Source organism: Pseudophryne corroboree, chromosome 7 (genome assembly GCF_028390025.1).
Source record: "Pseudophryne corroboree isolate aPseCor3 chromosome 7, aPseCor3.hap2, whole genome shotgun sequence".
NCBI classification, from domain to species: Eukaryota; Metazoa; Chordata; class Amphibia; order Anura; family Myobatrachidae; genus Pseudophryne; species Pseudophryne corroboree.
In genome coordinates this window covers 100011888-100078337 of record NC_086450.1, presented here as the reverse complement: position 1 = coordinate 100078337, position 66450 = coordinate 100011888, and the positions used below count along the sequence as shown (strand labels likewise).

Sequence of the window (66450 nt, the reverse complement as noted above, 5' to 3'; positions counted from 1 at the left end):
ATTTCTGTTTTTTGTCTTCAAGCCTTTGCTTTCTATTAATCAGCTGCATTATCCAGATGTGTCTGCGAGGAACGTCTGGAAATTATTTCAAGCTTGTTTTATAACCTGCAGTGATGTTGCAAGACATACAGTACAATGTATACAAGTCCTCTGTGAAACCAACCCTGGGTGAGAGAGACAAGCCAAGCCATCTGTAATGTGTTGCAGATTGATATAGCAGCACTGATGTAACATTTACATAACTTCCTGCATGGAGTGTTCACAATCTTTTACTAAAAAATGTTCCCTCAATAAATCACTCGTCCTCTGCCAGAGACAGAGCTCGCTGCAGTGTTTATTCATATACACTGCAACCAGGGAGGCCAATCCCGGGCCATATTTTTCAATCCTGTGTATCGGGATTGAAAATGGTCAATCCCGGTATCCTCGGGAATGGTGTGTCCTTGTGTGGCCGCCCCACTCCGCACACATAACTCACCATACACCGGGGGCAGGCGGGTGGGAAACATCAGCTGCTCTCTCCCGGCGGCGTGTGACGGCACAGCGTGACCTCTCACTGCAAATCATGCTGCGCTGGGGAGCCGGGAGGAGGAATCAGGGCAGCGTCTGAGCATCCTGAGGACGCTCAACGCTGATCCCTCAATCCCCGGGATTGGAGCATCCAATCCCGGACGTTTTTGAGCCAAAATCCCGCCAATCCCAATCCCGGGATTGGCCTCCCTAACTGCAACCTGTATGACTTACTGGAGCCTGTTGTATAAATACTATGCCATAAACCGCATCAGTTTACCTGTTTCCATGCTGATGTTAGGAACTGTTGTCCAGTTGAAGCGGATGTCCCCTGCGCAGTAATAGATATGGAGAGTTCATAAGACAAATCTTTCGGTTGACCTCTTATTAAAATATGAATAGATGCTAATTTTTACGGTGTTTGACTAGGCGCAGGCCTGACCAACCTGTGGCTCTCCAGATGTTGTGAAACTACACATCCCAGCATGCCCTGCCACAGTTTTAGCATTACCTAATAGCAAAACTTTCTCTATCGTCCTAGTGGATGCTGGGGTTCCTGAAAGGACCATGGGGAATAGCGGCTCCGCAGGAGACAGGGCACAAAAAGTAAAGCTTTTCCGATCAGGTGGTGTGCACTGGCTCCTCCCCCTATGACCCTCCTCCAGACTCCAGTTAGATTTTTGTGCCCGGCCGAGAAGGGTGCAATCTAGGTGGCTCTCCTAAAGAGCTGCTTAGAGAAAGTTTAGCTAGGTTTTTTATGTTACAGTGATTCCTGCTGGCAACAGGATCACTGCAGCGAGGGACTGAGGGGAGAAGGAGTCAACTCACCTGCGTGCAGGATGGATTGGCTTCTTGGCTACTGGACATCAAGCTCCAGAGGGACGATCACAGGTACAGCCTGGATGGTCACCGGAGCCGCGCCGCCGGCCCCCTTGCAGATGCTGAAGACAGAAGAGGTCCAGAATCGGCGGCTGAAGACTCCTGCAGTCTTCTAAAGGTAGCGCACAGCACTGCAGCTGTGCGCCATTTTCCTCTCAGCACACTTCACACGGCAGTCACTGAGGGTGCAGGGCGCTGGGAGGGGGGCGCCCTGGGAGGCAAAATAGTACCTATAAAGGCTAAAAATACCTCACATATAGCCCTAGAGGCTATATGGAGATATTTAACCCCTGCCTGATTTCTCAAAATAGCGGGAGACGAGCCCGCCGGAAAAGGGGCGGGGCCTATCTCCTCAGCACACGGCGCCATTTCCTCTCACAGCTCCGCTGGTCAGGACGGCTCCCAGGTCTCTCCCCTGCACTGCACTACAGAAACAGGGTAAAACAGAGAGGGGGGGCAAATTTATGGCGATATTTTTATATAACAAAGCAGCTATAGGGGAGCACTTATTATAAGGCTATCCCTGATATATATATAGCGCTTTTGGTGTGTGCTGGCAAACTCTCCCTCTGTCTCCCCAAAGGGCTAGTGGGTCCTGTCTTCATTAGGAGCATTCCCTGTGTGTCTGCTGTGTGTCGGTACGTGTGTGTCGACATGTATGAGGACGATATTGGTGTGGAGGCGGAGCAATTGCCAAATATGGGGATGTCACCTCCTAGGGGGTCGACACCAGAATGGATGCCTTTATTTATGGAACTACGGGATAGTGTCAACACGCTAAAGCAGTCGTTTGACGACATGAGACGGCCGGACAATCAATTAGTGCCTGTCCAGGCGACTCAAACACCGTCAGGGGCTGTGAAACGCCCTTTGCCTCAGTCGGTCGACACAGACCCAGACACAGGCGATGACTCCAGTGGTGACGGTGACGAATCAACCGTATTTTCCAGTAGGGCCACACGTTATATGATTTTGGCAATGAAGGAGGCGTTACATTTAGCTGATACTACAGGTACCACTAAACAGGGTATTATGTGGGGTATGAAAAAACTACCTATAGTTTTTCCTGAATCAGAAGAACTAAATGACGTGTGTAATGAAGCGTGGGTTGCCCCTGATAAAAAGCTGATAATTTCAAAGAAATTATTGGCATTATACCCTTTCCCGCCAGAGGTTAGGGAGCGCTGGGAAACACCTCCTAGGGTGGACAAGGCGCTAACACGCTTATCTAAACAAGTGGCGTTACCCTCTCCTGAGACGGCCGCACTTAAAGATCCATCAGATAGGAGGATGGAAAATATCCAAAAAAGTATATACACACATGCAGGTGTTATACTACGACCAGCTGTAGCAACTGCCTGGATGGGCAGTGCGGGGGTAGTTTGGTCAGAATCCCTGATTGAAAATATTGATACCCTGGACAGGGACAATATTTTACTGTCGTTAGAACAAATAAAGGATGCATTTCTTTATATGCGTGATGCACAGAGGGATATATGCACACTGGCATCACGGGTAAGTGCTATGTCCATTTCGGCCAGAAGAGCTTTATGGACGCGACAGTGGACAGGCGATGCGGATTCAAAACGGCATATGGAAGTTTTGCCGTATAAGGGGGAGGAGTTATTTGGAGTCGGTCTATCAGATTTGGTGGCCACGGCTACAGCCGGGAAATCCACCTTTCTACCTCAAGTCACTCCCCAACAGAAAAAGGCACCGACTTTTCAACCGCAGCCCTTTCGTTCCTTTAAAAATAAGAGAGCAAAGGGCTATTCATATTTGCCACGAGGCAAAGGTCGAGGGAAGAGACAGCAACACGCAGCTCCTTCCCAGGATCAGAAGCCCTCCCCGGCTTCTACAAAAGCCTCAGCATGACGCTGGGGCTTCTCAAGCGGACTCGGGGACGGTGGGCGGTCGTCTCAAAAATTACAGCGCGCAGTGGGCTCACTCGCAAGTAGATCCCTGGATCCTGCAGATAATATCTCAGGGATACAGGTTGGAATTAGAGACAGATCCACCTCGCCGTTTCCTGAGGTCTGCTTTACCAACGTCCCCCTCCGAAAGGGAGACGGTGTTGGAAGCCATTCACAAGCTGTACTCTCAGCAGGTGATAGTCAAGGTACCTCTTCTGCAACAAGGGAAGGGGTATTATTCCACTCTTTTTGTGGTACCGAAGCCGGATGGCTCGGTAAGGCCTATTCTAAATCTGAAGTCCTTGAACCTGTACATAAAGAAGTTCAAGTTCAAAATGGAGTCACTCAGAGCAGTGATAGCGAACCTGGAAGAGGGGGACTTTATGGTATCCTTGGACATCAAGGATGCGTATCTCCACGTTCCAATTTACCCCTCACACCAGGGGTACCTCAGGTTCGTTGTACAAAACTGTCACTATCAGTTTCAGACGCTGCCGTTCGGATTGTCCACGGCACCTCGGATCTTTACAAAGGTAATGGCCGAGATGATGATTCTTCTTCGAAGAAAAGGCGTATTAATTATCCCATACTTGGACGATCTCCTAATAAGGGCGAGGTCCAGAGAACAGCTAGAGATGGGATTAGCACTGTCTCAAGAAGTGCTAAAACAGCACGGGTGGATTCTGAATATTCCAAAATCCCAGTTAATGCCGACAACTCGTCTGCTGTTCCTAGGGATGATTCTGGACACGGTTCAGAAAAAGGTTTTTCTCCCGGAGGAAAAAGCCAAGGAGTTATCCGAGCTTGTCAGGAACCTCCTAAAACCAGGAAAGGTGTCTGTACATCAATGCACAAGAGTCCTGGGAAAAATGGTGGCTTCTTACGAAGCGATTCCATTCGGCAGATTCCACGCAAGAATTTTCCAAAGGGATCTGTTGGACAAATGGTCAGGGTCGCATCTTCAGATGCACCTACGGATAACCCTGTCTCCAAGGACAAGGGTGTCTCTTCTGTGGTGGTTGCAGAGTGCTCATCTATTGGAGGGCCGCAGATTCGGAATACAGGATTGGATCCTGGTGACCACGGACGCCAGCCTGAGAGGCTGGGGAGCAGTCACACAAGGAAGAAACTTCCAGGGAGTATGGACGAGCCTGGAAACGTCTCTTCACATAAACATTCTGGAACTAAGAGCAATATACAATGCTCTAAACCAGGCAGAACCTCTGCTTCAGGGAAAACCGGTATTGATCCAGTCGGACAACATCACGGCAGTCGCCCATGTGAACAGACAGGGCGGCACAAGAAGCAGGAGGGCAATGGCAGAAGCTGCAAGGATTCTTCGCTGGGCAGAGAATCATGTGATAGCACTGTCAGCAGTGTTCATCCCGGGAGTGGACAACTGGGAAGCAGACTTCCTCAGCAGACACGATCTTCACCCGGGAGAGTGGGGACTTCATCCAGAAGTCTTCCACATGCTGGTAACCCGTTGGGAAAGACCAATGGTGGACATGATGGCGTCTCGCCTCAACAAAAAACTGGACAGGTATTGCGCCAGGTCAAGAGATCCGCAGGCAATAGCTGTGGACGCGCTGGTAACGCCTTGGGTGTACCAGTCGGTGTATGTGTTTCCTCCTCTGCCTCTCATACCAAAAGTATTGAGAATTATACGGCAAAGAGGCGTAAGAACGATACTAGTGGTTCCGGATTGGCCAAGGAGGACTTGGTACCCGGAACTTCAAGAGATGATCACGGAAGATCCGTGGCCTCTACCTCTAAGGAGGGACTTGCTTCAGCAGGGTCCCTGTCTGTTTCAAGACTTACCGCGGCTGCGTTTGACGGCATGGCGGTTGAACGCCGGATCCTAAAGGAAAGAGGCATGCCGGAAGAAGTCATTCCTACTTTGATTAAAGCAAGGAAGGAAGTAACCGTGCAACATTATCACCGAATTTGGCGAAAATATGTTGCGTGGTGCGAAGATCGGAGTGCTCCGACGGAGGAATTTCAACTGGGTCGATTCCTACATTTCCTGCAATCAGGATTGTCAATGGGTCTCAAATTGGGATCTATTAAGGTTCAAATTTCGGCCCTGTCGATTTTCTTTCAAAAAGAATTGGCTTCAGTCCCTGAAGTCCAGACCTTTGTTAAGGGAGTGCTGCATATTCAGCCTCCTGTGGTGCCTCCAGTGGCACCGTGGGATCTAAATGTGGTTTTGGACTTCCTAAAATCTCATTGGTTTGAACCACTAAAAAAGGTGGATTTGAAATATCTCACATGGAAAGTGACCATGCTTCTAGCCCTGGCTTCTGCCAGGAGAGTGTCAGAATTGGCAGCTTTATCTTACAAAAGCCCATATCTGATTTTCCATTCGGACAGGGCAGAACTGCGGACTCGTCCGCATTTTCTCCCTAAGGTGGTGTCAGCATTTCATCTGAACCAGCCTATTGTAGTGCCTGCGGCTACAAGTGACTTGGAGGACTCCAAGTTACTGGACGTTGTCAGAGCATTAAAAATATATATTGCAAGGACAGCTGGAGTCAGAAAATCTGACTCGTTGTTTATATTGTATGCACCCAACAAGATGGGTGCTCCTGCGTCTAAGCAGACGATTGCTCGTTGGATCTGTAGCACAATCCAACTTGCACATTCTGTGGCAGGCTTGCCACAGCCTAAATCTGTAAAGGCCCACTCCACAAGGAAGGTGGGCTCCTCTTGGGCGGCTGCCCGAGGGGTCTCGGCATTACAACTTTGCCGAGCAGCTACGTGGTCAGGGGAGAACACGTTTGTAAAATTTTACAAATTTGATACTCTGGCTAAGGAGGACCTGGAGTTCTCTCATTCGGTGCTGCAGAGTCATCCGCACTCTCCCGCCCGTTTGGGAGCTTTGGTATAATCCCCATGGTCCTTTCAGGAACCCCAGCATCCACTAGGACGATAGAGAAAATAAGATTTTACTTACCGATAAATCTATTTCTCGGAGTCCGTAGTGGATGCTGGGCGCCCATCCCAAGTGCGGATTATCTGCATAAGTTGTACATAGTTATTGTTAACTAATTCGGGTTATTGTTAAAGGAAGCCATCTTTCAGAGGCTCCGCTGTTATCATACTGTTAACTGGGTTTAGATCACAAGTTGTACGGTGTGATTGGTGTGGCTGGTATGAGTCTTACCCGGGATTCAAAATCCTCCCTTATTGTGTACGCTCGTCCGGGCACAGTACCTAACTGGAGTCTGGAGGAGGGTCATAGGGGGAGGAGCCAGTGCACACCACCTGATCGGAAAAGCTTTACTTTTTGTGCCCTGTCTCCTGCGGAGCCGCTATTCCCCATGGTCCTTTCAGGAACCCCAGCATCCACTACGGACTCCGAGAAATAGATTTATCGGTAAGTAAAATCTTATTTTTGCAAGGCATGATAGGACTTGTAGTTTTACAACAGCTGGAGAGCCACAGGTTGGTCAGGCTAGGACTAAGGGCTGAGCTATTTATTTTATTTAACGATCTCTTTGTAAGAATTAGCACATACACCAAAAGGTCACAAATGACAACTATTATCTGACCTTTAAATGCAGAATTGGGGAAGTTTTCTGATTAAAGACACAAATAATCAAAGTGGAATTTTCAATAAGTGTAGGGAAGGGAACATTGTTCTAATAGTTATTTATATAGCACCCCCAATTTACACAGCGCTTTCAGAGAATATATGTCATTCATCAGTCCCTGCCCCATTAGAGCTACCAGTCTAAGGGGTACATTTACTAAGCAGTGATAAGAGCAGAGAATTGAGCCAGTGGAGAAGTTGCCCATGGCAACCAATCAGCACTGAAGTAACATCTATAATTAGCATACTATAAAATGATACAGAGCTGCTGATTGGTTGATGGGGCCACTTCTCTACTGACTCACTTTTCCGCTCTTATCACTGCTTAGTAAATGTCCCCCTAAATTCACAAACGTATAAATGCACAAACACTAGGGTAAAGTTTTGTCAGAAGCCAGTTAACCTATCCATGGGCGAGATGCAACAAATAAATAAACGCGGCCAAACCTCCAAAAATGCAGTTTCCAGAGTTTTGGCCACGTACCACATATGAACCATGGGCAAAGTATATGTAGAAAATTGAGCCTTTTCCATGCCTTGGAATGTTTCACTGTAAAACGACTTCATCAATTGTCCAGGGCTTTCCCAACCAATTATATGTGTACAATATGTGAATGTTTTTATACACATTAACAAAAAAAAATTGTGTTTTTTGGGGGGGAAAGTATTATTGCCAAATGTTGTAGTGTTCGTACTGTGTAGAACTATACCCCCTCCCATGTGCTTGCCTCGCTGGATGAAAAGAACAGGAGGCAGTCAGATGACGGCCGGACGGGATCCCCGTGGTCAATATACTGACACCCGACACAAGCTACAATACCGGCAGTAGGAGTCCCGACCGCCGACTGGTTCCCCCACTTGGGGGGTGGTCCACGCCACCGCCCGAGGGAGAATAGAACCCTGTGGCGAACGAAGGTCCCCACCGAACTCGAAACGCGTCGAGCCCGCGAGGGGACACGCTGGGATCCCGACTGCTGGGATCTCATACTTATCCCAAAAGATCAGCTACTGCTGCATATCATAACTGCAGGATTGCTACATGTAACAGTGTTATTACTACCAAGGTAAATGCATCATGGACGTTCAATAACCTTAATAATGAACCACTCACAAAGGCAGTTTTCAGTTTACCCAGAAATACTTCATTCATACAATAGTACATCATTTCCTTTCATCCATTCTATACATATTTACTGTACAGTACTTATATCTACGAACTCCTGACAAATCTCCGTGCTGACTGACTGTCCTGTCACTCTACTCATATCTTCTGATTGAAAAGAACACCGGGGGTAATTCCAAGTTGATCGCAGCAGGAATTTAGTTAGCAACTGGGCAAAACCATGTGCACTGCAGGGGAGGCAGATATAACATGTGCAGAGAGAGTTAGATTTGGGTGGGTTATATTGTTTCTGTGCAGGGTAAATACTGGCTGCTTTATTTTTACACTGCAAATTAGATTGCAGATTGAACACACCACACCCAAATCTAACTCTCTCTGCACATGTTATATCTGCCTCCCCTGCAGTGCAAATGGGGGGGTCATTCCGAGTTGATCGCTCGTTATTTTTTTCTCGCAACGGAGCGATTAGACGCTAATGCGCATGCGCAATGTCCGCAGTGCGACTGCGCCAAGTAAATTTGCTATGCAGTTAGGTATTTTACTCACGGTTTTTTCATTGTTCTGGCGATCGTAACGTGATTGACAGGAAGTGGGTGTTTCTGGGCGGAAACTGGCCATTTTATGGGAGTGTGCGAAAAAACGCTACCGTTTCTGGGAAAAACGTGGGAGTGGCTGGAGAAACGGAGGAGTGTCTGGGCGAACGCTGGGTGTGTTTGTGACGTCAAACCAGGAACTAAACGGACTGAACTGATCGCAGATGCCGAGTAAGTCTGGAGCTACTCAGAAACTGCTAAGAAGTGTCTATACGCAATTTTGATAATCTTTCGTTCGCAATTTTGATAAGCTAAGATTCACTCCCAGTAGGCGGCGGCTTAACGTGTGCAATGCTGCTAAAAGCAGCTTGCGAGCGATCAACTCGGAATGAGGGCCATGGTTTTGCCCAGTTGCTAACTAAATTCCTGCTGCTATCAACTTGGAATTACCCCCACCTTGTACTTTTACTTAATCTGTTTACTGCATGTATGCCCCCCTCCCTAGTCTACGTGTCCCCCCCCCCCCCCCCCCCTGGCTGCTGCACTGTAAACCGAAAACAAATTCCTAGTATACGCAAGTGTACCTGGCCAATAAAGCTGATTCTGATTCTGACCACATAAACATATACCCTTTTAGTATACAACCTATCACTGTGGCAATAATACTTGTACCAGAAAAGATTGCACGCAGATGTGGAGCTTAATTTAAGATATTATTGGTCTGATACAGTTCTGTATGCAAGTACACGTTTCTGGACAGGTCTTGTGATTTGTAGCACTGGGTATAATCTGTAGCTGGGCATACAAATGGGTGGTCTTCAGTATGCCGTCTGTCGGGATCCCGACATCCGGCATACCGACACTTATTCTCCCTCGTGGGGGTCCACGACCCCCCTGGAGGGAGAATAAAATAGCATGGCGCGCGTAGCGCACCACCGTGCCCGCAAGGGGCTCATTTGCGCTCACCACACTGTCGGCAAGCCGGCGGTCGGGCTCCCGGCGTCGGTATGCTGGTCGCCGGGAGCCCAACCGCCGGCATACCATACTACACCCATACAAATTACTGGGGATTCAGAGTTGTATACAACGCAGCAACATCTCCATATGCAACTTGGGTTGGAACGCAGCATTCACATGTAGGATAAGCGGGGGCACTGAGAAGAGGGTGAGATGGGTACTGTTTACCCAGGTCTTGGCTTGATCGAGGGGCCCGGCGGGAGCCCTGAGTCAGCTGCTGATGGGGACAAATATCCTCCTTTACAGAATACGGCGCCACACATAGTATTTTTTATTTTTCAGAGGGGGTTTGGCCACACCTCTCTGATTTGGCCACATCCCCTCCAGTATTTGGGCCCTGTGCAGCTCTCGGCAGGACTGAGGATAGGTGTTGTGAGGGTGTGAAGGCAGAATTCTGCCCAGTACAGAGGTGACTGAATGCAGAAATCAGTCTGATTTCACTGGGATCTCTTGCACCAAGTATAGGACTGGTATATATGCACACTGATCATGGTGATGGATACTTTCACAAGTGGATAGATGGGAGCGGTACTGCCACATAGATCCATTTATTTCCAAGCACGCAATGTGGACACATAGCATAAAACAGTTTACTATGAATGGGACGGGACCATACTGTACATCATCTGAATTATTTGCATGTAAGTACTGGAGGGTTGGGTCAGCACATAATTAGTCACATATGGAAAGCAGTGTCCTAAGGATCTCTAGACCCCATGCATCACAGTAGGACCCTCAAAACAAAATAAAAACATCTATCCTTGTAAAAGAAAAATTATGTGGACTATACATTTATTGTCAATTTCTTTTTTTATAACATGTAATATGTCAGAAATGTCCATGTAAGTAGTTTCCATTTTTGTGCGTAACCCACTGTTACAATTCCTATGTTATCAGCAGTAGCTTCACTAATGCGCTTCACAATTATCAAAATATATATTTTAATGGGTTGTGCCAAACGAAATAGAATTGCACTTAATACAATTACAATTAACTTAATTGGCATTTAATGCATAATTTGTATCCTGCATTTTACTGTAGCTAGAGTGATCCAAAAACACACACACATTGTTTGAGAGGGGGTGTGCATGGGAAGAAGGGGTGGGGGGGGGGAGGGGGGTTTGGGAAGCTGTGATTTGCTCATAAAGCCCCGCCCTCTACTTCACAATATGGGAGAGGCTTAATAATATATTTCACCAAATACATAAGGCCATCAAGCTACCCGATCACTCATTTCACAGGAGAAGTGGCCAGGATTTGAGTATTTAATGTACTTTACATGGAGAAGTCGCAGAAATTCGTGAATATTCCACATATTCCGGGAGTGTATGCAACTATTGTCCAAATATAATACCCATAAGTGTAACTCCAAATACTGCCTGTGCAAGAATTCAATGTCACTCAATTCTGACAACTATGGAACAATATAATATTTGTAACCAGTGGCGGATTTTACAGTAGCTAGGGGCTGCAGCTCCCCTAGAAAAATCCACCACCACCTCTGAGCCAATGGCTCCCCATGGGAAGATCTATTGGATAATCACACACAGGCAGTTTAGGGGGGGAGGGGGGTGGGGTTGTTTATTCCTAACGGGAGCCAGTGTTCTCTACGCAGACTGTGGGGTCTATTTACTAAGCCTGTGGGCAGAGAGAGGTCTGCATCAGCTGAGGCAGAAAGCGGTGCTGCAGCAGTGAGGGCAGAGAGTGGTGTAGCAGGACAAAAGTTACCCGGCTGCATAGCTACTAGCAGACAGTGAGACATATAAAGAGGGTGGGCAGAGCTCTGGCATGTGCTGGATGTCAGTGTCTCTTGCTGTCACCACTTGCCTGCCCTGTTCACCACCTAGTCCCTGAGTCTGAGTCAGTGTGTGCCCCATCTGCGCCCTCTAACCTTTTTGGCGCCCGGAGCTCGCGCTCCACTAGAGCCACCCTCGCTACACCCCTGCATATATAGAATAGGTAGTGGTGCTTTTGCTACACACATACATATATTGGTGCTTGAAAGTTTGTGAACCCTTCAGAATTTTCTAGATTTCTGCTGAAATTTGACCTAAATCTACCTCAGATTGTCACACAAGTCCTAACAGTAGATAAAGAGAACCAAATCAAACAAATGAGACCGAAAAATTAGACATGCTCATTTTTTATATTAACCACTTGTCTGGCTGATGCGACCATGGCCTGCAATTATCTGACCTGGTTGCACAGGATGCGACCAGTCAGATAAACTGTGTTAGCAGCGACAGGGAAGAGAAACTTCCCTCGCTGCTGCTGGCCGCTCCCCGCACCCTCCCCCTGTGTCTGCCCATCATTGCTGATCAGTCAGCATGTCAGGATCCCCCACCTCCAGCGGCTGCAGACAATAACAGCCGCTGGTGTGGGTAAAACAACTCCCCCCCCCCCCCCCCCCCCCACAGATCCCCCTGTGTACCTGGCAGCTCTCCGGGACCTAAAAACTAAAGTCGTGAATGGTTGCGATGTTCCGATGGTCGCAATGTTCCCGATCGATGTTTAGATGGTTGGAGAAAATATTTTTAAATATATATATATATATATATATATATATATAATTTATTTATTTTTACTAAAAAGGCAAACACCCAGCAAGTAACGTGTGCTTAGTCACTCAAGAGACATGACTGCGTACACTCTGCGGCTCATTTTTAAAATGCATACTTGGGCAGCACAGACGGCGTAATGGTTAGCATTACTCCTCACAAATCTGAGGTCATGGGTTCAGATTCCCACCATGGCCCTAACTGTGTGGAGTTTGTATAGTCTCCCTGTGCTTGCGTGGGTTTACTCCGGGTACTTTGAAATCCTCCCACAATCCAAAAATATACTGGTAGGTTAATTGGCTCCTGACAAAAATGACCCCTAGTGTGATTGTGTAGTGTACATGTGGTAGGGAACAGAGACAGTAAGCTCCACTGGGGCACGGACCGATGTGAATGGCCAAATATTCTCTGTACAGCGCTGCGGAATATGTGTGCGCTATATAAATAACTGGTAACAAATAAATAATGATCTGCAGTACTGTTGTGTAATAAAAACCCCTGATCTGGCTTTAAACAGGATGTGATTTACTAACTGCCTAGATGTTCATGCTCTGTCTGAATTTCTGTAGTGTTTTGTACCAACTTTGCCACTGATACTTTAATTGTGATGAAGCATAGAGGTCTGTGGGACCACAGCCAGCATGAAGTTGCAAAACACATTCTTCCTCTGTTATTTTAGCAGAGTAAATCCTCCCAGGGAGTGACCCTCCTCCATCCACTCTCCTCCTTTCTTCCATCACATCAGGGGAGGGAAGGGGGTGTGGGGCCACTGAGCTGACTGCCAGCAGTTGTATGCAGCTACTGTAGCTCAGGGTCAGTTTACTAGCAGAGCATGGGCTGCTGAAGATGGAAGGATACAAAACTTTTCTGATTTTACTGGTGTCTTCCCTGCTACTGGGATTAATTCTCATCACCTTTGCTTTCGTCTGGATTTTTGTCTACGCTGAAGGGCTTGGGTGGGATGGAAGCAATCCTGAATTTAACTGGCATCCACTATTAATGATCACAGGATTCATCTTCATTGAAGGCATTGGTAAGTGTTTTGTGGCGTGTACTTGAGAGTTGAGTGAATATTATATACATGGTCTTATTGAGTCTGATTTTGAGTTGGAAGTAAAGCAAAACAGAGCAAGTATAACTGTGCACCTGGTCAAACCATGTTGCAATGCAAGGGATACACATGTATGTATTGCAGGGAAAATACATGTAATGCAGGGAAAATACTGGCTGCTTTTGCATGTAGCCCACAAACAGGCTTACCATACAGTTCCTCCAAACCAGGATGCTCATGGATTACACAGGTTCTGTGGCTGATCAAAACCTGGTGAAATGACGGTATGAAGTCTGCCAGCCACAGAATCTGTATATTAATGAGTGACCCAGTTTAAAGCAATATAGTATGGTAAGCCTAACCATAAATGCTGGACAGCTTTATTGTTCCACTGCAGTTTAGATCTGTGTTTGCGCTCTGCACACACCCCTTCCAAATCTAAATCTTCCTGCACATGTTATATCTGCCCCACCTGCAGTACAACACGGTTTTATCAAGGTGTAGTTACTTGTTCTATTTGCTTTACTCCCACCTCAGAATCAGCCCATGTATTATTAGCTACCAGACTGTAAGACCAGACAATTTAGTTTGCCACACGGCGTCTGCATCTTTTTACCGTGCCAGATGTTGGCATAGCATTGTGGGACTTGCAGTTCAACAGCAGCTGCAGAACCGCAGGACTTTGGGTTCTGTTACACAGTGGAATATACAGAATCAGCTATGTCTAGTTTGAAAACAAAACATCAGTTTTGTATTCACATTCCATCAACACCCGACAGTCATTTATACTGGCACAGGCTGCACAGAGGAGCTGCTGTTACGCTCGATACCACAATCAACATCTGGCAGGAAATTAGAACTCTGGGGGTTTAGCATAGTTAGGCTTTGTTACAGGTTTACTGCGACCTTCAAATGTTGAAGCTTTCGGCTGTACACTGACAATACTTTAGCCTGTAGAATTCTGTAGAAGTAAACAATTATTTAGCCCATCATGTTTACATTAAATCTCTATACTTGTAATACAGTATATGTATACATTGTTTTAATGTTTTGATGCCAACTTATGTATCTATTACCCCTTCTTAAATGCACTATATACTTGAATTTAGTATACCTGCCCATCTGACTCGTTATTATAGGATTTTACCCACAGATCTTCAGTAACGTCAGCCGTGACTGTTCATTGATGTTAAAATTACTTTGTTAAAATTTTACATTTTGCCAAGGTTGTCGCAGTTCAACAATAAGAAGTGAAAAGCAGAAGTAGACTCTACATGTCACAATCCAGGATCCTCTCTTTTATTGTGGTTCGTGAACTGTAGTTGACTAGCGCTGTAGACCTCCTTCAGCGTTGGATGCATGTATTTTTTAGTTTTTTTTAATGTGCACCCGCACAGTACGGGTGTAGTATGGTATGCCGGCACCCTGGCTCCCGGCGACCAGCATACCGGCGCCGGAAGCCCGATCGCTGGCATACCGACAGCATGGTGAGCGCAAGTGAGCCCCTTGCGGGCTCGCTGCGCTCGCCACGCAGAGGGCACGTTTATTCTCCCTCCAGGGGGGTCGTGGGCCCCCACGAGGGAGAAAAAGTGTCAGTATGCCAGCTGTCGGGATTCCGGCGCCGGTATACTGAGCGCCGGGATCCTGACAGCCGGCAACCTGAAGACCACTCCACAGGGGTGTAGTATGGTATGCCGGAGGCCGGGCTCCCGGCGACCAGCATACCGGCGCACCGCCGGCAACCTGAAGACCACCTTACAGTACAACTGTTTTCCATGCAGCTTACTCTTATGGCCCTGAGTGCTAAGGGAGCTGGGACATGTGTAGGGAGGAGGCGTGTAGACCCAGCCATGTTGACGTGAATTGCACCTAAGGTGGATAGCGAAAAAGTGCAAATGTACCTGTTTGGAAATGACTTGCGGGTACTCAAACCCTGGTGCAGGTTACCAGCCGATGATAGTGATGGCTACAGGAAAATCCATGTTCTATAATCCAACCTCCCCCATGTAAAAAGCCCCTTTTTTGCACCACCCCAACTCCTACCCTGGGACCAATGTAGTTTCTTTTTATTTTTTATTTTATTGAAGCAAAAACACTGTTTACAATTTTGCAAGACTTAGGCATGAGTCAAGCATATGAAACATTACACGCAGTGATTAGCAACATACAACAAAACATATCCAATTACACTTCTATGAGCATGTGTTTTTTTATTACTATTATTCCCGCCCCTTCCCTTCCACCCTCCGTCATATATCTTTATTTTACCCCTTCCCCATCACCCCCACTGGTGATATATCCCCCCCCAGTGGTTTGCCCCCCACGTGGGCATATACCCCCCCTTCCTCCACAGGCAGAGTGCAGCAGGGGACTGATCTGCTGCAGCTGATCTCTGCACTTGCACTTGAACTAAGTTCCCCACCTCGTACTTTGATCCCAAAAGCATGAACTCTAGAATGCTGGTCGCATGGTGTTCTAGAGCGTGATTCTGGCAGTGATGCCAGCGGTCACAGACCGCCACATCACTGCAGTGGGTCCAGGGAGCCAGACGAGATCCGTTCTGCACAAATCTCCTCATCTGAAGCAGGGGCACACAGCACGTGTTGCGACCTTGCCACCTGAAGTACTTCTTGCTCAGGTCGCATCACATTCACATGCGATGGCGCCAAGTAAGTGGTTAATACAGAATTAAACTACTGCAAATGTGATTTAAAGTTTGATTACAGTGTGCTGAATGCTAGTTTTTCAAAAATAAAATGTTTCCTACCCTTAGAAGAGGAATGCTGTCAATTGGCAGTGCATCCCGCCTCTTATCGGGTACATACTGGCATTAATAACATGGTGTGTAGTGAGAAATGTGCAAAGGACAGCCCTCCCAATAGAGCTGTTTTTTTGTGAGAGAAGGACTTCTTGGTTTAGAACCCAGGAGTCCTTCTGCGCTTTGGTGTTACCTGCAGAGTCCAAGCTCCGGAATGTATTGCATTCCGGACCATGGTACCTGTGGGAAATTCCGAAAATGTAAGTTTCTGGATTTCTGCCTGCATCCCGCCCACCATGTTTGTTAGTGTTGACAGAAAAAAAAAATGCCATTTGCATCTTGTTTGATTAGCATTTCTAAGTGATTTGGGTACTTAGGAGTATGTTTACTAAAGTGGGGGTTTTTAGACTTGGAGATGTTGCCCATAGCAACCAATCAAATTCTAGCTATTCTCTTCTAGAAGGTGCTAGAGAAATGATAAGTAGAATCTGATTGGTTGCTATGGGGAACATCTCCACCTCTAAAAACCTGCACTTTAGTATTATCTGCACTCCCTGCCATTTACTGTAATGTGTCCGGACTTGTTGGGGGGACTCAGCAGAAACTCAGCCCAAGTCAGCAGCTAAGGGTGACATTGCTCCCCTTTGTAGCGCTGATGAGGGAGACAGGCGCCTCCCCATAAGTGACCAATCCTCCTCAGTACCCAGGCCCATGGCCACTCTTTGTTGCCTTGGTGAAGCCACCCCCCCCCCGTCATATTCCTGGTGCATCTGCTCCTGTTATTTGCATGGGGAGGGTGGCGCATTTGCTACCTACTCACAGTTGGTTGTATTTCGCTTTTTTGGCAAGGTCAGAATAGGTTGCAGAATGTAAGCTTTTTTTAAGACGCATTTTACGTTTATATCCAACGCTGAATGAGATCCTATACGCTAGCGCAATTCAGGTAATAAAGGTATATGGCCTCACTTGGAAAAATGTTTGATAGTGTTCCCTAAGCTGAGCTATTTAGAAATGAAAAGGTTAAAAAGCTTCATCTAATGCGGAATCTATCCTAAAGGGCTGTTGAGTCCAACTATCCACAATGGATATTGTAGACCTATACAGTACGCAAGCTCTGCCACTGTAGCTTATACTAATATCCTGCATGGTAAGTAAACACAGAAGAAGAAATGATCGTTCTCAGTCAGCGCACTCACTACGGTCATGCTCACCTGCACTCAGATGTCAGCCTGACCGTTTCTCACCTGCATTTCTTTGTTACCTTGTTTACAGCGACTTGCTAACCAAATTAATTTGGGATTTGCAACAATTAACTCAGCTTTTATATATTTAGTTTAAAAAAAAGAAAATTACATAATATGTGCAATACTATAGAAATGGACAAAGCATGGCAGGAACACCTTTGTACTCATAATAATGTATTCATATTCACTGTATGGGGAGATGCAAGAGTCGGAATCAGCCTTTAACTACATTTTCAATCTTTGAACTATTCCTAAATCATTAATCTACAGGCCTAAGTAGAGAAAAAAAACAAGAAAAAAACCCCATTGATGGGCTCGATTCAATTCAGTGCGGACTGAAGAGTGCGCGGATTGAATAGCGCTGGGAATTAGCTCCTGGTGCTATTCAATTCAGAGCGCTGTAACAACCCGCAAGAGGATTTCTTCTCGCACCCCTCTAGGACTGCGAGCAGAAATCCGACAAAAGTGGTAGCGCACTGCTGATTTCTGCCCTTAGCACGGCGGAAACAGCATCGCGTGGGACACTTTAGATGGAGAATGCCAGTTCTCGCGGCAAAACACCTTGTTTAGTCTGCGAGTACCAGCCTTCTCCGATATGACAGCGCGTTGCATTGAATAGCACCGGGAGCTAATTCCCGTTGCTATTCAATCTGCGCAGAATGGAATCGAGCCCTATGTTACCTGCAGTCGCCCAAGTAGAGATGACAAGATATCAGTTTGCTGCTCCTTCTATTCATTTGGTTGTGCAGTGCTTTCTTATAATTAACAGATTATTACAACATTGTAGTTGATCAAAAAGAGTTCTGAAACTTAAGCCGGGTACACACTAAGCGATATATCATATGATGCATGCTATAACGATACAACACCAGACTGTGCAGTGTGTACGGTGGATCGATGAATTGCTACATCACGTCTCACCGTTGCTAGGACATACATTGTTCTTAAAGGGCTAGATGCACTTTTGCAATCCTATGATCCTATATGGTTTTGACCCCCAACATTTAAAATAATATTAAATCTAAAACCAGGCACGTATTGCATTTAATTTTGATGTAATTTTAAATGTCATGGTCAAAACCGCTGGTTAGTAAATCCAGATCAAACACTGTATACATGCAAGATCCATGGGCATAATAATAGGATTTTAATTACCTACCGGTAAATCCTTTTCTCGTAGTCCGTAGCTGATACTGGGGTCCACATTAGTACCATGGGGTATATACGGGTCCACTAGGAGCCATGAGCACTTTAAGAAATCAATAGTGTGGGCTGGCTCCTCCCTCTATGCCCCTCCTACCATACTCAGTTTAGAAACCGTGCCCGAGGAGACGGACATACTTCGAGAGAAGGATTAAACTGAACAGTGGCGAGATTCGAACCAGCGCACACAAACAAGAGGAAAGCCATGTTAGCCAAACATGAACAGGAACAGCAACAGCTGAACCAACAATAATACTGTACTTAACCAAGTAACAGTGTAGAAAAACAAAGCACCGTGCGGCCGCCCAGTATCCTCTACGGACTACGAGAAAAGGATTTACCGGTAGGTAATTGAAATCCTATTTTCTCTGACGTCCTAGAGGATACTGGGGTCCACATTAGTACCATGGGGATGTACCAAAGCTCCCAGACCGGGTGGGAGAGTGCTGAAGTTCCTGCAGAACTGATTGACCAAACTGAAGGTCCTCAGCAGCCAAAGTATCGAACTTGTAGAACTTAGCAAACGTGTTCGATCCCGACCAAGTAGCGGCTTGGCAGAGCTGTAAAGCCGAGACACTCCGGGCAGCCGCCCAGGAAGAACCCACAGGCCTAGTAGAGTGGGCCTGTACTTTCGGAACTGGCAATCCTGCCGATGAATAAGCCTGCTGGATAGTAAGTCTGATCCATCGAGCGATAGACTTCTTTGAAGCAGGACACCCAATTTTCTTGGGATCATAGAGAACAAACAGCAAGTCAGATTTTCTGTGACGGGCCATCCTCTTCACCTAGATCCTCAAAGCCCTCACCACATCCAGGGATTTAGAGGTAGCAGAGATGTCAGTAAACACCGGAACCACAATAGGTTGGTTGATATGAAACGCAGACACTACCTTAGGAAGAAATTGCTGACGACTTCTGAGTTCAGCTCTATCCTCATGAAAAATAAATAGGGGCTGTTGTGAGACAATGCCCCGTGTTCGGACACCAAGTTCGGAGTTCGGACCAATGCCCCGAGTTCGGACACTTGTGGAAGCCAAGGCCAACAGTGTAACAGTCTTCCACGTAAGAAACTTAAGGTACACCTCCTGTAAAGGTTCAAACCAGTCCGATTGCAGAAAACGCAACACCAAGTTAAGATCCAAAGGTGCCGTGGGAGGCTCAAAGGGCGGTTGAATGTGCAGAACACCCTTCAAGAATGTCTGAACCTCAGGAAGGGAAGCCAATTGTTTCTAGAAGAAAATGGACAAGGCCGAAATCTGGACTTTCCAGGAGCCCAAACGTAGGCCTACAGCCACACCTGACTGTAGAAAAAGTCCCAGTTGAAATTCCATTGTAGGAAATTTCCTGTATTCACACCACGGGACAAACTTTTTCCAAATACGGTGGTAATGTCTAGACGTTACCCCTTTCCTAGCCTGGATCAGGGTTGGAATAACCTTGTTCGGAATGCCTTTCCGGGCTAAATTCTGACGCTCAACTTCCATGCAATCAAACGTAGCCGCGGTAAGTCTTGATAGACGAACGGCTCCTGCTGCAGAAGATCCTTTCGCAGAGGTAGAGGCCATTGGTCATCCAGGAGCACCCCCAGGAGATCTGCGTACCAGGCCCTTCTCAGCCAATCTGGAGCAATGAGAATTGCCTGAACCTTTTCCCTTTTTATTCTTTTGAGAATTCTTGGGATCAGCGGAAGAGGTGGGAACACGTAAACCATCTGGTAAAGCCATGGAGTCACCAGAGCATCTACCGCCACCGCTTATGGGTCCCTAGACCTGGAACAATAGAGCTCTAGCTTTTTGTTGAGACGAGAGGCCATCATGTCTATCTGTGGAATCCCTCACCGACATGTCAATGACTCGAACACCTGTGGGTGAAGGCCCCACTCTCCTGGGTGGAGGTCGTGTCTGCTGAGGAAGTCCGCTTCCCAGTTGTCTACTCCCGGAATGAAGATTGCCGACAGCACCACCGCGTGTCTTTCTGCCCAGAGGAGAATTCTTGTTACCTCTGACATCGCAGCTCTGCTCTTCGTTCCTCACTGTTGGTTTATGTACGTTACAGCTGTCACGTTGTCCGTCTGAACCTGAATGGTTTGATCTTGAAGAAGATGTGATGCCTGAGGAAGGGCATTGTATATGGCCCTTAGTTCCAGAATGTTGATCAGAAGCATGTCTCCCTGACTTGACCATCTTCCCTGGAACTGCTCCCCTTGGGTGACTGCTCCCCAACCTCTGAGGCTTGTGTCTGTGGTCCGCAGAATCCAATTTTGAATCCCGAACTGGCGGCCTTCGGTCAGGTGAGACGTCTGAAGCCACCACAGAACGGAGATCCTGGTGCATGTGTAGATGCGATCCGGACCACTTGTCCAAGAGATCCAGCTGAAAGGGCCTTGCATGGAATCTTCCATACTGTAGCGCCTCGTAGGCGGCAACCATCTTCCCCAGGAGACGGATGCATAGATGCACCGATATCCGGGATGGCTTCAGGACATCCCGCACCATTGACTGGTTTACCAACGCCTTTTCCAATAGAAGGAACACTCTCTGTGCCTCTGTATCCAGTATCATCCCCAGGAACGGAAGCCTCTGTGTTGGTTCCAGGTGAGATTTCGGTAGGTTCAGAATCCACCCATGATGCTGGAGTAATCGAGTTGAGATGGCAATGTTTTCCAACAACCATTTCCCTGGAAGGTGCCTTTAACAGCAGGTCGTCCAGGTACGGAATTATGTTCACTCCCTCTTTGCGGAGGAGAAACATCATCTCTGCCATCATCTTGAACTCTCGCGGAGCTGTGGAAAGGCCAAACGGTAGTGCCTGGAACTGGTAGTGACAGCCCTGTAGTGCAAACTGTAGATAAGCTTGATGATGTGGCCCAATCGGAATGTGAAGGTTCGCATCCTTGATGTCCAGAGACACCAGGAATTCCCCCTCCTTCAGACCTGAGATCACCGCTCTCAGAGACTCCATCTAGAACTTGATCACCCTTAAATATGGGTTTAGGAATTTGAGGTTGTGAATGGGCATCACCGAACTGTCCAGTTTCGGAACCACAAACAGGTTGGAGTAAAAACCCTTGTTTTGTTGCTGAAGGGGAACTGAAACAATGACCTGAGTCTGTACCAGTTTTTGAATTGCTGCCTGTAAGGTCAATCTTGCTTCTGGAGAAGCTGGTAAGCCGGATTTGAAGAATCTGGGAGGTGGGAGTTCCTGAAACTCCAGTCTGTATCCCTGTGCGATAAGATCTTTGACCAAGGGATCCAGGCAAGAAGTTGCCCAAACGCGACTGAAATAACGTAACCGGGCTCCCACCTGCCTGTCTTCCAGGCAGTGCGGTCCACCGTCATGCTGACGGTTTTGAGGAAACAGCCCCTGAGGTCTGCTCCTGAGAACCTGCAGCTGCGGGTTTTCTGGGTTTACCTCTATTACCCCTCAAGGTTGTAGAGGGACCTCTGGATTTGCCTTTAAGCTTTGCTGTCCGAAAGGACTGCAGAGTAGGAGCAGAGTAGGTTTTCCTAACTGGTGTTGTTGCAGAAGGAAGATAAGTATACTTACCTGCCATAGCCTTGGATATCCACTTATCCAGTTCATCTCCAAATAGAGCTTCGCCCGTGAGTGGTAGGCCTTCCACGCCCTTCCTGGACTCCGCATCCGCAGTCCATTGTCGCAGCCACAGGCCCCTACGTGCCGACACCGCCATGGCAGAGGTGCGTGCGTTGAGTAAGCCAACTTCCTTTAAGGCTTCCACCATAAAGTTAGCAGAATCTTGAATATGCTGCAGGAGTAAAATAATATCGTCCCTGGTTAAGGAAGCTAAACCATCAATCAGATTACCTGACCATTTATCAATGGCCCGAGTGATCCATGCACAAGCAATAGTGGGTCTCTGGGCCACCCCAGCCGACGTATATAAAGATTTGAAAGTGGTCTCAATCTTGCTATCAGCTGTGTCCTTTAAGGAGGCTGCCCCGGGAACCGGTAAGACTATCCTACGCGATAACCTGTATATGGATGCGTCCACAATAGGCGGGTTCTCCCATTTCTTCCTATCCTCCGAAGGAAAAGGAAAGGAAGAAATCAACCGTTTAGGGATCTGAAATTTTTGGTCAGGGTTTACCCACGCACCCTCAAAAAGGGTGTTTAATTCTTTTGAAGCGGGGAAAGTAGCTGGGGATTTATTTTTAGTATTAAAATAAGATTCCTCTTCCACCTCCTCTGACTTGTCAGGAATGTGCAGGACCGTTCTGATAGCCTCAATGAGGGCCTGTATTCCCTGTGACAGGACAGCATCCCCCTCACCCACGTCCACTTCACCCTCCTCTGGATCCGACGTATCAGGGTCAGTATCACACTGCATGATTTGGACCAGAGTACGCTTTTGCTAGCAAATGGCAAGGGCTTGGGGTGGAGGTATGGAAGCCGAGTCCCTATTCATCAGGTCATCCATAGACTGCCGTAAGAACTGTCTCTTTCTCATTATGATACAGTTTTGTAGAAATAGAAGAAATCATACCTTTAATGGAAGTCAACCAAGGGGGTTCAGCCCCACTGGACTGGGAGTGAGCACTTTCCTGAATACAGGGTAGTGAGTCCCCAGGGGATGATAGACATTCTGATGTACAAGACACACAGTCCCTGGACATGATTTGGATAGGGACACCCACACACACACAGACACTGAGTGAAAGCACAGTATATGTAGGCAGGGTCCTCAGAGAGACACAGAAGCCAGAGCCAGCCACACAGTGCACCTATAGCGACAGTAAAACTAAGCTGGGTCGCAAGAATAGAGCACCTGAGTAGTGCTTACAGTCCCAACACTGCTCCCCCCTTCCCCCCTGCACTAAGACCCCCTGGTACCGCTGAGGAGACTGGAGTCCTTGTGGAGGAGCTGCGCTTCTCTGTGAGTGCTGCCTGATCGAGCTGCAGAGGGAAATGGCGCTGGAGAGCTGTGAAGTCTGCTCTTAGTGAAGCCCCGCCCCCTGTAATGGCACGGCTTCCCACATTTTTATACTGGCCCTGAGGTAAAAATTATGCCTAACTAGGAGACTGAACCCCTGTTAGGATGTGCGCCAGTGTGGGTATACTAGGAGGCCCAGAGTGCCCCTCACAGCGTGCCCCGCCGCAGCTTGTGTGAGCCTTCCTGGAGCGCAGCCTGTATCACAGCTGCGCTCCTACCCTAATGCCGCCAATTCCGCCGGTGACCCGCTAACCGGGATGCCGGTGCCGTACTCACCACTCTTCTGTCTTCAGGCTCTATTAGTGGGTGACGGCGTGCTGCGGGAGGTTACGCTGCACCATGGTGTGGCTTGCGAATGACTCCCTCAGGAGCTCAGTGTCCTGTCAGCAGAGAAACGGGACCATTAACTCTGAGGAAGTTGGTCCGTTCTCTCCCCTAAGTCCCACGAAGCAGTCAGCCTAAACAGCCCTGACTGAAAACAACAAACTTTGAAAATAAATGTAGAAAATTCTTCAGTAGCTCTCCAAAGCGTGACCGGCTCCTCCGAGCACATTTTCTAAACTGAGTCTAGAAGGAGGGGCATAGAGGGAGGAGCCAGCCCATACGATTGATTTCTTAAAGTGCCCATGGCTCCTAGTGGACCCGTCTATACCCCATGGTACTAATGTGGACCCCAGTGTCCTCTAGGACGTAAAAGAGAAAATATACTGTATGTGAAGTTGTTTTGGTAAGGTATTGCCTGTTAAGTAGGATTACAGCTTCTTACGCAAACATAAGATATGAAGTTATGTGTGTGATTACAACATACTGAATTATATACAGCAGTCATTCAGCATAAATGCATGTCTGGAAAACTCCAGAAAGAACCCCTAGTGGAAAGACTGCACATAATGTCAACAGATGATACAATTTAAAGCAGCTGTTTTTGTTCCTGTTGTACTGTATAATTTGTGACTATCATATACTGTAAATAAGGATGTACCGAGGCTAGCGACAGGGGTTAACAGTGGATCCAACCATTCATCATCAGGGACACCTACCAAATGTCCCCATACTCATTCTATGGAAATATTCACATCATTAAACCCCCCACCGGTAGAGTGAGACTCCGCACCTCTGTTCTGGGTTCAGTCAACAACCTGGTGCTACTTCTAGTGACTCTCTGACTCTTCTCTGGCCTCGAGTTCCTCTCTTATCTAATGAGCAAGAACTATATCAAACCACCAAGCTTTTGGCACAGTACAGCTCCAAGTACTAGTACCTCTGCCACTGGTTCAGAGTCATCCAAATACCTAACTCAGACATCCCTGACACTGTCTCTCTCTCCCTTTCTCTATTCCCCTGATGCTGTCTCTCTCTCCCTCTCTCTACCTGACACAGGGGGTCATTCCGAGTTGATCGTAGCTGTGCTAAAGTAGTCCGCCCTGCATGTCAGTGCCGCCCCCCCTGCAGAAATGCAAAAGCATGGCACAGCGGCGATGCTTATGCATTTGAGGAGTAACTCCCGGCCAGCGCAGCTCCTGCGGCTGGCCGGGAGAACCTCTTCGCTGCCCAGGTCGCAGCAGCTGCGTGTGACGTCACGTGGCTGCCGCGGCCTGCCCCCCCCCAACGGTCCGGCCACACCTGCGTTGGCCGGACCAGCCCCCTCCCGCCCAGCGACCGCCTCTGCCTGTCAATCAGGCAGAGGCGATCGCTAGGGAGCAACGGCCTTCGGCTGTCCAGCATGCGCCGGCGCATGCGCAGATCCGACCTGATCGCTGCGCTGCAATAAACTGCAGCGAGCAATTGGGTCGGAATGACCCCCACAGTCTCTACCTGACACTTCCTCTCTCTCCCTCCCCCTGACACCGTCTCTCTCTCCCTGATACTTACTCACTTTCTCTCCCTGACTCACTCTGTCCCTGACACCCTCCTTCTCTATCCCTCTCTCCCTCTTTCTCTCCCTGACACTCTCTTACTTTATCTTTCTCCCCATCTTTCTCTCTCCCTCCCATACTCTCTCTCACTCCACTCCCTCTTTCTTCTCCCCCTTCTCTCTCTCCGACACTTTCCTTCTCCCTGATGATCTTTATCTCATTCTCTCCCTGACTTTCTCAATCTCTTCCTGACACCCCCCTCTCTCTCTCTTGTTTTCTCTCTCCCTCTGTCTCTCATTTTCTTTGCCTGACACTCTCTTACTCTCTTCTTGCTCCCTTCTTTCTCCCTCCCCCTCTAGCTCCACTCCCTCTTTTGCTCCCACCCTTCTCTTTCCTACTCCCCAACACCCTCTCTGTCCTTGATGCCCTCTCTCTCTCTCTCTTTCCCCTCTCAACCCTTACTCTCTCGTTCTCTCATTCCCTCTTTTTCCATGAAACCCTCTCTCTCTCCCCCTGAAACCCTTTTGTCTCTCACTCTCCTCACTCTCTCTCTTCTGCTCCCCTAAGGGGCATTTTAATGACAATGATGGGGGAGCCCATTCAAGATATTGCTATGGGGTCCACAAAGTTCTAGTTATGCCCCTGTCTTGCACTACTCCCAGCAGAGCATGATGGGTTATCTGTGGAACCGTCCACCTTGCACAGACCTCCTAAAAGTCCCCCTTCAATACAGCCAGCATGGCCAGTGTTAGACAATGAGCCAATGCTGGCTTTTATGCAGCCGAACAGCCAGCCCCAAGACACCGGGTGGAAGGAGGGGGTCACACCTGAGACGGCCCAACGAAAAGTGAGCCAGCTTCCCGCTGGCCTAATCCGCTCCTGGATAAGTGATATACCGTGGAGCAGTGTTAGATTTCTCCAGTGGTGCCCCTGATTAGTGTAAATACCGCTTCCCTATACACCAGTAAGGGGAGAGCAAATCAGAGAACGTAAAAATTTTTGCTTCTCAATTTCATCTTGCTATCAGGTGATGGTGTAGTTCATTGCTCCTTCTCCATTGCTCCACCTCCTTGTGTCCAGCGTCGGCCCTGTGACATAAGCAGACACTGGAGCGCAAGGCACTGCCGGTGCTGTGTAAAGAAGACCCCCGATATATCAGTCTTTGCACTGCTTCCCAAGTCGTGGAAGGTTTCTTGGCCGATGTTGCAGGACAGGTAGATTTTCAGGAATGGCTACAAAATATTACTGTATATCGCATTAATATAATGCGATATATAGCATACCTCCCAACATTCTGTTATCGCGACTGCACACGGCATCCATTCACCTGCACTGCACCACTGCTCTGTGATAGAGCAGCTGTGGTGTCCCTCAACCTCTTGACCACCTGCGGGTGGGAAAATACCCGAAAAGCAGGACTGTCCTTCTGAAATTGGGACGATTAAGAGGCATGTATAATGATTTTTTCTGGTAGCCAATTCTTGTTCTGCATCATGGGTCTTCAACCTGCGGCATTCCGGCTGCTGTGGAACTACACATCCCAGCATGCCCTGCCTTCGTTTTAGCATGTCTTAATAGCAAAGCTGTGGCAGAGCATGCTGGGATGTGTAGTTCCACAGCAGCTCGAGGGCCACAGGTTAAAGACACATGTTCTACATAAACAGAGCCCTTAGTAAGGATTTTTTTTAAGCATGCCCTATTATGCACCAATGCAATTTTGTTATCTATTTTGGATATATCTGTGAACAGAAACAATCAGGAGGCATATTAAACATACTTACTGATATCTTATTTATCCACTCTGAGAGATACCAAAGTGGAGAACCAGGTGGAAGGTGAGGAGGGTATGGTGCCTTGAATTGCATCATCACGGCCCCCTTCCTCATAGCCAGATTAAGAGTGGGGCACAGGGCATACTGCACACTGACATCACTAGCTGTCCCTCTTGTGCAACAGCAGAACTAGATATCCAGAATGCGAACAGAACAATAGGGAGTGCAGGCAGACATTCAGGTTTCTTGAGCTACCAATGGAGCTTCCCAACCAGGGAAGAGATAGGAGGGGGGTAGAAAGCTGTAAGTAACCCAGGGATCCCAGGTTCTCCTCCTCCCCGCCTGGGTGTCTGAGTCCTGTGTAACCTGTTATCTAATGAGAGATTTCAGGTGCAGAGAGAGACAGAGAATCCTCTTGAGTCCTATCCCAGTGTGTAAGGAGTACAGAGGCTGCTGCTATTCTTGCATGTCACAAGATGAATAATAGATTTCATTTTTCGATGGGTATTTTACGGTTGTTTAAATTGTCTTTATTGCACTACAAGAAAACTATAAAATTGTTGTCTTTCAATTAGGTGGAGGTATAAACAGTACCCAGGCATTATTAAACTATTACTTTAAATCTAATATACACTACCTGTCTTAAGGCCTTGGGACCCCCCAAGGCTTTATCGGCCCCGCCCTTCCTCCGTTGCAAAATGCCGAGATGAGTACCTCTGAGTGAAAGCCCTAGTGAAGTGGGTGGGATCCAGGAGAGCTCACCAACATTTGGGTGTCTCCTGTCACAAGTCAGATTGAATTTTCAGATTTGTTTATTCTAGCTTGCAGCACCCAAATGTCTTAAAAAGCCTGCTGCGGTCTTATTACAGATTGGTGTCTTTGAAGCAATATGTATTTTGACTTATTACTGGGATTAAAGGTTATCATGTGGCCTTTTTGAAGGCTGAGCATGCCCTTAAAATGTATTCGGTGGCCCACAACTCCTCAGGAAGATACCATCTTATTTAACGCTCATGCTGGGAAAATGTGTAAATTCATTAACGTGAGCAAACGTTTCCCCAGCTCATGTGGATATGAGCGATAAGTAGTCTGATGAGCACTTGTATTTATATTTTGTGATATATTATTAGAGACTCTGATATGTCTATATTTCATTCCCTTATTACTATCTTTTATTTCTATGGGCCCGTAAAATGTATGCCCTTATCTGTCCTCTGTAATCAATATTTGGAGCTAAATGTAATAGCTTCCGAATTGCCGAAGTTGCAGAACTTTGTGTGAGTATCCTGTTTAAAACTGCAATCATTTACAAGGAAAAACCTGGTTGGTTTTGCCTTGTAAATGATTGCTGCGTTAAAAAAAAATGGGCAGACTCGCACAGAGTATGGTACCCCCGGCAACTCAGAGACTATTACATTTAGCCCTTGGTCATTGTTTTCTGGATAGGCCATTGATAAGGCGATGCATAATTTAGAGCATCATGTTGCTGGTTATTGCGGCCAGCAAACTATAGATAGCAATAGTAGTAGGTGGAGCCAGTGATGTACCTGACATGTTTGGCACCCGGACGGTTCCTTCATTTAGCACCCCCCCCTCTCCCAGCAAGCCCCAGTGGCACTGAGTACTCAGCTCATCCTATTGTATCCTTCTGGCTCTGTGTTCTGCATGTATTGTACATACAGCACAGGGCTGTTACTGTAATAACTGCTCCTTTCTCCATCACTGTCACAAACCTCCCGGAGGGGGAAATGCACTAAGCCTTGAAAAGTGATACATTTCACGGTGATAAAGTACCAGCCAATCAGCTCCTGTCATTTTTCAAACCCAGCGTGTGACATAGCAGTAAGGAGCTGATTGGCTGGTATTTTATCACCGTAAAATGTATCACTTTTCAAGGTTGAGTACATCTCCTCCATAAAACCCACTAGTCGTGCTTGGTACAAGCTAAGTATAATAGCTCAACAGGAGGCCGTGTACTACTTGAAATCAAAACACTTTAGCGTGGATTTAAGTGCATCTACTTTCTAAGTCCTAAAACGTGTAATACAGTTGTGTTTCATTTATTATTGCAGTTATCTATGGTTGACCCAAAAATTCTACTACAACTACATTTGTCCTTGGACTGGCAAAGGACAGACTTAGGGATTGCAGCCTTTATTGACCCATACATCAGCAATCAGAAAGACAATTTGCATCTCGTACAACATCCCACCAAACGCCATTATTGAGTATTTTTTCTCTTTTATAATGCACAGGTGTAGGGTTTGCCTTACATGAACATACACTAAGGCTGACGTAGAGGTGGATGCTGTTCAGATCTGTACGTCCTTGGTTGATGTATTGAGAACTGTGCGTCGGAGACGTGCCTCCATATAGCTGTGACGTGGGTCGCAGTGCTCTGTTAGCCGCAGCCTGATTGACAGGCTGCAGGTGTTTTGGGGTGACGCCTGGGTGCGTTGCAGAAAATGGACATCATGGCCCCGTTTCTGAGTGTGCTGAAGCCATTGTCTGCGTCTCCTGACGCAGATTCACTGGCCTTGGCAGCTTAGATGTGGAGGAAATTGTGAGTAACCTGAAGGTTACTCAGAGGACTAAGACTGTGACCGATGGTGGCGATGTTGATCCGATGCTGAATCTTTGCGTGCAGCCAGCGGATTTAAGAAGCCGACTGTAGGCGTATTGTTCACAAAACGCCTCCTGCCGCATTTAAATATTTTTGCACAGCTGCTGCGTACAAAGATGTAGTGGCATCACCTCTGAATCATCCCCACTGTGGGGAACCCCATTCTGCAATCCGTGGACCAGGCCAGTTCCATTATTTTCATACAGCTGCAATAGTCTGAAGTATATGATAACAACAGTAGGATGACAAGTCATGTGAGTTTAGTTTCCACTCCCTTAATACTATTACAGTATTGTACTAAGGCTAAAACGTAATCCATGACACATGAATTTCACCATGAATTTCACCACAGCGTCTGTTAGCAGCTCTAACAGTAGATCCCTAGATAAATATCACAAGTGAATCATCCTTTATCCAGTCTGACCTGTGCAGGTTCTGTGATTACTCCTAGGCCTATTTTAAAATCAAAATCATATGGCGCTAGCCATTTGGCCTGTAGGCTGCCAATCTGCTGTTATTTGCTGGAGAATGATATTTAGATCCCATGCCAGCAGCCTCTAATTGCCTGGGGCCACTCGTGCACAAAAAGTAAGCCAGGTCCGAACCCAGCTGTGTCAGGACTGGCTTTTACCAGAGTCACTGTCCTGGCAAGACAATTGGAGAAATAGGCAGATCATAATCATTTTACCATAATATGCGGCTATGAGAAACTATTGCAACTGCCGACAATGATGATTAATAATACAAACTGCCGCCACTGTGCAAATGGGATGGTATGGGGATCCCGGGCGCTTGGGATGCCGGTGGTCAGAATACCGTCAGGGGCATCCCGACCCTCCGGATCATGATACCTAGTAGTACGCTACTCCTAATCCCCAACCCCCTAACCCTAACCTTCCCTGCCCGCAGCCTAACCCTCCCCAGTGGTGACTAAACCTGGAGACGCTGGTGCCATAACGTCCACTTGGAACTCTGTGTCGCATAATGTGAACTAAAGCACTAAGTACTATGGGATATACAATGAACTAGGGCACTCCGATGAGGAATAAAATAACTGCTGTGGTCATACAGTAGGTATCTATTTCATACCCAGAGAGGAGATGCAGCATGTAACTTTGGGAGGTGGGGCCGGCCTGGGATGTCATCAGGATTCATCCCCAAGACCAGGGTATGGCCACGATTCGTGGATCTGCATGTAGGGGGTGGGGCTAAATAACATCAATCATGCAGTTTAGCCCCGCCCTCTTAAGACCGTTGCTGCATTTTCAAGACTTTTCTCCTCATCCTGCCCCGCTTCACTAGGAAGCAGGCTGGGTGCGGGTGGGATGCGGGAGAGCCACATACCCTTCCAAAGCTGCAGGGGACTACCATAAAAATCATTAGTCTCCCGCAGCTTCTAGGGGGGTAGGCAAGTATTGCCTATTTAGAAGCATTGGGGGCCCTTCAAAATGTTGCTATGGGGCCCACAAAGTTCTGGTTATGCCCCTGTGCTCAAACATGGATATCCTTAAAACCTGAATTGTTACGGTGCCTTGAAAATGTGTTTGGGAGCCACTGTATTTACCCAATGTATCAAATGTAGTATCAAATTGGAGGAATAAGAGCTATGAAAAAAAGCAAAAACACATGAAAGACTCCACAATAGAACAAATGCATGATATTTTTGTTGCTGGTTTTTAAAACTATTTCTGCATCAGTGTTAACTGGTATTCCACAGGGAATAACATCGGGGGTGTGGAGTTGGATCTTGATCCGAGGCATCAACAGGCTAGCTAAAGCTTTGACTGTTCCCAGGATGCACCGCACCACCTCCTCTATAACCCCACCTCCAGGCACTGGAGTTCAGTTTGTAAGTTGGTGCCTGCAGTGCAGGTCACTAACAGGTGGGACTGCGCTAGGCAGCCCTGAAAAGAGCTTTTAAGAAGACTTCAAGGGCCGCAGCACTTTCTATGTCTTTATGACATGCTGTGCTGCGGCTCCATCACCTCCCTCAGCGGCGCTGCATACTCCCGCGGCCGGGTTCCCGGGTACTTGCAGCAGAGACGCACCGGTTTTCAGGCACACCACCGCTGCCGCTTTCCAGGATCGCGTGGCTACACTGGCTACACTAAAGGGAGGAGGTAAATCGCGATCCAGTCGCGGTCCGCGTGGACACTGTGCCGCACAGGGACCCCACTATATCCACCAGGGCAAGGAGCACAGGTCGGATTTACTAAAATCCATTTATAAAAGGCTCCACAGTACCCAGTGGTGAAGTCCAGCAGAGGAGATAAGGCGCTGACCTGTAGCCCCTTCCCCAGCTCCGGGCGCCATCTACTGCTGGTGTTCCCGCCCTGGAGCTGCAGTTCTCTCTCCCTCACTCCCTGACTGAGATTTTGGTGCCATTACATAGCTGGGCTGATCTACGGGACTGCAGGGTACTGTCTCCTCTGTAAAGCCTCCTGCCTCATCAGCGCTGTGCATTTACAGACACTTAAGTATTCTACATGTAATTTTAGACAGTGTTAGTAAAGAACAAGTGTACTGCTGTCTGAATATTTAGTACAAGTATTCTGTGATATACATCCAGTGTTTACTGTGCATTGTTATATCTGTATACATACATATCTATATGTAATTTACTAGTCCAGTGCAGTTTTATTGTTTATCTGTAATACTTCCTGCATTGTACCTGTGACTGTGTGTGCCTGTAGTTGCTGTGTGGATTCCATTCTTGTGTATGACACATTTTGCTATCACTATATTCTGTACCCTGAGGGGCTAGGTGCATCAGGGTCTCATATAATATATAGTGTTACAGAGGGTACACTGTTTTGTATTTCTCACTGTGTTTTTCAGTCACCCCACACCGCTTAAATCCTCTGTTTGTGCTCTGTGTTTACTTCCACATAACACAGGGGATTATATGCTAGTATTGTTTGTCTGGCTATATTGTACTGTTACGCCCTAAGGCTACATCCCATATAATGTCTGCTACACAGGGCGGGACATTTGCAGACGCTCATTCATCATGCAGTGCTGTCGCCATGGATTTACCAGTGAGGGAAGTGTTAGCTGCTGGTTCTGGCGCTGGGTGTCATACATCTCCCAGTCCGCCTGCGGCACCTGTGGCCAATCAGGACCCACCTTGGGCTGTGTTTTCAAATATGCTTACTACGCTTGTAACACGTTTTACGCCCCCTGTGGGACCACCTGTTGAGGAATCTACAACCCAGGTTGATGTTCCTGACCTAGTGGAGGCTATCAAGCTGATTCTCCAAATTGATGATGACATTGAGCCCCCTGCTACGTCTACGAAACCTGATAAGTTCAAACGTCAGAAGGTTGCTAAAGTAGTTTTACCACATTCTGACCTTTTAATTTACATACATCAGGAATCCTGGTCATCTCCATGAAAGAAGTTTTCCCTGTCTAAAAAGATGCTAGCTCGTTATCCTATCCCTGCGGAGTTGAGTAAAAAGTGGGAAACTCCACCCCCGGTAGACTCTCATGTCGCCCGTCTTGTGGTGTCATCTACTCTGCCTGTTACCACGGTCACCTCACTGAAGGAACTGACGGATAAGCGTGTGGAGGGATTCCTGAAGTCTATTTACACTCTTACCGGTGCTGTACATAGACCCACTATAGCTGCCTCTTGGGCGGAAAAGGGAATTGAAGTATGGGTTCAGGCTATTGAGGATGAGCTGCCTCATGATATTTCAGACACTGCCAGACAATATCTGTTGTATATTACCACAGCCTCTCACTATATTCAGGAGGCGGCCTCTGATGCAGGGGTCATGGCGCCCAAGGCGTCTACTACGTCTATCTTGGCTCGCCAGATTCTGTGGTTGAGGTCCTGGAAAGTGGACCTGGACTCCAAAAAGACCTTGGAGATGCTTCCTTTTAAGGGAGACATACTATTTGGGGAGGATCTGAACAAGATTGTGACTGACTTGGCGACAGCCAAGACTACTTTTCTCCCAAGTACTAACCCTTCTGCTCCGAAGGCTAAGAGTACAACTTTTCGTTCCTTTCGACCTCCAGGTAAAGCAAAAGGTCAGGCGTACCCGAGACAGGCTCGTACTTCCAAAACCACTAAGCCCAAATCTAAACAATCCTGGGCCGCCCGTCAGCCTGCTTCCAAACAAGACAAGCCTGCTGCATGATGGGGCGGGCCTCCCCCTGGGGGACCCCAGGGTGGTAGGCCGACTTCTGCAGTTCGCCCAGGCCTGGTTAAAGACCACTTCAGATGCCTGGGTACGGGAAGTTGTCTCTCACGGGTACGCAATCTCTTTCAAGAGATGTCCCCCACTTCAGATGCCTGGGTACGGGAAGTTGTCTCTCACGGGTACGCAATCTCTTTCAAGAGACGTCCCCCTCGCCAGTTCTGTCCCTTCGGATCCGTTGAAAGCACAAGCTCTACACCTGGTTGTACAATCCCTCCTGGAAACAGGAGTGGTAGTGCCGGTACCTCTGTCACAGAGAGGCAGGGGCTACTATTCAACCCTGTTTCTAGTTCCGAAACCAAATGGGTCTTTCTGGCCTATCCTCAACCTCAAATTATTGAATAAGTTTGTGAGAGTGTCCAAATTCTGTATGGAAACCTTGCGCTCTATTGTGCTGGCCATGGAACCCGAGGACTATATGGTATCCCTGGATATACAGGATTCTTACCTGCACATACCTATTGCCATTTCGCATCAGCAATATCTGCGGTTTGCTATTGGCAACCTTCATTTTCAATTCCAGGCTCTGCCATTTTGACTGGCCACGGCACCTCGGATTTTCTCCAAGGTCATGGCCGTGATGACGGCTTTCCTCCGTCATAAGGAAAACAGGATCATGCAGTATCTGGACGACTTGCTGATTCTGGCGAACTCCCAAGATGTCCTCCTCAGTCAACTGGAGATGTCGGTCCAATTCCTACAAGCCCACTGGTGGCTCATCAACTGGAAGAAGTCCTCGCTGGTCCCTGCTCGGAGCGTGGTGCACCTGGGGGCACTGCTGGACACACACAGCCAAAGACTGTTTCTGTCTCCGGAGAAGGTCCTGTCGATACACTCAGCGATGCAAGTACTAGTCCTCATGGTGTCGGCTTTCGACATGGTAGAGTACGTTCAATTTCATTCCCGCCCTCTGCAGAGGTTAATCCTTGCCAGGTGGGACGGATTGCCACATCGAACCAGGTCTCAAATTATTTCCTTAAATCCGGCGGTACGTCGGTCACTGAGCTGGTGGCTACAAGACCAACAGTTAAGCAGGGGCCGTCCCTTCTGGCTCTCCAACTGGGTCCTACTGACTACGGATGCCAGTCTGCAGGGTTGGGGTGCGGTGTTGGAGCAACACTCACTCCAGGGTCGATGGACCAAGGAGGAATCTCTCCTCCTGATAAACATTCTGGTACTGCGGGCAGTGTTTAATGCATTGACACTTGCCCTGCCTCTGATACAGAACAGGCCTGTTCAAGTACAATCAGACCACGCCACCACGGTGGTGTACACAAATCATCCACTCGAAGCCGCATGGCAATGATGGAAGTGTCAAAAATCCTTCAATGGGCGGAACTCCATCTGCCAGCAATATCGGCAGTGTTCATTCCGGAAGTCCTCAACTGGGAAGCGGACTTCCTCAGTCGTCAGGATGTACACGCCGGAGAGTGGAGTCTTCATCCAGAAGTCTTTCAACTCCTGGTGGGGCCTACCAGATCTAGACCTGATGGCTTCTCGACACAATCACAAGGTTCCGGTCTTTAGAGCAAGGACAAGGGATCCTCAAGCGGCGTTCATGGATGTACTGGCATTTCCATGGAACTTTCGGCTGCCATACATGTTCCCTTTTGGTGTCACTCCTGCCCAGTGTAATATGGAAGTTCAAGCAAGAAGGAGGAATACTACTACTAGTCGCTCCAGCGTGACTCAGACGGCATTGGTTCTCAGACCTGCATGGTCTCTCGATAGAACGTCCTCTTCTACTTCCTCAACGCCCAGACCTCCTCGTTCAGGGCCCTTGTGTCTACTCGGACCTGGCCAGACCGGCTTTGACGGCGTGGCTCTTGAAGCATCACTCTTGAGAGCAAAAGGATTCTCTGAGGCGGTCATTCAAACTATGTTGAAAGCCCGTAAACCAGCTTCGACTCAGATTTATTACAGGGTCTGGAATTCTAACTTCACCTGCTGTGCTGCTAAGAATTATGATGCATATACTTTCAGAACTTCAAGGCTTTTGGCTTTCTTACAACAAGGCCTAGACTTGGGCCTTCATCTGGCCTCCCTCAAGGTCCATATATCTGCCTTGTCGGTGTGGTCTCAGAGAAAAATTGCGTCTCTTCCTGACGTTCACACTTTCACTCAGGGTGTTTTACGGATTCAGCCTCCCTATGTCCCTCCTGTGGCTCCATGGGATCTGTCTGTTATTCTGAATACCCTACAAGAGTCTCCATTTGAACCTCTTGAGTCTGTGGACCTTAAATGCCTTACGCTTAAGGTCGTTTTTCTGTTGGCTATTGCCTCTGCTAGAAGGGTGTCGGACTTAGGCGCTTTGTCCTGTCGTCCACCCTTTCTGCTTTTTCACCGTGACCGGGCAGTTCTTCGAACTCGTCCAGGTTATTTGGTGGTATCATGTTTTCACCTTAACCAGGAGATTGTGGTTCCGGCCTTCATCTCTTCTGGTTTGTCCTCCAAAGAGCGATCTTTGGGTGTGGTACGGGCTCTCCGTATTTTTGTGAAAAGGACTGCCTGTATCAGGAGGTCAGATTCACTTTTTGTACTTTTTGGTTTTCACAAACGTGGCTGGCCTGCGAATAAGCAAACCGTGGCCAGATGGATTAGAATGGTGATTGCACAAGCTTATGCGCAGGCTGGTCTCCCAGCTCCTGCTGCTATCAAGGCCCATTCTACTCGGTCAGTTGGACCTTCTTGGGCGGCCCGCCGTGGCCCGTCCGCAGAACAATTGTGCAAGGTGGCTACGTGGTCCTCAGTGAACACGTTCATTAGGTTCTATGCCTTTGATACTTCCGCCTCCCAGGATGCTTCCTTTGGACACCGGGTTCTTGTGCCCGCTACAGTGCGTCCCCACCTATGAGGAACTGCTTTAGGACATGTTATTCCCTGTGGAATACCAGTGTACCCCGCTGCATAAAAAGGAGATTTATGGTAGACTTACCATTGTTAAATCTCTTTCTGCGATGTACACTGGATTCCACAGGGCGCACACCCTGACGCACTTAGCTTCTTTGGGTTTGTATGGCATTATCCGCTAGTCCCTTCTCCTGTTGTGAGAATGTGGTTCTATGTGACTAAGGGGCCCTATACACTAGCCGATCCGCCGCAGAGCTGCCCGACGGCGGATACGGCCGACGAGCGACCCGGCGGCGGGGGGGGCAGTGACGGGGGGAGTGAAGTTTCTTCACTCCCCCCGTCACGCGGCTGCATTGAAGTGCAGGCAAATATGGACGAGATCGTCCATATTGGCCTGCATGCACAGCCGACGGGAGACCAGCGATGAACGAGCGCGGGGACGCGCATCGTTCATCGCTGGAGCCTCCACACTGAAAGATATGAACGAGTTCTCGTTCATTTATGAACGAGATCGTTCATATCTTTCCAAAAATCGGCCAGTGTGTAGGGCCTATCACATCTACCGTTTCTCTTACCTGCTACTGCATTGGACTGGTTAACGAAACTGAGCTCCAGTGCCTGGAGGCGGGGCTATAGAGGAGGCGGTGTGGGGCATCCTAGGAACAGTCAAAGCTTTAGCCTGTTGGTGCCTCAGATCAAGATCCAACTCTACACCCCCGATGTTATTCCCTGGGGAATCCAGTGTATCTCGCAGAAAGAGATTTAACAATGGTAAGTCTACCATAAATCTCCTTTTGTACTTACACTTGTGGGAAAAGGGAACAAGTTACCTAAAGAGGTGAGTGCACTGTCTAATGGTGTGTACACACGGTGAGATTTTTTCTTACGATTTTGACTATATAGTCAAAATCGTAAGAAAAGTTAGTGCAGATCGCAAGGTGAAAGTCCCACGCGGTCGGCATCGCAAGCCTAGATAGACTGTGCAGGCAAGTCAATTTTGACTATCTCGTAGAAAAGATAGTCAAAATTGACACTTAGCCAAAATCGCACATTGGCCCTCATTCCGAGTTGTTTGCTCGGTAAATTTCATCGCATCGCAGCGATTTTCAGCTTAGTGCGCATGCGCAATGTCCGCACTGCGACTGCGCCAAGTAAATGTGCTATGAAGTTAGTATTTTTACTCACGGCTTTTTCTTCGCTCAGGCGATCGTAGTGTGATTGACAGGAAATGGGTGTTTCTGGGCGGAAACTGGCCGTTTTATGGGCGTGTGGGGAAAAACGCTACCGTTTCTGGGAAAAACGCGGGAGTGGCTGGAGAAACGGAGGAGTGTCTAGGCGAACGCTGGGTGTGTTTGTGACGTCAAACCAGGAACGACAAGCACTGAACTGATCGCACAGGCAGAGTAAGTCTGAAGCTACTCTGAAACTGCTAAGAAGTTTGTAATCGCAATATTGCGAATCTTTCGTTCGCAATTTTAAGAAGCTAAGATTCACTCCCAGTAGGCGGCGGCTTAGCGTGAGCAACTCTGCTAAAATCGCCTTGCGAGCGAACAACTCGGAATGACCTCCATAGTCAGTATCGCAAGCACAGTCATTATGTGCTTGCAATACCGACCTAGTCCCTATCGCATAGTGAGAATCGGGGTTAGCCCGAATCTCACCATGTGTACACACCTTAAGTTTCCAAGATCGGATTGATTTAGTACAATTGTAAGTAGATATATTTTATGATTTTACAGATACAAACCTTATTGAATTTGATCTACTGTGTATTTCTTAGATTCTTTCTCCTGGCCTCTATCTTTTTATTTTGATACCTATTCATTTGTGTGGCATTGATCATTGGGGGTGGGATGTACTAAAGGGAAAATGCGGTAAAACCCCCGTTTTCAGGGGTTTTATTGCATTTTCATATGTACGAAGACCCGGCCGGCAAGGGTTTCGCCATCTTTTGATGGTGATACCCTATAGAAGCCTATGGGCTTTTTTTGCACCCGCCGCTGCCGAACGCCGCACCCGCCAACCCCTCCTCACCTGCGTCCAGGTGCCGCTCCTCGATCCCCAGCACCTTCTGCCCCGCTGCACAGCCATTTCTGCTTCCGGCTGCAGGGGTGAGGAGGATGACTCCTAGCAAACATCACCTCCCGGGTCTGGGAGGTGACGGACCCCACAGAAACCCCCTGCAATCCTTCTCACAGGTATCGCGGGGGTCTCTGTCACCGCATTGCGATATTAATTGCATATGTTAGTAAGTACATATGCTATTAGGGGATCAGTACTAAATCCCGCTGGACGGGATCCCGGCGGTCGAAATACCGACGCTGGAATCCCGACCACACAATCCCGCTGGAATCCCGACCACACAATCCCGACAGGGGTGGCGAGCGTAACGCGGCCCCTTACGGGCTCGCTTCGCTCGCCACGCTGCGGGCACGGTGCCTTGCTACGCTCGGCACACTATTATATTCTCCCTCTATGGGTGTCGTGGACACCCACGGAGGGAGAATGTCGGGATTGTGCTGGTCGGGATTCCGGCGTCGGTATTTCTACCGCCGGGATCCCGTCCAGTGGGATCTTGACCGCCTCCCGCTATTAGCATCGCGGCGGAGGGCGGCAATGTATTTTAATTAAAGAATGACTTTGACTATTGATTGTCCCAATTTTGACAGGACTTTTTGGCAGAACTTGGACTCAGTGGGTGTAATTTGGGTACATTGAGCAGTGATCATTTTACCAAAGTTTTGTCTTTAACAGTGTTAGGCTCCATGATAAAGAGGTATTAAAGAAGGTACTATTAAAACCCTGTAGATGTGAGTCACGCATGTGAGTCCATTGTATCTGTTTTCTGATAGAAACCTTGCGTGATACTCTATATTTGTATACTTTCCATTATTCTTTAATTGAAAATGAGAAAACTTTAGGCCACACCCTTAGTCAATTATGCATCCCTACTTATTAAATGCCCTGCAACACTTAGGCCACACAGCTGCTTTGGATAAAAGGATTGTTATGTGAGACATAGGGGTATATTCAATTAGGGTTGGATCCAGGGTTGGAGCGGCGCGGCTGTGACACATCCTGCTGCAGCGCTGTGCGGTAGCGCTTCTCTCCCCTGTATGCCCGCGGCTCCCCCCCCCCCCCCCCCCCACCCTTCTCCTCCTCTGGGTCCCACATCTCATTCCAACATTTTTTTATGTTGGACTGAGATGGTCGAAAAGGGGGCCAAAGCACGTGGATCAGCAGCTATTCCGCTGATCCACGTGCTTTTCGACAAGTTGAATACCTCAACTTGTCGAAAATATTGAATGGGTTGGAACCCCTTTCCGACCTAAGAAAAGTCGAAAACTGACGTCTTTTCGACAGACAGCAGCTTTCGACGTCAATTGAATATACCCCATAATGTAGAAAATAGGTTATTAAATTACTTTTGATAATTTCCCCTTAGGGTTCTGTACTGAAGAGTGGATAAAACAGATCAGCTGATCAATAAATAATTTCAATTAACACAATTAAAATGGATTAGGTTGTCCCTAACAATCCAGTCAATATTTAATTCTATTAATTTATTCATGTTATATTTTTGGAGGACCAGTAATTCTGAGAATCAAGAAATGTGATTTCACATTACAGAGGCACAACAAAAAAGTTATGACGGAATAAAGTAGTTTGCGCAGAATTATCTGCATAAATATTGTGTACCACTGTCTTGTGATGTTTACATTGTTAAACAACTGATATGGGGTTATTAAATTAGGTCCATTTTTTTTCCACCTAGGCGAATAAAAATTTACTTTTCGCTATTTTTAGCGCAAATGGGGATTTGGCCTATTCAATAGCAGGGCCGCTAAAAATTTAGCAGGTGTGAAAAACATGTGGATTGGCAAATCCACATGTTTTCTCACCTGCATTGGCGAAAACGGACTGATTTTGAGTCATTTTTCGCAAAAAAAAAAAAAGGTGAGAAGGCTTTGATGAAAATGTCCCCCCAAAAAATGTCGAAAACCGGCATCAACTGAATAGGAAGGAGGGCAAATTCAATAGCTCCGAGATTACCGGAGCTAATTGAATACCCCCTAAGCATTTGTTTAACAAAATGTTACAAAACACTCCAACAGAAGTACATATTGTACAAGAAAGTTTGTGGCAAAATAATGCATTAATTAATTATAGCTGTATACTTGTTCTTTTGAATTCCTTTTAAATACATTTCCAACAGCATTAAAACTATTTAACAGTCTTTGCACACATTTTTTATGCATGTCAAACACATGTAAACTGTCTGACACTATAAACCATTAGCTGTTTTACTTGTGTTGCATTCTTTAGCCAAAGGCAGTTCTTCTACCACTTAACTGGCATGGTCAGATCACATGCGACCGTGCCGCCTCACTGTGTCCCGCAGTTTTGACAAGGAGATCCGTTCTACACAATATAATATTTCAATATTTAAAAAATACTTGTTAAACTATATTAAATAAAAACTTTTTTATTAACTATTTTGAGGTTAAATAAAAATGTCAGTTAAGTGGTTAAAGGAGGTTTCCATTTCATATATGTGGTTTTGCAGAAAGCTTAACATTTAACATTTTATATATATATATATATATATATATATATACTGTATATTCACTATAGAAAGTTGCACTCACAGCAAGTTTACAGCAAGTCCACAGCTACTAGGGTGCTTGTATCCACAGACTTTTACCACTCTAGGCGGGGTTCCAATAATAATATATACTTAGAGGAAAGCACTCACCAGTCTTGCGCAAAGTGAAAAAAGATTTTTTAATCCAACCTCACATCATAGGGTCAGAGTCAACGTTTCGGTCCTTAGCAGACCTTTTTCAAGATCAATACTTCAGGCTGCCATCTCCCCTTCTGTTGCCTGCCAGTGTGGAACTATAAATACCAGAAATAGTCACACCCTCTGATCAATCAACCAATCCAATCCAACTGCTTACTATGATAGACAGAATGATTCAACCCGGCAGATTAGCCAATCACATACAAAAATTTATCATTGATAGAAGACTTAAACAGATATCAACCTACATGGTCACTGATTCTATATCCTAATCCATGTGTGTACCTGCTCTGGTGGAATGCACGCCAGGCCGCTGGAGCGCATCTCATTACAGATGGCAGTCTGAAGTATTGGTCTTGGTATATATAATATATATGTATGTATATATATATATATATATATATATATATATATACACTGCTCAAAAAAATAAAGGGAACACTAAAATAACACATCCTAGATCTGAATGAATGAAATATTCTTATTAAATACTTTGTTCTTTACATAGTTGAATGTGCTGACAACAAAATAACACAAAAATTAACAATGGAAATCAACTTTATTAACCCATGGAGGTCTGGATTTGGAGTCACCCTCAAAATTAAAGTGGAAAACACACTACAGGCTGATCCAACTTTGATGTAATGTCCTTAAAACAAGTCAAAATGAGGCTCAGTAGTGTGTGTGGCCTCATTCAGATCTAGGATGTGTTATTTTAGTGTTCCCTTTATTTTTTTGAGCAGTGTATATGTGTGTGTATATATGTTGGAAGGTGCTGCACAGACTTTCCTACAAAATACACTATTGCACTTTTAAAAAAAATATAGGTATTTTAACCGAGTGTACCAAACTACTCTATATGTTCAGGCGGACATAGTAAAGTCTGACCATGAAGTCAATTTTTAAAGGAACATTACCCCTTTTTTATGCAATGAGTTTAATTATCTAAAGGTTGATCATAATACTCTGTATGCAGAATTACACAGTGTATAGGTGCTCCAATACAAAAAAATATATTTCTGTTACCCCTGATGAAGTCAAACTGACGAAACGCGTTGGATTTATCAGTCATTAGTCAGTATTCCAGTTAAGAAAATTACTCCCTTCGCCAAGCGCACACCTTGCTAAGGTGAGGGAGTTTTTACATCTACTTACTGGATGCTTCTGTTGTCAGAGTTATCAAAATCCATGTATAACCTGTTGTAAAATTTTCACGCCAAAGACTTTTATGAATTCTTTTTTGCATTAAATATTTTAATTCTAATTGGCCTTGGGCCATTTGTTTGGGTGATTTTCTGGTGAGGGGTTATCCACTGCAGGAACCCGAGAAATCCAATTATCCATAGTACAAGATACACCTACTTGGAAGGACTTCCGCTATATCTGTACATCCAACAGAGCGCGCTCAGGATTTGTGTTTTCTATCATATATATATATATATATATATACAGGTTCATTATCCCATATCCAAAATGCTTAGGACCAGAATTATTTTGGACATCAGATTTTTCCGTACTTTGGAATACTTGCATACCATAATGAGAAATCATGGCGATGGGACCCAAGTCTAAGCACAGAATACATTTATGTTTCATATGCACCTTATACACACAGCCTGAAGGTCATACAATATTTGTAATAACTTTGTGTATTAAACAAAGTTTGTGTACATTGACCCATCAGTATATATATATATATATATATATATATATATATATATATATACACACATGATATCTGGATCGGCACTCACCCTGTACAGTTTACAACATGCAACGGTGCCCTCTGGGAATAGTAAATAACTTTAAAAGGATCCTACAAACAGCGGCAGTCAGAGACGGTATACAGTGCCGTAACTAGGCATTTTAGCTCTGTGTGCAAGAAATGACAGTGGCGCCCCCCCCCCCCCCCCCCATGGAAGATAGGGGCAGTGCGCTTCACGGGGAAGGGGCGTGGCCACAAAATAATAGCAATTCATACTACGGTGCACAGTAGTCTACATTATTCAAATTACGCTGCACAGTAGCGCCACTACACCAGGTAGAGCCCCTTTTATACATTACAGCAGACAGCGTCCCCCTTTTTACACATTACAGCAGACAGTCCCCCTTTTTACACATTGCGGCAGCCAGTCCCCCTTTTTACACATTGCGGCAGCCAGGCCCCCTTTTTACACATTGCGGCAGCCAGTCCCCCTTTTTACACATTGCGGCAGCCAGGCCCCCTCTTTACACATTGCGGCAGCCAGTCCCCCTTTTTACACATGCGGCAGCCAGTCCCCCTTTTTACACATTGCGGCAGCCAGGCCCCCTCTTTACACATTGCGGCAGCCAGTCCCCCTTTTTACACATTGCGCAGCCAGGCCCCCTTTTTACACATTGTGGCAGCCAGTCCCCCTTTTTACACATTGCGGCAGCCAGGCCCCCTCTTTACACATTGCGGCAGCCAGTCCCCCTTTTTACACATTGCGGCAGCCAGGCCCCCTTTTTACACATTGCGGCAGCCAGTCCCCCTTTTTACACATTGCGGCAGACGGTGTCCCCCTGAGAGAGAGAGAGAGAGAGACATATACCTACCATCTCCCTGCTGGCAGTCAGGCTCCTCGTGCAGCTCCCTCGGTGCAGGCAGTGAGGTGAGAAGGAGGGAGGGGGAGCAGGGAGCCGCAGCAGCGCTATGTCATTGGTAGTAAGCGCCGCTGCAGCATCCCCCTCTCCTTCCGTATTGGCTGCCCGGCGCTGCTGTGGATGCTGGGATGGAGGAACCGCATCCCAGCATCCACAGCAGCGCCGGGCAGCCAAAACAGAAGGAGAGGGGGATGCTGCAGCGGCGCTTACTACCAATGAAATAGCGCTGCTGCGGCTCCCTGCTCCCCCTCCCTCCTCCTCCTCCGCTGTCCGGCGCTGGTCTCTTCTCCCGCCACAGCGCGGCGCACACAGCAGAGGCGGCATGTAATGAGTCAATTTGACTCATTACATGCCGCTGGCCGTGCGCCCTCAGGGCAACTGCGCTGTGTGCCAAGCCCACTTGGCACACACGTAGTTACGGCCTTGACGGTATATTCAAAAAATGTAAAAATACAGTGTTTAATACACCACATAATCCAACGTTTCAGGGCCGTGACGACCCTTTGTCAAGGTGATAAAGTACACTGTATCACCTTGACAAAGGGGTGTCACGGCCCCGAAATGTTGGATTATGTGATGGATTAAACACATTTTTTTGTAGTTTTTTAATATACCATTTCTGAGTGCCGCTGCTTGTAGGATCCTTTTAAAGTATATAGTGGAAACGGACCGATTTCTCCCACCCATTTTTACGTACCCTAAATTTATTGAGAGCATTTATTTTGCTGAAAAAATAGATTTCTAGCATTCTTTCACATTTAGAAATGATTATAACAGCCAGCTGACCCAATTTAATTACACCAAATAGTTTTATTATAGCTACTAATAAACTGCTATAATGTTTTCCTATATTAGTTTGGCTTTTTGGGGGTACAGGCAGATTTCCCCACTTTCTCCTATACCTATCTCAGCTTTTGCCGGCTAGAATGATCGCGCAAATCCCGTTATCGCCATTAGGAATAGGATAGGTGCAATAAACAGGAGCGCGCAGGCTGCGATAAGCTGATCTTACTGAAATAGGTGCAATAATCTTAGCATTATCTCGGCTAATTGGATACCCCCCATGGTGTTTTCAGTATTGTTTACATCTTTACTTTGTTCACATTATTATCACTTTCTGTAACCTCCCTTCCCTTTTGTTCCCAGCAATTATAGTGTACAGATTGCCATGGACCTGGAAATGCAGCAAGCAGTTCATGAAATTCATACACGCCAGCCTGCACCTTATAGCTTTGGTTCTTGTGGCAGTGGCTTTGGTGGCAGTGTTCGAATACCATGATGCCAAAACTATCCCCAATATGTACAGTCTACACAGCTGGGTTGGTTTGACTGTCGTTATCCTATTTGCTTTGCAGGTGAGCTTTTTTTATCCTTTCAATGATGTAGGTCAATTTTTATTGTAATATGATAATATATTGGATACCTAGAAGAGATAAACATGAAGAACAAGTGTTATGGAAAGGTATAGACTAACATGCATAATTCTCTGTAGAATTCACATGTTAAAATCTAGAGTGAACATACAGTAGTGGAGGTAGCATGGGTGCATCAATAATGAGTGAATGGTGTGTGGTGGCCCAAACGTCACACCCTTCGCCCATACATTATACTTATTTTTCCAGAGTCTGGTGTCTGTGCTGCATAAATCACTGGGAAATTGGTGCATCCACCATTTTCCCAAAGATTTGTCCATGCGCAGAAGATAAATCACCAGGAACATGATGTGGGTGCCATGTTCCCGGAGACCTGCATGTGTGCAGTAGACCCCCTCCTCTCTTAAGCTGCCCATGGGAGGTAGCCATATTGCATACCTCCCACATCTCGACTTTGGTGGGGCCGTCCCAATTGCGAGTTGTTGGGAAGTATTCCCCTACAACACACCCTAGTGCATGCAATATAAAAACTGTGGGTTTGTAAGCATGAAGTTGACCTAGCACTTAAGCAGTGCCTAGCACGCCTCTGGGGTATGGCCACACCTATACCCCAGAGGCATGGTCACTATGACAGAGTCTCCCACCCAGCATGTCACCCTATTCCCTATTCTGGGTGATAGGATATTGTGAGCAGAATCAATATTCAGCCTTTAATTACATTAGGAAACGGTGACATCATTGAAGCATGAGGGCCTTATGCCTCTGTAATTATCTCCTAGTAACTTGTTATGTTGCATTCCTGTGAATATTGGTTAACTTTCCAAAATGGCTGCCTCCACTTGGTTCATATTAAGATGCTTTCAATGCATATATGCCCTTGAACTGGTTACTGGCTTTAGACTTCTGACCTCCACTATTTTAGACTCTACAATAGACGGGATGTACAGTAGTTGCCATTTCGACAATCATAATGACATTGGGAACACTATTGGGTAGAACACCAAACGTTAACGTGCAAATAATGTGATGTCCACTTCCTCTCCGATAGTTAAATGTAGACTATTACATGACTTCTGCACCACTTATATTGCCCCAGTAGGTACTGCCTGCACCTCTAATGTGTAGATTAACTAACTTTACATAATATTCTGATTTTCATAATTGTGTAACCCTGGTCAGTGTGTGTATGTTATTGTTATTAGCCATGCTTATGCCCTGTTGTCTCCCTTCCCTTCTCTCTCTTCCCTGTTCTGTTCTGTTCTTTTCTTTTATTCTCTGTTATACCTTGAAAATAGTTGTTTGTACCAGCATGTTTTAAATTCTAAAGCCAACACTGTTAAAATGCTTTATATTGCATTTTTATCATGTTGGCATATAGTGTTTGACCTAAAAGTGTCCCTATTGTCATTGTCAATATTATGATTGTCTAAATCACATACCAAACCCCACCTGGCTTAGAGACAATGCTTTGCATAATTTATACACATACGGCACAAGGCGGGATTTCTCGCAAAACTACAACTCATGCTGAGTTAGGTCCAATGTCATGAAATTTACAATGACCATATTTTTGGCATTGGAATGGTAAATTCTTCTGCTGACTAAGGGGGTCATTCTGACCCGTTCGCTCGCTGCTTTTTATCGTAGCCGAGCGAACGGGTACCCACTATGCATGCCAGACGGCCAAAGGCCGTAGCTGGGCTGCGATCGCCTCTGCCTGATTGACAGGCAGAGGCAGTCGCTAGGCAGGAGGGGCGGAATGGCAGCGTTTGGCCGCCATTTCGTGGGCGCGGTCCGGCAGCGGGGGCATCCCCCCGCATGTCAGTGTGAATGATCGTAGTTGTGCTAAATTTAGCACAGCTACGATCATCTCGGAATGAGGGCCTAAAAACCTTAACTATTCATTATTTAGATATAAACCCTCTTATAAATTGGTTTGTAGTGTGGCAAAGATGGTTCTTTTCCACGTTCTGATATCCAGACCAGGACTCCCTAGGACATAGGGCAGACAGGGTTAGGAATCCTGCTGTTCCTACAGGAAAGATTTTACACACAGCTGCACTACCTGGGTGTGATTGCTCTGGAGTGTGTGAAAGGATTGTGGGATAAGTAGGCGGGGCTTCTGACGCTGACTAGCAGCCGGTTGATAGCTAGGGCTGGTGGGGCTTAGCTAGTGTCAGAAAGCCATCTCATATAAACAAATCTGCTGTTAAAACATTTGTGAGTAAAGACTGAGCCGACTGGTGTGAAAAGTCATTCATCTGTAAGCAGGTTCTTACAGTAGTTATAACACCACACGTATAGAGTTCTTTTTTTTGGTCATTTGATTAGTAATCCTGAATAATATACAGTAGATACATGATAGCAATTGTTTCATTAATTGCATTTAATTAAACATAATGGGGGGGGGGGGATGTAATAGGGTGTAAGAATCAGGAAGTGAGAGATTTTGTGAAAGTTCTCCTGGTTTTTTAAAGTGGCAGTGATTTACATGGCAAAACCAGGTTGATTTTGCCATATAAATGATTGCCACTTCAAAAAACCAGGAGAACTCTCACAAAATCTCTCACCCTACTTCACTCCCCCCATTTAGGTGATTGTCAGACACTTTGACAACTGGTAAGATGCTGTGGGCCAATTTTCATACATTTTTGGATAAGGACTACTTTTTTTTATTCCTGTTTAGAATATGGACTTCTGGAAAAGTACAAAAACAGAAAAAATGCTAGTTGGCAAAAAATAAAATTCTAATTGTGGCAGTTTATTTAATTTACCCAAACTGGCAACCCACAAAAGATGTGGACAACTGAATGATCAACATGCTTTACCAATATCCAATCCTGGATACAGTATGATGGAAACTGATGTTAAGCAATGAACCCTTAAAATGGGCTAGGGTGCAATGTATTCTCATATGTGTGTCATGAAGCTGATGAATAATTTGGACACACATGTACTTGTACTGACTATCCAGGTGGGAATGTGCATGTTGGTAGCTACTAGCTAAACATTAGTGTCTGCTAATGTCCAAGTCACTTTTTTCATCATTGTAACCCGTTAGAACATTGGTAGGCAACGTGGCACTTCAGCTGCTGTAGAAATACACCTTCCAGCATGCCTAACCACTTTTCTCTGACGTCCTAGTGGATGCTGGGGACTCCGAAAGGACCATGGGGAATAGCGGCTCCGCAGGAGACTGGGCACAAAAGTAAAAGCTTTAGGACTACCTGGTGTGCACTGGCTCCTCCCCCTATGACCCTCCTCCAAGCCTCAGTTAGATTTTTGTGCCCGAACGAGAAGGGTGCATACTAAGGGGCTCTCCTGAGCTGCTTAGAGTAAAAGTTTAAAGTAGGTTTTTTATTTTCAGTGAGACCTGCTGGCAACAGGCTCACTGCACCGAGGGACTAAGGGGAGAAGAAGCGAACTCACCTGCGTGCAGAGTGGATTGGGCTTCTTAGGCTACTGGACATTAGCTCCAGAGGGACGATCACAGGCCCAGCCATGGATGGGTCCCAGAGCCGCGCCGCCGGCCCCCTTACAGAGCCAGAAGACTGAAGAGGTCCGGAAAATCGGCGGCAGAAGACGTCCTGTCTTCAATAAGGTAGCGCACAGCACCGCAGCTGTGCGCCATTGCTCTCAGCACACTTCACACTCCGGTCACTGAGGGTGCAGGGCGCTGGGGGGGGGGGGCGCCCTGAGACGCAATAAAAACACCTTATATGGCAAAAAATACATCACATATAGCTCCTGGGCTATATGGATGCATTTAACCCCTGCCAATTTTTCCATAAAAAAGCGGGAGAAAGGCCGCCGAGAAGGGGGCGGAGCCTATCTCCTCAGCACACTGGCGCCATTTTTTCCTCACAGCTCCGTTGGAGGAAAGCTCCCTGACTCTCCCCTGCAGTCCTGCACTACAGAAACAGGGTAAAACAAGAGAGGGGGGGCACTAATTTGGCAGATAAATATATACAGCAGCTATATCAGGGAGAAACACTTATATAAGGTTATCCCTGTATATATATAGCGCTCTGGTGTGTGCTGGCAAACTCTCCCTCTGTCTCCCCAAAGGGCTAGTGGGGTCCTGTCCTCTATCAGAGCATTCCCTGTGTGTGTGCTATGTGTCGGTACGTTGTGTCGACATGTATGAGGAGGAAAATGGTGTGGAGGCGGAGCAATTGCCTGTATTAGTGATGTCACCCCCTAGGGAGTCGACACCTGACTGGATGGTCTTATGGAAGGAATTACGTGATAGTGTCAGCACTTTACAAAAGACTGTTGACGACATGAGACAGCCGGCAAATCAGTTCATACCTGTACAGGCGTCTCAAACACCGTCAGGGGCTCTAAAGCGCCCGTTACCTCAGATGGTCGACACAGACACTGACTCCAGTGTCGACGGTGAGGAAACAAACGTATTTTCCAGTAGGGCCACACGTTACATGATCACGGCAATGAAGGAGGTTTTGAACATTTCTGATACTACAAGTACCACAAAAAAGGGTATTATGTGGGGTGTGAAAAAACTACCCGTAGTTTTTCCTGAATCAGATGAATTAAATGAGGTGTGTGATGAAGCGTGGGTTTCCCCCGATAAAAAACTGCTAATTTCTAAAAAATTATTGGCATTATACCCTTTCCCGCCAGAGGTTAGGGCGCGTTGGGAAACACCCCCTAGGGTAGATAAGGCGCTCACACGCTTATCAAAACAAGTGGCGTTACCGTCTCCTGATACGGCCACCCTCAAGGAACCAGCTGATAGGAAGCTGGAAAATATCCTAAAAAGTATATACACACATACTGGTATTATACTGCGACCAGCAATCGCCTCAGCCTGGATGTGCAGTGCTGGGGTGGCTTGGTCGGATTCCCTGACTGAAAATATTGATACCCTGGACAGGGACAATATATTATTGACTATAGAGCATTTAAAGGATGCATTTCTATATATGCGAGATGCACAGAGGGATATTTGCACTCTGGCATCAAGAGTAAGTGCGCTGTCCATTTCTGCCAGAAGAGGGTTATGGACGCGACAGTGGTCAGGTGATGCGGATTCCAAACGGCATATGGAAGTATTGCCGTATAAAGGGGAGGAGTTATTTGGGGTCGGTCTATCGGACCTGGTGGCCACGGCAACGGCTGGGAAATCCACCTTTTTACCCCAGGTCACCTCTCAGCAGAAAAAGACACCGTCTTTTCAGGCTCAGTCCTTTCGTCCCCATAAGGGCAAGCGGGCAAAAGGCCACTCATATCTGCCCCGGGGCAGAGGAAGGGGAAAAAGACTGCAGCAGACAGCCTCTTCCCACGAACAGAAGCCCTCCCCCGCTTCTGCCAAGTCCTCAGCATGACGCTGGGGCCTTACAAGCGGACTCAGGCACGGTGGGGGCCCGTCTCAAGAATTTCAGCGCGCAGTGGGCTCACTCGCAAGTGGACCCCTGGATCCTGCAGGTAGTATCTCAGGGGTACAAATTGGAATTCGAGACGTCTCCCCCTCGCCGGTTCCTGAAGTCTGCTTTACCAACGTCTCCCCCCGACAGGGAGGCAGTATTGGAAGCCATTCACAAGCTGTATTCCCAGCAGGTGATAATCAAGGTACCCCTCCTACAACAGGGAAAGGGGTATTATTCCACGCTGTTTGTGGTACCGAAGCCGGACGGCTCGGTGAGACCTATTTTAAATCTGAAATCCTTGAACACTTACATACAAAGGTTCAAATTCAAGATGGAATCACTCAGAGCAGTGATAGCGAACCTGGAAGAAGGGGACTATATGGTGTCCCTGGACATCAAGGATGCTTACCTCCATGTCCCAATTTGCCCTTCTCACCAAGGGTACCTCAGGTTTGTGGTACAGAACTGTCACTATCAGTTTCAGACGCTGCCGTTTGGATTGTCCACGGCACCCCGGGTCTTTACCAAGGTAATGGCCGAAATGATGATTCTTCTTCGAAGAAAAGGCGTCTTAATTATCCCTTACTTGGACGATCTCCTGATAAGGGCAAGGTCCAGAGAACAGTTAGAGGTCGGAGTAGCACTATCTCAAGTAGTACTACGACAGCACGGATGGATTCTAAATATTCCAAAATCGCAGCTGATTCCGACGACACGTCTGCTGTTCCTAGGGATGATTCTGGACACAGTACAGAAAAAGGTGTTTCTCCGGGAGGAGAAAGCCAGGGAGTTATCCGACCTAGTCAGGAACCTCCTAAAACCAGGCCAAGTGTCAGTGCATCAATGCACAAGGGTCCTGGGAAAAATGGTGGCTTCTTACGAAGCGATTCCATTCGGCAGATTCCACGCAAGAACTTTTCAGTGGGATCTGCTGGACAAATGGTCCGGATCGCATCTTCAAATGCATCAGCGGATAACCCTGTCTCCAAGGACAAGGGTGTCTCTCCTGTGGTGGTTACAGAGTGCTCATCTTCTAGAGGGCCGCAGATTCGGCATTCAGGACTGGGTCCTGGTGACCACGGATGCCAGCCTGAGAGGCTGGGGAGCAGTCACACAGGGAAGAAATTTCCAGGGCTTGTGGTCAAGCATGGAAACGTCACTTCACATAAATATCCTGGAACTAAGGGCCATTTACAATGCCCTAAGTCAGGCAAGGCCTCTGCTTCAGGGTCAGCCAGTGTTGATCCAGTCGGACAACATCACGGCAGTCGCCCACGTAAACAGACAGGGCGGCACAAGAAGCAGGAGGGCAATGACGGAAGTTGCAAGGATTCTTCGCTGGGCGGAAAATCATGTGATAGCACTGTCAGCAGTGTTCATTCCGGGAGTGGACAACTGGGAAGCAGACTTCCTCAGCAGACACGACCTCCACCCGGGGGAGTGGGGACTTCACCCAGAAGTCTTCCACATGATTGTGAACCGTTGGGAAAAACCAAAGGTGGACATGATGGCGTCACGCCTCAACAAAAAACTGGACAGATATTGCGCCAGGTCAAGGGACCCTCAGGCAATAGCTGTGGACGCTCTGGTAACACCGTGGGTGTACCAGTCAGTGTATGTGTTCCCTCCTCTGCCTCTCATACCCAAGGTACTGAGAATCATAAGAAGGAGAGGAGTAAGGACTATACTCGTAGCTCCGGATTGGCCAAGAAGGACTTGGTACCCGGAACTTCAAGAGATGCTCACGGAAGACCCGTGGCCTCTACCTCTAAGAAAGGACCTGCTCCAGCAGGGACCATGTCTGTTCCAAGACTTACCGCGGCTGCGTTTGACGGCATGGCGGTTGAACGCCGGATCCTGAAGGAAAAAGGCATTCCGGATGAAGTCATCCCTACCCTGATCAAAGCCAGGAAGGATGTAACTGTGCAACATTATCACCGTATTTGGCGTAAATATGTTGCGTGGTGTGAGGCCAGGAAGGCCCCTACAGAGGAATTTCAACTGGGTCGTTTCCTGCATTTCCTGCAAACAGGACTGTCTATGGGCCTAAAATTAGGGTCCATTAAGGTTCAAATTTCGGCCCTGTCAATATTCTTCCAAAAAGAACTAGCTTCAGTTCCTGAAGTTCAGACGTTTGTCAAGGGAGTACTGCATATACAGCCTCCTTTTGTGCCTCCAGTGGCACCTTGGGATCTCAATGTAGTTTTGGGGTTCCTAAAATCACATTGGTTTGAACCACTCACCACTGTGGACTTAAAATATCTCACATGGAAAGTGGTAATGCTGTTAGCCCTGGCTTCAGCCAGGCGTGTTTCAGAATTGGCGGCTTTATCCTATAAAAGCCCTTACCTAATTTTTCATGCGGACAGGGCAGAATTGAGGACTCGTCCTCAATTTCTCCCTAAGGTGGTTTCAGCATTTCACTTAAACCAGCCTATTGTGGTGCCTGCGGCTACTAGGGACTTGGAGGATTCCAAGTTACTGGACGTAGTCAGGGCCCTGAAAATATATGTTTCCAGGACGGCTGGAGTCAGAAAATCTCACTCGCTGTTTATCCTGTATGCACCCAACAAACTGGGTGCTCCTGCTTCTAAGCAGACTATTGCTCGTTGGATTTGTAGTACAATTCAGCTTGCACATTCTGTGGCAGGCCTGCCACAGCCAAAATCTGTAAAAGCCCATTCCACAAGGAAAGTGGGCTCATCTTGGGCGGCTGCCCGAGGGGTCTCGGCTTTACAACTTTGCCGAGCAGCTACTTGGTCAGGGGCAAACACGTTTGCTAAATTCTACAAATTTGATACCCTGGCTGAGGAGGACCTGGAGTTCTCTCATTCGGTGCTGCAGAGTCATCCGCACTCTCCCGCCCGTTTGGGAGCTTTGGTATAATCCCCATGGTCCTTTCGGAGTCCCCAGCATCCACTAGGACGTCAGAGAAAATAAGAATTTACTTACCGATAATTCTATTTCTCATAGTCCGTAGTGGATGCTGGGCGCCCATCCCAAGTGCGGATTGTCTGCAATACTTGTACATAATTATTGTTACAAAAATCGGGTTATTATTGTTGTGAGCCATCTTTTCAGAGGCTCCTCTGTTATCATGCTGTTAACTGGGTTCAGATCACAAGTTGTACGGTGTGATTGGTGTGGCTGGTATGAGTCTTACCCGGGATTCAAAATCCTTCCTTATTGTCTACGCTCGTCCGGGCACAGTATCCTAACTGAGGCTTGGAGGAGGGTCATAGGGGGAGGAGCCAGTGCACACCAGGTAGTCCTAAAGCTTTTACTTTTGTGCCCAGTCTCCTGCGGAGACGCTATTCCCCATGGTCCTTTCGGAGTCCCCAGCATCCACTACGGACTATGAGAAATAGAATTATCGGTAAGTAAATTCTTATTTTTTTTGTTTTAGGGCGTGCTAAAACTGTGGCAGGACATGCTGGGCTATGTAGTACAGCACCTGGAGAGGTGCTGGGTGCCTATCCTTATGTTAGAAGATGACTGCAGAATACTTCTGACGTCATTGGGACCTGCTTGAAGATGAATGCAATAAGCCTTTATAAGCTGTGCACATTGTCAACTTATAACCACATTTATGGACATGCTAGACCATTATCTGACATTGGGATAGTTTTCTAGCCATACAAGTTTGTGTCACCATAATAAATTGAACATTGAGATGATCAAAGCATACCTGGCTAATCTAAATTTATGCACATTCTTATCCTTATTATAATTACATTGTCACACAGTAGAAAAGTGAAGCAGAAGATGGTCCATACAAGCTCATTAAGTTAATGTATTAATTTTATTACCTGCATGCATGAAATGAAAACCTTCATGAAGTCATACTTTTATTTTTCAGGTTGTTGTTAGTATGATTGTCTATTTGATTCCGATCACCCCCATTTCCATACGAGCGGCTCTAATGCCAGTTCACGTCTACTCTGGACTACTTCTGTTTGGTGGAGTAATAGCAACAGCTCTTATGGGAATCACCGAAAAGCTAATTTTCTCACTGTAAGTTTGGTGATATACAAGTATAACAACACTATTGATTATATAAATTATATAGATGATAATTTACATATTATATAAATATTTCGATAATGAGCCTTATGTAACACGAGATGCGGGCATTGTGGAAATTACAGCGAGTCTACCCAAATTTTGAAAGTGACAATAATTTAAACGGCAATAACATTGGGTAGTTGAACTGTCCCCATAGTCTGCTTTTTTTTGTCTCCAAACTACCATAAAGCCATATGACAATCCAAAAAAAGGTATTATGTTAAAATAAGTAAATATATATATATATATATATATATATATGCTTGTCGACAGTCTGCTAGTACTCAAAGAAATCACTCCATCTGCTCAGGCGCCCCACGTGAAATATAGACATCCACTCCAACAACGCAGGCACTCGGAGACTGTATTAATGCAAAACTTCATGTATTGAAATATAGCAAACGTTTTCGGAGCCGCAGCTCCGTCCTCAGGCTGTAGAATTTATACTGTCCTGAGGACGGAGCTGAGGCTCCGAAAACGTTTGATATATATATATATATATATATATATATGTTACTTGATTGATGGTGGCACATCACCACACGTTTAACTTATGCCATACATCAGGGTACTGATTCCCTGACTTGCTCCGTTCTGCCGATCAAAATGTTGTTCGGATGCCATCTGTGATCGGCAATACACCAGGGAAGCAGGGAAATTCTGCATGTTAAAAATTTTTTAAGAATGTCAATATTGCGTTTATACATTCTGGTCATGAAAATATAGAGTAATCAATTAAAGGACACTGCAAAATGTTGTTATAATGCAATATAAGCGAACAGCAGTTTATTGATAAATAATAGATATTAAACAATGTGTAACAGATGTATGTGTGTGTATATATATATATATATATATATATACATACAAGTAGAGAGTACCGGCTCTCCCATCAGCAGACTCCAATAGTGCGCCGGGTGCCCGTGCAATGGATGTAGAACACAGGTAGATAGAGGCACAGCACTCCAAGGCGACTTAAAACATAACACAGACGGCAGAGCTTCAGCAACGTTTCAATGTAATTCACATTGTCCTCAGGCTGAAGCTCTGCCGTCTGTGTTATGTTTTAAGTCGCCTTGGAGTGCTGTGCCTCTATATATATATATATATATATATAAATAAATAAAAAACAGTTTCCCAAGTGCACTCAATAAGACTGTATCTACAATGATTCTTCCAGTGTTGTTTCCATAAGTCAGAATTGAATACTGGAGAAGATTTGTATCTGGAACCTATAACGGACACCCCTCACCAAGATGGTCACCCAAACAAGAGGCCCAAGGCCAATTAGTAAAAAATTGTTTAAATAACACATGTTAGAACAAATACAGTTTTCACATAAAATTCCTCATATAGTGTTTACAAAGATGTATTTAAAATGATGACAATAAAGGATAACCAGTATGTTCGTTGTGTGGTCTTTAACTCTAGATACTCCCTCACCTTTTTCAAAGTGCGAGCTTAAGAAGGAGTACATTCACAAACTATGCTGGAAACTCCTGACTGACAAACCCAACGCGTTTCGTCTTATCGACTTCATCGGGGTAACTTGTTTGGGGATGAATAAAAAGAATGAATTTAGTTTAGAAGGACTGATGTCCAAAATTTGAATAGCAAAGAATATAAATGGTATGAGAAAAAGTATAAAGCTGACTTGACAATCACAACGCAATGAAAACCTCTTCAGTAAAACTCACAGAATGGATCCTGAGAGATTCTGGCTGTGAATGGAAGTGGCAGCTCTATACTTTTGGAAGTATTTTTTTCCTAGAAGTATTTTATATACGGGCTAATACCTGAATCAGAAATAGTCCTGATTGTAAGATCTGGATATCTTATTCAGGCAGTGCGTCAAAATCTGACTGCCAGTATTTTTAAAGGGAACCTCAATCAATAGTCCCTATAAGGAGCTCCACAAAGGAGTCTCGAATAATTATCTTTAAGGCAGAATTTTATATCTAGGACCATTAGGATTCCTAAAAGGAACCACCAAGAAAGCTCCTATCAGGAATGAACTTAAGAGAATCCTTTTTTATCACTATACCCAAGGTATGCCCTGACATGTTTATTAGAAATTTCTTGAGTAGTTATAAAACACATTTATTAATGTGTTTTTCATTCACAATTTTAGGTTGTGATTCTCCACACACAAATCTATTAATGGCAAATAAGCCGGTTTTATATATTTGGTAGGTACCTTTTTTCTAAATTCTCATACCATTTATATTCTTTGCTATTCAAATTTTGGACATCAGTCCTTCTAAACTAAATTCATTCTTTTTATTCATCCCAAACAAGTTACCCCTGATGAAGTCGATAAGACAAAACGCGTTGGATTTGCCAGTCAGGAGTTTCCAGCATAGTTTGTGAAGATACTCCCTCTTAAGCTCGCACCTTGAAAAAGGTGAGGGAGTATCTAGAGTTAAAGACCACACAACGAACATACTGGTTATCCTTTATTGTCATCATTTTAAATACATCTTTGTAAACACTATATGAGGAATTTTATGTGAAAACTGTATTTGTTCTAACATGTGTTATATTAAAACAATTTTTTACTAATTGGCCTTGGGCCTCTTGTTTGGGTGACCATCTTGGTGAGGGGTGTCCGTTACAGGTTCCCAGATACAAATCTTCTCCAGTATTCAATTCTGACTTATGGAAACGACACTGGAAGAATCATTGTAGATACAGTCTTATTGAGCGCACTTGGGAAACTGTTTTTTATTCTGTATGCTATTGAGGTCCTCCAACAGGGACCTCTCCCGTTGTGCTGCTTTGAACTTGGCGCAAGATAAAGATACTGTTGTGTTTCATATATATATATATATATATATATATATATATAAGATAAAGACTATGAGGGTATACTTAACTGATGTTTAGACTTCAGCAATCCCTGAAATCAGACACATAGATTGAAGTACGTTGACAGTGAGGGGTAAATTTACTAAGATGGGAGTTCTATTAAGGATGGTCTGTTGTCCAAAGCAAGCAATAAGATTCCAGGTATTATCTTCTAATCTAGAAGGTGCTAGATAAATGTCAAGTAGAATCTGATTGGTTGCTATAGGCAACATCCCATCTTAAATAGAACTCCCATCTTAGTAAATGTACCCCTGAATATCTCCATCCATGGGGGTCATTCCGAGTTGATCGCACGTAGCAACTTTTTGCTGCCCGTGTGATCAACTAGATGCTGCCTATGGGGGAGTGTATTTTAGCATAGCAGGGCTGCGATCGCTTGTGTAGCCCTGCTATGCTAAAAATGTTTTGTGCAGAACAAGACCAGCCCTGCAGTTACTTGTGCGATGGATCCAGCGATGAAGGGACACGCCTGCGTTCGGATCTCCACGTCCGGAAAACAGTGACTATCCTCCCCGGAACGCCTCCCCGCTGTCAATGTTCTTGCGATCGCGCTAGCGATCACTTTCTTCTGGTCATTGCCCAGCGACGGCTGTCGCTGGGCAATGACGCGCGTGCGCATTGCGGGCGCCGCGCATGCGCAGTTCCAACCTGTTCGCACCGCAGCGATGAACCGTAGCATGTGAACGTGTCGGAATGACCCCCCCATATCCGCTCCAGTTACAAAGAGGCCAAGATGTCTCACACATCACAACCTTTTATTCCTCTTGAGACCTACAATTTTTCTAGATGGGAAAGAGTTCTATAGAATAGTTCAGTTTTAATGGCAGTGATTTTTCACATGCAATTTAAACTTCTTTATCTAATCAATCCCACATTTCTCCCATCTAAGGAAATCCCCATCCTACAGTAGTTTACCACCACCTGCCATCTTTGTCAACACTCTGGGGCTCCTTATTGTGGTTTTTGGCGGACTGGTCTTTTGGATAGCTACTCGACCAGCCTGGAAGCGCCCTCCTGAGGGCATCAATAAAAGTTCTCCTGAAGGCGCTGAAGTCGGTGCTGCAAGTGAGTACAGCAACACGGAGAAGTCTGACATGGAATTAAATAGTGAAACAGCCAGAAAACGGAACTTAAATTTGGATGAGGCGGGACAAAGATCAACCATGTGAGAACATGATGAGGACTGTATAACGGCATACTCTTCATTTGGATTATGCTGTCTTAATATCAGTGTTCACACAAACATTTTTCTGCATAAAAAGTATGCTTTAATTACTTTATTTCTGGTGGGGAAGGAAAACTATGTTTCTTTTGATAACACAATGAACGTTGTATAAGATCTGAGATTTATTTTTCTATACATGAACATTTCTGCTGGAGTAATCTTAAACAGTACTGGAATTCATTTAATATAGTACTTTTTGTCATACAACGGCTACCATCATTTTCTGGTTTCTTCATAGTACTATCACCATTATGATATATAATGACACCACATCTAACATTATCTGAAATAATTAAAAACATGTATACATTTATAGTTATACACTTAAGCATGTGTACCATACTTGGTGACTCTCTGAATGCCAGAGATGCCAGTGATCTCCCCTGACTCCATGAAGACCAGTGCTGTAACTAGAGGTGGACTGGGACAGCATCCTGCATCCTGTAGTGCTGTCTGCAGTGCCTGTAGGATTCTGGGCAATTCTCTACTTCCTCAGCTGATGTCATGACATCACATGTTCAGGCGTGGAGATGATACAGGGCAGCACTGAGCTGCTGCATGAAAGGAATAGGTAATGCACCAGGATTGCTCAGATGTATTCCACAGTTGTTACTAGTGAGACTGTCATACACATCTGAAGTTACCATTAGCCACAGTAGGCCCAGGCTTAGACATCTGCACTTAGCATAGCATGAACTAAGAAAAATAGTTAAACTAAGCTGGAGAAGTGTTAACTTGGTGGGAGGAAGATTATATATGGGGTATTCTTATCCTGAGTGGTGGTGAATTGTAGTCAGTACAATACTCTCTATGGAGAAGGAGACGCACTCAGTGCCGGAAGGGGCTTGGACAACAAGAAAATATGCTTTTACGCTTTGATACCCAAGGGGAGGTTTATCAAAGTTTATAAAGATAACAAGTGGAGATGTTGCCCATAGCAACCAATCAGATTCTTCTAACTATCATTTATCTAGTACATCCTATGAAATAACTAGAATTTGATTCATTTCTATGGGCAACATCTCCAAATGTCCTCATTATAATGACTGAGGAATTTGATAAAGCTCCCCCTTAGTACCAGACATTAGAGCCAAATGGTTTTATTAGACAGCAATAAGACACATACACAAGTGTTGTGCAGTATTTTTACTAATGTTATATGGCAGAGGATCTCAAACGCCGTCCTCAAGGCACCCCAGTGGTCCAGGCTTTAAGTATATCTAAGGCTCAGCACAGATGGTTAAATCAAATTGACTGCTGTACTAATTAAGTCACCTTTGGCCAAGCATGGATATACTTAAAACCTGGATCGTTGAGGTGCCTTGAGGAGCGTCTTTGAGAACCTCAGTTATATGGAAGCATGGGTCAGTGTTTTCTCTGCCCGTATTATCGTAGCTGATGACTTTCACCTACATTGCTTTTTGTCTATAGACACCGTCTACTTAACAGATAGACAGCTCCTGTTTACACATCCAGGACAGATTATAGTTATCCTGGCAGCACAAGTCATAGGAAGAATTCATTTACATTGGAGGTAATGTAAGGAGAAATGTAACCTCCGTCTATAGGACTGTATCTGTGTCACATAGGGCTAGTGCAGGTCCTGATGGTGCCATTGATGTTAACTTCTACAGGGGCACCAAGCAGTATTACTGCATCTAAAGACTCTCAATATGGGCGTCTCAGCCCCTGCACAGTCAGACACAGCTTATACACCAGTGGAGGGGCTGAGATACTAGCGTGAGTATATAGTCACAGACACAGCTTATACACCAGTGGAGGGGCTGAGATACTAGCGTGAGTATATAGTCACAGACGCAGCTTATACACCAGTGGAGGGGCTGAGATACTAGCGTGAGTATATAGTCACAGACGCAGCTTATACACCAGTGGAGGGGCTGAGATACTAGCGTGAGTATATAGTCACAGACACAGCTTATACACCAGTGGAGGGGCTGAGATACTAGCGTGAGTATATAGTCACAGACGCAGCTTGTACACCAGTGGAGGGGCTGAGATACTAGTGTGAGTATATAGTCACAGACGCAGCTGTACACCTGGGAAAGAGCTGATACTAGCGTACGTATATAGTCACAGACGCAGCTGTACAGCAGAGGAAGGGCTGATACTAGCGTGAGTATATAGTCACAGACGCAGCTGTACAGCAGAGGAAGGGCTGATACTAGTGTGAGTATATAGTCACAGACACACCTGTACACCAGGAGAAGGGCTGATACTAGTGTGAATATATAGTCACAGACGCAGCTGTACACCTGGGGAAGAGCTGGTACTAGCGTGAGTATATAGTCACAGACGCAGCTGTACACCAGGGGAAGGGCTGACACTAGCGTGAGTATATAGTCACAAAAGCAGCTGTACACCAGGGGAAGGGCTGATACTAGCGTAAGTATATAGTCACAGAAGCAGCTGTACACCAGGGGAAGGGCTGATACTAGCGTGAGTATATAGTCACAGACGCAGCTGTACACCAGGGGAAGGGCTGACACTAGCGTGAGTATATAGTCACAAAAGCAGCTGTACACCAGGGGAAGGGCTGATACTAGCGTAAGTATATAGTCACAGAAGCAGCTGTACACCAGGGGAAGGGCTGATACTAGCGTGAGTATATAGTCACAGACGCAGCTGTACACCAGGGGAAGGGCTGACACTAGCGTGAGTATATAGTCACAAAAGCAGCTGTACATCAGGGGAAGGGCTGATACTAGCGTAAGTATATAGTCACAGAAGCAGCTGTACACCAGGGGAAGGGCTGATACTAGCGTGAGTATATAGTCACAGACGCAGCTGTACACCAGGAGAAGGGCTGATACTAGCGTGAGTATATAGTCACAGAAGCAGTTGTACACCAGGTGAAGGGCTGATACTAGCGTGAGTATATAGTCACAGACGCAGCTTATACACCAGAAGAAGGGCTGATACTAGTGTGAGTATATAGTCACAGACGCAGCTGTACACCAGGAGAAGGGCTGATACTAGTGTGAGTATATAGTCACAGATGCAGCTGTACACCAGGGGAAGGGCTGATACTAGCGTGAGTATATAGTCACAGGCGCAGCTGTACACCAGGGGAAGGGCTGATACTAGCGTGAGTATATAGTCACAGACACAGCTTATACACCAGGGGAAGAGCTGATACTAGCGTGAGTATATAGTCACAGACGCAGCTTATACACCAGGGGACGGGCTGATACTAGTGTGAGTATATAGTCACAGACGCAGCTTATACACCAGAAGAAGGGCTGATACTAGTGTGAGTATATAGTCACAGATGCAGCTGTACACCAGGAGAAGTGCTGATACTAGCGTAAGTATATAGTCACAGATGCAGCTGTACACCAGGGGAAGGGCTGATACTAGTGTGAGTATATAGTCACAGGCGCAGCTGTACACCAGGGGAAGGGCTGATACTAGCGTGAGTATATAGTCACAGACGCAGCTGTACACCAGGGGAAGGGCTGATACTAGCGTAAGTATATAGTCACAGACGCAGCTGTACACCAGGGGAAGGGCTGATACTAGCGTAAGTATATAGTCACAGATGCAGCTGTATACCAGGGGAAGGGCTGATACTAGCGTGAGTATATAGTCACAGACGCAGCTGTACACCAGGGGAAGGGCTGATACTAGCGTAAGTATATAGTCACAGACGCAGCTGTACACCAGGGGAAGGGCTGATACTAGCGTGAGTATATAGTCACAGACACAGCTTATATACCAGGAGAAGGGCTGATACTAGCGTGAGTATATAGTCACAGACGCAGCTGTACACCAGGGGAAGGGCTGACACTAGCGTGAGTATATAGTCACAGGCGCAGCTGTACACCAGGGGAAGGGCTGGTCACAGACGCAGCTGTACACCAGGGGAAGGGCTGACACTAGCGTGAGTATATAGTCACAGGCGCAGCTGTACACCAGGGGAAGGGCTGATACTAGTGTGAGTATATAGTCACAGACGCAGCTGTACACCAGGGGAAGGGCTGACACTAGCGTGAGTATATAGTCACAGGCGCAGCTGTACACCAGGGGAAGGGCTGGTCACAGACGCAGCTGTACACCAGGGGAAGGGCTGACACTAGCGTGAGTATATAGTCACAGGCGCAGCTGTACACCAGGGGAAGGGCTGATACTAGTGTGAGTATATAGTCACAGACGCAGCTGTACACCAGGGGAAGGGCTGACACTAGCGTGAGTATATAGTCACAGGCGCAGCTGTACACCAGGGGAAGGGCTGATACTAGCGTGAGTATATAGTCACAGACGCAGCTGTACACCAGGGGAAGGGCTGATACTAGCGTGAGTATATAGTCACAGACGCAGCTTATACACCAGGGGAAGGGCTGATACTAGCGTAAGTATATAGTCACAGACGCAGCTGTACACCAGGGGAAGGGCTGATACTAGCGTGAGTATATAGTCATAGATGCAGCTGTACACCAGGGGAAGGGCTGACACTAGTGTGAGTATATAGTCACAGACTAAGCTGCACACCAGGGGAAGGGCTGATACTAGCGTGAGTATATAGTCATAGACGCAGCTTATACACCAGGGGAAGGGCTGATACTAGCGTGAGTATATAGTCACAGACGCAGCTTATACACCAGGGGAAGGGCTGATACTAGCGTGAGTATATAGTCACAGACACAGCTTATACACCAGGGGAAGGGCTGATACTAGCATTAGTATATAGGGGGTCATTCCCAGTTGATCGCACCTAGCAACTTTTTACTGCTCGTGTGATCAACTAGACGCCGCCTGTGGGGGGAGTGTATTTTAGCATAGCAGGGCTGCGATTGCTTGTGCAGCCCTGCTATGCTAAAAAAGTTTTGTGCAGAACAAGACTAGCCCTGCAGTTACTTACCCTGTGCGATGGATCCAGCGATGAAGGTCCCGGAATTGACGTTAGACAACCACCCTCCAAACGCATGGACAAGCCTGCGTTCGGATCTCCACGCCCGGAAAACGGTGAGTATCCGCCCCGGAACGCCTCCCCGCTGTCAATCTTCTTGCGATCGCGCTAGCGATCAATTTCTTCTTTCTTATGGTCGTTGCCTGGCGACAACTGCCGCTGTGCAACGATGCGTGTGCGCATTGTGGCTGCTGGGCATGCGCATTTCCAACCTGTTCGCACCGCTGCGTGCTAATGGGTCGGAATGACCCCCATAGTCACAGACTCAGCTGTACACCAGAGGCAGGGCTGATACTAGCGTGAGTACATAGTCACAGACACAGTTGTATACAAGGAGAAGGACTGATACTAGTGTGAGTATATGGTCACAGAAGCAGCTGTACACCAGGGGAAGGGCTGATACTAGCGTGAGTATATAGTCACAGATGCAGCTGTATACGAGGAGAAGGACTGATACTAGTGTGAGTATATGGTCACAGTAGCAGCTGTACACCAGGGGAAGGGCTGATAGTATATAGGGCCTAATTCAGAGTTGACCGCAGCAGAAAATTTGTTAGCAGTTGGGCAAAGCCAGGTGCATTGCAGGGGGGACAGATATAACATGTGCAGAGAGAGTTAGATTTGGGTGGGGGGGTGTTAAAACTGAAATATTATTTGCAGTGTAAAAATGAATCAGCCAGTATTTACCCTGCACAGAAACAAAATAACCCACCCAAATGTAACTCCCTCTGCACGTTATATCTGCCCCCCCCCCCCCCCCCCTGCAGTGCACATGGTTTTGCCCAACTGCTAACAAATTTGCTGCTAAGATCAACTCTGGATTGGGCCCCATGGCCCTCATTCCGAGTTGGTCGCTCGCTAGCTGCTTTTAGCAGCAATGCACGCGCTAGGCCGTCGCCCTCTGGGAGTGTTTCTTAGCTTAGCAGAAGTGCAAACGAAAGATTATCAGAACTGCGCGTGAAAAATTTCATGCCGTTTCTGAGTAGCTCCAGACCTACTCCTATCTTGCGATGAATGCAGTCTGTTTAGTTCCTGGTTTGACTTCACAAACACGCCCTGCGTTCGGCCAGCCACTCCCCCGTTTCCTCAGTCACGCCTGCGTTTTTGCCTGGCACACCTGCGTTTTTTAGCACACTCCCTGAAAACGCTGAGTTGCTGCCCAGAAACACCCACTTCCTGTCAATCATACTATGATCACTCGAGCAACTGAAAAACGTCGCTCGAGCTTGAGTAAAACTACAAAGTTTCGTTTGAAAGTACTTAGCGCATGCGCGCTGTGTACCATGCACATGCGCATAAATGCTGTTTTTTCACCTGATCGCTGCGCTACGAAAAACGTCAGCGAGTGATCAACTCGGAATGAGGGCCTATGTGCACTGCAGGTGGGGCAGATATAACATGTGCAGAGAGAGTTAGATTTGGGTGGGGTGTGTTCAACTGAAATCTAAATTGTAGTGTAAAAATAAAGCAGCCAGTATTTACCCTGCACAGAAACAAAATAAACCACCCAAATCTAACTCTCTCTGCACATGTTATATCTGCCCCACCTGCAGTGCACATGGGGGGTCATTCCGAGTTGTTCGCTCGTTATTTTTTTCTCGCAACGGAGCGATTAGTCGCTAATGCGCATGCGCAATGTCCGCAGTGCGACTGCGCCAAGTAAATTTGCTATGCAGTTAGGTATTTTACTCACGGCATTACGAGGTTTTTTCTTCATTCTGGTGATCGTAATGTGATTGACAGGAAGTGGGTGTTTCTGGGCGGAAACTGGCCGTTTTATGGGAGTGTGTGAAAAAACGCTACCGTTTCTGGGAAAAACGCGGGAGTGGCTAGAGAAACGGAGGAGTGTCTGGGCGAACGTTGGGTGTGTTTGTGACGTCAAACCAGGAACGACAAGCACTGAACTGATCGCACTGGCAGAGTAAGTCTCGAGCTACTCAGAAACTGCACAGAGAAGTCTTTTTGCAATATTGCGAATCTTTCGTTCGCAATTTTGATAAGCTAAGATTCACTCCCAGTAGGCGGCGGCTTAGCGTGTGCAAAGCTGCTAAAAGCAGCTTGCGAGCGAACAACTCGGAATGACCCCCATGGTTTTGCCAAACTGATAACAACTTTGTTGCTGCGATCAACTAAGAATTACCCCCATAGTCTCAGGCATGACTGCGGCAAGAAAGACGTATGCACATGCAGCAGCGTGCGACTAAGAATCAGGCCCCATGGCTACTGCTGTCTGCTTATTTCACTTATGGTACACTGTATGCCACGGAGGCAGCTGGCTTATCAGAACCTTTAGTGCTTATATACTACATAGACCTTCATGCAGAGATTTACAAAGAATGCCATGCAGTTTACATGCCCAATCACGCCTAAACTTTGCTGTGTCTGAGAGTCAATTGCTTTGTGCCAACACTGCAATTTGATCTTGAGCCATGAGCAAAACTCTGAACTGTTTTGTTGTTTGACTGTGTATGTATCCTCTGAGCCAGGCCGTTTCCATTTCAATACGTATTATTTCACACAGCCAATTAG

At 46.4% G+C, this 66450-nt stretch overlaps 1 protein-coding gene across 1 annotated transcript; it reads left to right on the top strand.

The window, feature by feature from the left end:
* Positions 1-12875: 12875 nt before the first annotated feature.
* On the top strand, positions 12876-59201 carry LOC134944693 (plasma membrane ascorbate-dependent reductase CYBRD1). Its single transcript, XM_063933478.1, has 4 exons — positions 12876-13161; positions 45220-45428; positions 54696-54850; positions 58659-59201. Exons 1-4 carry the CDS (start codon positions 12975-12977, stop codon positions 58936-58938), a joined length of 831 nt encoding a protein of 276 aa, XP_063789548.1. The 5' UTR covers positions 12876-12974; the 3' UTR covers positions 58939-59201.
* The last annotated feature ends 7249 nt before the right edge of the window (positions 59202-66450 follow it).

Coding starts and splice junctions, on each gene's coding strand:
- LOC134944693 (XM_063933478.1), top strand. CDS start 12,975: ATGGAAGGATACAAAACTTTTCTGATTTTACTGGTGTCTTCCCTGCTA. Junction 13,162..45,219: donor CATCTTCATTGAAGGCATTG/GTAAGTGTTTTG, acceptor TTTTGTTCCCAG/CAATTATAGTGTACAGATTG. Junction 45,429..54,695: donor TTATCCTATTTGCTTTGCAG/GTGAGCTTTTTT, acceptor TTTATTTTTCAG/GTTGTTGTTAGTATGATTGT.